Genomic DNA, 71,346 nt, shown 5'->3' with positions numbered 1-71,346 from the left:
CGTGGTCCAGCCCCGCCGCTCCGCCATTGCCGCCGCCGTCATCTCTAGAGTCGGCAATAGGTCCGGCCATATGGCTCATTAGATGCGCTAGGTCGAGTAGAAGGTCTGGTGAAGATGTCACCACCGGTGAACTCACCGCCGTCGAGTTCTAGCCGCGTCAGTCGAGCAGCGCCGCCGTGCTCTGCTGTGTCTCGCTGACCAGTGGGTCCCGCATGTCAGCGACTCCATGTTTCAAATCCAGTTCAGTTTGAATGCAGATTGACATGTGTTTTGTTATTTTTGTATCCTCAGTTTGGTAGCTCATAAAATTGTGAAATAAATTTTGTAGTGTTCCTTAGAAGTGTAGTAATTAGGAAAAATATGTTTTTAACATTTACAGTAGAAAGTTTTGGAGATTTAAATAGGGATTTGAAATGTGCTTTTGAATGCATTCAAATTTGTTTATTTTATATCTAGAGTTCCTGTGCTCCAAAAATTATGAAAGTTTTGTGGTAAGCTAGTCTTAGCATATATGAGCTCTGGAAAAAATTTGAGGACCAGTGCATGGGTAGATTTATAGTTATAGATTTTTCTTTTATGGATAGTCAATCATTGCATGAATTTTCATAAATTAAATATGAGTCCAAAATTCATGAAATTTGTTGGAAGTAATCCTAGTACCATATGGATGCTAAGAAAAATAGGAAATCTGTTGCTTGACACTTTTCAATAGGGTTTTCCATTTATGCTATTTCAAGCCTTGCTACCTTATCATTTTTGTATAGGATGTTCTACTTGGTAAAATGACATGAAATTTTTATAGTAGTCCTTTGATAGCATTAGTAAGGCACTGTAAATTTTTGAGAATTTATTAAGTACATCTGATATATGTTTATTATTTATCCTAGATGTCTAAATAAAATAATAAAGGCAATTAAATAAATAGCTTGGGCTTCACCATTATATTACCTTAAATGTATTTGGTATGCTTAAACTGTTGGTAGATTCTATGTTGTCAAATTTTGAACGATTACATGAAGTAGAAGTATTATTACTTTATGTTGCATATTAAATAGTTTCCGGACTGATTCTAGAGTTTGATGAGTTGCATGTTGAAACTGATGTGTACTGTAAAAATGGTTAATAACAAAGTTGTAGAGAATTTGATAAGCTTTCCAGAAAGTCCAGGATCACTGTTTTTGGATTAATAGAACTCTAGTTATGAGTGAAACAAGTAGCTACTGTTTGTGGCATAGTCGATGCATTGTAGAAGTAGTTAAGTAATAATCGAGAAGAGATATGCACCTACTCAATAAACATGATGCACTTGTTAACATATATGCATTCATAATACTTATGCCATACTCATGCATCTAGGATCGGAGGAAGAGATCACGTTGCTGGAATTCGAAGAAGCAGAGGAAGGGAACCAGCAGGAGGATCCGCAAGCCACAGCTCCCGAAGGCGTGGAGCAGAACCCTGAAGAGCTTCCGGAGTGTCCTGACCACCGCCCTACTTCCTTTCTACGAGGCAAGCCCCAGAGCATTATAAGTCTCCTAGTAATTTACAAATGTTTACTTACGTATTTATGGTTGATGCATTAGGTTATAAGAGTTGAATGAAACCACTTGATGCATGTACATTCCTTGTCCAGATATTACACCTTTAACCGGTATAGGTCCAGGATCGAATAAATGCTTAGCCATGCTTAGATCGGTAGAAGTCAGGTGATATCCTATCACCTGCGAGATATAGGTGGATACCGGAGCACGGTTGGCTATATCTGCCATCGTGGAACAGAACCACGAGGTAAAAGTAAATCGAGACCGGACGGGAGGTCGATAGAGAAGCAACAAGACATGGAGGTCTTGGGTGTGGATCTATCCCCGTCTATGTCGATCAAGGACCGTACCGTTGTTGGAACTTCTAACAAGATTGAACGCATGCCTCTCACTTAGATGGCCGGATAACTCATTCCGACCGCGAAGCCGAGTAATTCAACTCAGGCCAGGAATTGTTCTGTTGTGCGCTCCTTCCGGGGAACGATCAGACTGAGCCCAAGGGCAGGCTTGGCCTGAGCATCCTGGCATCTGGTGTTCTAGATTGTGCGGCGCAGTACGGACCCACGAAATGTGTACCAAAGTTGTACCAAAGGTGACCTAAGGCTATCATGGTTGGTAGACCTGGGTTTGTGTTAGGAATAAATTCCCAGCTGGTTGAAATCGATTCGAATCGCCGTCTCTCCCGGATAGTGAGAAACTTGACTAGCTCCAACATCATAGTAACTGTGTTATGGAACATGATGGTTTGGATGAAAATGGAATTACAATACCTGCTATGGTTACTATTGTATGCTTCTAAATGATATACCACATGTTTGGCACAGGATAGTTGCTAATCTAGAAATGGATAGTTATAATTAACTTGATAAAGGAATCATAATTGTACAACGGATCAATTGCCTTTTACGCAAAATGTTGTCAAGTTACGTCCACTTATACAGCCTTGCATAATCCTTGGAGTCATTTTATTTCTGGTTCATGACGGGTAAGTCTAGCTGAGTACCTTCTCGTACTCAGGGTTTATTTTCCCATTGTTGCAGATGGCACTGTGTATCATGGGTATTGCAAAAGTTGCTTCTATCCCGCCGTGGATGAGGAGTAAGCCTTGGGCAGGCTTCTTTAGTAATTCCTATCTTTGCTTTTGTGGACCGTGATCTGGCTTGGCACTGTATCAAACTATGTCAGAAACTTTATCTTCGAACTTATTTGCTTCCGCTTTATTTATCAAACTCGGTTTGTAATAACTTTTATTCGTACTCTGATGATGAAAAGTATCTATGAACTTTATGTAATATGTGGCATGTATGTTGAATCCTGTACGATCTTGGTTGTTGTAAATCGTTTATCGAGACCCGTCGCGGTACTCGACGGACTATCGGGTTTATATGGGTTCAAGTATGACAGTGCGACCACTTGCGGATTGCCATTGTACTTATATTCTTATAAATTGGTCGGTTCTGCGACAGCTGGTATCAGAGCAAGATTCAACGTTAATTGTCACAAGTGTATTTAAAACAAAAGTTTTTGTTTTCCAAAAACCCTTCTCTAGCAACTATTAGTTATATAATAGGTATTTAAAATCTAAAGTGTGCCAATGATCACTTTCCTTATGCCCAAATTAAGGATTATTAGGTGGCTATTTAAGTACTAACATGGGTGTTTTTACTTCGTCGTCCATACGGCGTGCTATTGTATGGATGCCATTCACTTGAGTGGTAATGTATGGATCAAATGCCTCTACACCAAGGTAAGAAGAGTGTATGACCGCAAGATGGGAGCGTGCGGTCGGGAAGAGTTAGCCTTGGTACGGCTATGTATGCATGCTTGCATGTGTATATGGTACGTATTTAATTGTGGGTTTAAATTATTGTCGGGTAGATTGATACGGAAGTATATGTATGGGTATACATATATGGAAGTATTTACAATTACATTCTGCATATTTCATTATGGGTTTAGGGCTGAAATGAAATTTTATGCAGGTACACTAACAACGAAACGTGTAGCTCGATTAGTTACGCTATTTAGGAGAGAACGAATGTATGCCACCGTGTCTACCGTTAGAAACAAATTTTTACTAAGTTTGTGAGGACGTACGGCACGAACATGCATCATGTTAAATTACCATTCACATAATTACATTGTTCCTCCCCTTATAAAATTCTTACTCGGTTATGTAACTCTTATCCATTATGGCATTGTCTCACCAAGGGGTACATGTTAATGGTGCAGATGGCACACACCAAGCAGACTGCTCGCAAGTCCACCGGAGGCAGAGCTCCTAGCCGTCAGCTTGCTCCACGTACCCGTCAACGTCACACGTTCCTTGGAGAGTTTGGGATGCCTACACTCTTGTGGAGAGTGCTCAGCTATGTAGGCTATCCTGATGGAATGGAACCCCGCTACTTCTGGGCGAATGAGCGGTTGGGAGAAGGTCTCTTAGTCACGGTGGAGGCCGTTGTTCGTCCCTGAGGTGACGATTCTGAGTGGACAGGCTAGTGTTATGAGTCAACTGGCAGGACTACTGAAGAAGCAGCTGCCAGGGCAGCCTTTGGGGTCCTGAGAGATATCATGGATCGTTTTCCTCAGGAGCTGGTAGCCGCTTTGGTTGGAGTTTTTCCGAGGGGCAACCCCTCCACTGACTCATGGCAGTAGGCAAGAGGAAGACCCTTGGAGATTGGTGCAGCAGAAGGGTAGAACAGTGACAACCCTGCCATGAGTGCCATGTTCGCAATGATGAGAGTGTTAGATGGAGTTGAAGGTAGCCTCAGACGTGTGTCTGGTGCTCTTGGTCATGCCCATGAGGATCGACGTCAGCTTCAGAGGGAGCACGATGCCGAGATTGAGAGGCTCACTAAAGAGATGACTCGGTTAACTCACCAGCGAAATGCAGCTTGGTCCAGGGAAGATGTCCTGAGAGCTCGACAGTTTGAGCTGGGACAGCAGCTGGCCAATGCGGAAGAATACAACGATAATCTGCATGAAGAGGTTCATCTACTGAACAATCAGCTCCACCCTTATGTCCCACCTGGAGCCGCAGAAATGGATCTAGAAGGGTACGAGGAAGGAGAAGAAGAAGTAGAGCCTGAAGAAGAAGTAGAACCTGAGGAAGGAGATGATCCTACGTCTGACCTCGATAGTGATCATGAAGAGGATTAGATCGCTTAGCACTTAGTGGAAGGACTAATGTATCACCTTTATTCATGTAATGGACCTATAGTTCGAATTTGGCATTAGTAACCAGACTATCATGTAATGTAATCGCACGTTTGGATGAACATCAATGCAATTCCAGTCCTTTGTCGATAATCATGATTTAAATTTGCATGCGTTATGAGCGCGATAAGTGGTCAAATTGGTGATGTCATGTTGCGAGAATGAATTGTTATGCCTCTGTTTTTATTATGCTTTTGAGAATTTTCTCCAGTAATTTCAGTTTGGCATGAGTACCTAATTCATCTGCAATCTCTTGACATCAACCAATAATCGCTTATTGTTGCAAATTCGCAGATGACGCGCACCCGTGCTGGAGCTGGTGGCAGCCAGGATGGCAACCATGATGACTTGCCACCCCCACCGCCGCCATCTGCTCAGGAATTCTTTACCTAGTTCGTGGGGAGCCAGAGGACAATGGAAGAAGCTTTGCGCCTTATCGCGCAAAACACTGCTCGTGGCCACCCACATCAACCAGGGGCCGAGCCAAATCAGCACAGTACATTCAAGGAGTTTCTGGACACGAAGCCTCCGATCTTTAAGGTGGCTGAGGAACCACTGCAGGCCGATGAGTGGCTGAATACCATTGAGCAGAAATTTCGTCTACTAAGGGTCACAGAGCACTTGAAAGCAGAGTATGCTTCTCATCAATTGCAAGGACCCGTAGGGATCTGGTGGACACATTTCCTGTCATCCCTGCCTGCTAATGCGCGAGTGACCTGGGAACAGTTTAAGCTAGCTTTTAGGGGACACCATATTCCCCCGGGCCTGATGCGCATGAAAGCGGCCGAATTTATGAGGCTCACTCAGGGAACAAAGTCACTCATAGAATATATGCACGCATTCAACAACTTGTCAAGATATGCTCCCAGTTTCGTGGATACCGAGGAGAAAAAGATAGATAGTTTCAAGCGAGCTTTGGGTACCAAACTGATGAAGACTATGGCTAATTCTCGATGTGCCACGTACAATGAGATTATTAGTGATGCCTTGACCCAAGAAAACCACAACAACATGCATGCAGTTGCTAAGGGTCGAAAAAGGACATATGAGGCTGGTGCATCCGGATCTTTCCAGTCGAAAGCACCTATCATAGCTAGGCCACAATTCCGTCCACCTGCACCCAAGTTTAGGCCTCCACCACCGAAAGCTCAGAATAATAGGCCACAGAAACCATTCCGTAAGGCGTTCACTATTGCCTTACCAAAAGGAAATGGCAATCAGGACAGCTCCACCGGATTCAGAAGTAATCAACCATGTTTCAACTGCAACCAACTGGGTCATTGGTCCAAGGAATGCCCCCACCCCAAGAGGAATGGCAACCCAAATCAGAACAATCAGAGGCAGGTGAATGCCAGGGCACGTCAGGGACAAGTGCATTATACCGTTGTGGAGGAAGAGCCCGCCGGAGAAGTTGTCACGGCTGGTATGTTTCTCGTCAACAAGCATCCCGCTGTTATTTTATTTGATTCAGGAGCTTCTCATTCATTTATGAGTCAAGCATTTGCATCTAGACATGATCAAGAAATAATTAAAGTAAGCAAAGGGGGTTTTAACATAAGTTCAGCAGGGGGAACTGTTACTACCAAAAAGATAGTCAAAAATGTACTCATCTCGATACAAGGGAGGGAGTACACAACAGATTTGATAATATTGCCGGGGTTGTCGATAAGTGTAATCTTAGGCATGAATTGGATGAAGTATCATGGTGCTCTTATTGACACTAGCACCCGTACTATCATGTTGAGAGAACCCATGGGAGGGAATGCTTTTCTAGTACCACTCTCCCGTGATTTTGAACCCCAACATTTAGCCTATGCTATCCAAACCACCACAATATGTGATATCCTAGTGGTTTGTGAGTTTCCGGATGTATTCCCAGAAGAATTACCAGATCTACCACTGGATAGGGACGTGGAATTTAAGATTGAATTAGTGCCAGGTACCGCACCCATATCCAGAAGGCCCTATAGGATGCCACCCAATGAGTTAGCGGAACTTAAGGTTCAATTGCAAGATCTATTGGACAAAGGTCTTATCCAACCTAGCTCATCTCTGTGGGGATGTCCAGCCTTGTTTGTGAAAAAGAAGGATAAGTCACTGAGAATGTGTGTAGATTACAGACCACTTAATGCGGTGACCATCAAGAACAAATATCCGTTGCCCCGCATAGACATCTTGTTCGATCAGCTAGCGAAGGCAAAGGTATTCTCCAAAATTGACTTGAGATCAGGTTACCATCAGATAAAGATCAGACCGGAGGATATACCTAAAACTGCTTTCTCTACTAGGTACAGATTATACGAGTATTTGGTTATGTCTTTTGGACTAACAAATGCTCCAGCCTATTTCATGTACCTGATGAACTCGATATTCATGCCTGAACTTGATAAGTTCATGGTCGTGTTTATCGACGACATATTGATTTATTCAGAAAATGGGTCAGATCATGAGGAGCATATGAGGATTGTCCTATCCAGACTGAGGGAGCATAAGCTATATGCCAAGTTTAGCAAATGTGAATTTTGGATGAGCAAAGTACCTTTCTTAGGTCACATTTTATCAAGAGATGGAATCTCAGTAGACCCATCCAAAGTACAAGAGGTCATGGATTGGAAAGCCCCAACTTCGGTTCATGAAGTTCGGAGTTTTCTAGGGTTAGCAGGATACTATCGCCGGTTTATTCCAGACTTCTCAAAGATAGCTAAGCCTATGACCAGGCTACTTCAGAAAGATGAGAAGTACAAATGGACACAAGAATGTGAAATAGCTTTTCACACCCTCAGAACTTTGCTGACTACAGCACCTGTGTTAGCACAACCAGACATTGAAAAGTCATTTGATGAATTTTGTGATGCATCAGGAATAGGTTTGGGATGTGTACTTATGCAAGAAGGGAGAGTAATTGCATATGCCTCTCGACAATTGAGAAAACATGAAGTCAACTACCCTACACATGATTTGGAACTTGTAGCCGTTGTTCATGCATTAAAGATATGGAGACATTACTTGTTGGGCAATGTATGTCATATCTATACTGACCACAAAAGTTTCAAGTATATCTTTACCCAGCCAGAACTGAACATGAGACAACGAAGATGGTTAGAATTGATTAAGGACTATAATTTAGAAGTGTATTACCATCCGGGTAAAGCAAATGTAGTAGCCGATGCACTTAGTCGGAAGTCCCATTGCAACACTGTGGAAGCTTTGTTGGAAGATGGATTCAACTTGTTACATCCTGCTGTACTACACAATATCACAATCAGTTGTTCACTAGAGAGCAAAATCATAGAGCTACAGCAGACAGATGTAGGAATAAGTCACATCAAGAGAAAAATGCAAGAGCAAGAAACCAAACATTTTAGATTGGACGAAAGAGGTATTATGGTTTGAGGACCGACTAGTGGTACCAAAAGACCGTGAGCTAAGGAATCAAATTTTAGAAGAAGCTCACTCATCCAAATTGTCTATCCATCCGGGTAGTAGTAAAATGTATCAAGATTTAAGAACCCATTTTTGGTGGACTAAGATGAAGAAAGAGATCGCAGCCTATGTTGCTAGGTGTGATAACTGCAGTAGAGTGAAAGTCGTCCATATAAAAACTGCTGGATTACTTCAGCCATTGCCTATTCTAGGATGGAAATGGGAGGAAATCAGCATGGACTTTATCACAGGCCTTCCAACGACGCCACAAGGTCACGATTCAATATGGGTTATTGTTGATCGTCTCACCAAGTCAGCTCATTTTGTACCAGTTCACACAACATATCACGTGGGGAAATACTCTGAGTTATATGTTTCCCAGATCATGAGACTACATGGAGTACCTAGGACCATAATCTCAGATCGAGGACCACAGTTCATAGCTCGTTTCTGGGAGCACTTACACCAGGCTTTGGGAACCAAGCTAATCAGAAGTTTAGCTTATCATCCGCAAACTTCAGGACAGACAGAGCGAGTGAACCAAATCCTAGAAGATTTACTTAGAGCTTGTGTTATATCTTCAAAAGGTTCATGGGAGAAATGGTTACCTTTAGCTGAATTCTCCTATAACAATAGTTGTCAAGCAAGTATCAAAATGGCTCCATTTGAAGCCTTGTATGGCAGAAAATGCAGAACTCCTTTGAATTGGATTGAGCCTGGTGAAAGGAGATACTTTGGTATTGATTTTGTCAATGAAGCCGAAGAGCAAGTACGTATCATCCAACAACACATGAAGGTAGCCCAATCCAGACAGAAAAGTTACGCCGATAAAAGAAGAAGACCACTGACTTTTGAAGTGGGTGACTATGTATACTTGAGAGTATCACCCATGAAAGGTGTGAAAAGATTTGGGATGAAAAAGAAGCTTTCACCAAGATATGTAGGGCCATACAAAATTTTGTAACGAAAAGGGAAGGTTGCGTATAAGTTATAACTTCCACCAGAGATGAGTGCAATCTTTGATGTGTTCCATGTTTCTCAGTTAAAGAAATGTCTTCGAGTACCGGAAGAAGCTATTGCACCCACCAACGTGCAGCTTCAATCGGATTTGACCTACGAAGAAAAGCCAATTCGAGTATTAGAAGAGATGGAGAGAGTGACAAGGAGTAAGATTATTAAGTTCTATAAGGTGGTGTGGAACAATCATAGTGAACAAGATGCTATGTGGGAAAGAGAAGATTATCTACGAAAAGTTTATCCTGCCTTTTTCCAAGAATGGTAGGTCTTGCAAATCTTGGGACGAGATTTTTATAAGGGGGAGGGGCTGTAACACCTCAGGTGTTAGCCTTGCATAACTTGACTTGCATAACATGAGCATGATCATCACGCATTCATAAACAAGCATTTACAATTGAAACATTTGATTGAAACATTTGCAACATTTACTTGTTATCGCATGTTTCATTATCATATGCAACCTTTCTCGTTATTTCGTGTCTCCATGTGTATCTGCAAATGATCATGAATGAAAACATGTACTTGGTAGAAGTGAGTCACAAAAACGTGTAACCACACTTGGGTTAGCAATTAGAACATTGTTCATGAAAGTCACTTTCCTTAATCAAGCCTTTAAGGCATGTTTCATGTGTTTGCCCTAACTAGCTCTATGAGTGACTACTACATAAAATGTTTGAGTGACCTTGCAAATTGCTTAAACATGCTTAGGATATCATTATGAACAACTTTGGTATTTAGGGCTAGGGCTAAATTGGTCATTTAGTCATGGTTTGAGTATGTATCATGATTTCAAAGTGACATGTTTGACTAAAGTTGAACTAGGTGCTAGAGACCTTGCATGGAGGAGCTCACTAAAGCAATGTTGTAGTGTTTGACATAAGGAACAACTTTGATTTTTGGGTCTTTGACTGATTCAGCTCCTAACATGTGTGAATTTGGATTTCAAAAATCAGAGAAATCAACCATTTCAGCACTTAGCAAATTTTGCTAAGTCATGAACCCTGATAGCCTGACAGGCCAACCTTGAGCACGATTTTTCTCTATTTCTGTTGCGAATTAGAACAAGTGCCCTGAATAAGTTTTGTAGCTGGTACATAGGTCTACAATTTCAGTTTAGGAAGTTTTTGCTAGAAATCCACGGATTCAGATTTTCATCGTTGCAAAACCCGTCGTCAGGCTCGGCAGGTCGCGTCTGAACGAACTGAATCAAGCCATCAGTGGCCGACCGGCTCAGAGCCTATGCGCCGCGTGGTGGCTAGCCATGGCCGCGCGTCGCCGGCGCCCTGCCTAGCGCGGCAGAGCCAGGCCAGTGCACGCCTTAACCTTCCCAGCGCCCGCCCGCACTCAGCCGTGCACCCTATTTGCTTCGCCTCGGTTTCCTTCTCGCCCGCAGTAGCAGTCGTCCCAGCGCAGAGAGTCCGCCGTCGCCCTTGCCGACGATAGCTCGCCTTCGCCACTTCTCCATCACCACCATAGCTCCACCGCCACCCCAGCAACCCACCGCGTCCTCCAGTGTCCGCTAACCGAGCTCGGTAAGCGCCAACACCATGCTAGTGCTCGCCGGAGCTTCCCCGCCACGCCCGTCACCATGGCTGGGGCGTGTCCCTCCACCATAGACCGCGTAGTCATGCGCATTAGGTTCGCCTGAGCCCAGGGATACTCGTCCGTGCCCTTTTTCGCTTCGCCGTGGCCTCCACCGGCGTACCGCCGTGGTCCAGCCCCGCCGCTCCGCCATTGCCGCCGCCGTCATCTCTAGAGTCGGCAATAGGTCCGGCCATCTGGCTCATTAGATGCGCTAGGTCGAGTAGAAGGTCTGGTGAAGATGTCTCCACCGGCGAACTCGCCGCCGTCGAGTTCTAGCCACATCAGTCGAGCAGCGACGCCGTGCTCTGCTGTGTCTCGCTGACCAGTGGGTCCCGCGTGTCAGCGACTCCATGTTTCAAATCCAGTTCAGTTTGAATGCAGATTCACATGTGTTTTGTTATTTTTGTATCCTCAGTTTGGTAGCTCCTAAAATTGTGAAATAAATTTTGTAGTGTTCCTTAGGAAGTGTAGTAATTAGGAAAAATATGTTTTTAACATTTACAGTAGAAAGTTTTGGAGATTTAAATAGGGATTTGAAATGTGCTTTCGAATGCATTCAAATTTATTTATTTTATATCTAGAGTTCCTGTGCTCCAAAAATTATGAAATTTTTGTGGTAAGCTAGTCTTAGCATATATGAGCTCGGGTAAAAATTTGAGGACCAGTGCATAGGTAGATTTATAGTTATAGATTTTTCTTTTATGGATAGTCAATCCTTGCATGAATTTTCATAAATTAATTATGAGTCCAAAATTCATGAAATTTGTTGGAAGTAATCCTAGTATCATATGGATGCCAAGAAAAATAGGAAATCTGTTGCTTGACACTTTTCAATAGGGTTTTCCATTTATGTTATTTCAAGCCTTGCTACTTTATCATTTTTGTATAGGATGTTCTACTTGGTAAAATGACATGAAATTTTTATAGTAGTCCTTTGATAGCATTAGTAAGGAACTGTAAATTTTTAAGAATTTATTAAGTACATCTGATATATGTTTATTATTTAACCTAGATGTCTAAATAAAATAATAAAGGCAATTAAATAAATAGCTTGGGCTTCACCATTATATTACCTTAAATGTATTTGGTATGCTTAAACTGTTGGTAGATTCTATGTTGTCAAATTTTGAACGATTACATGAAGTAGAAGTATTATTACTTTATGTTGCATATTAAATAGTTTCCGGACTGATTCTAGAGTTTGATGAGTTGCATGTTGAAACTGATGTGTACTATAAAAATGGTTAATAACAAAGTTGTAGATAATTTGATAAGTTTTCCAGAAAGTCTAGGATCACTGTTTTTGGATTAATAGAACTCTAGTTATGAGTGAAACAAGTAGCTACTGTTTGTGGCATAGTCGATGCATTGTAGAAGTAGTTAAGTAATAATCGAGAAGAGATATGCACCTACTCAATAAACATGATGCACTTGTTAACATATATGCATTCGTAATACTTATGCCATACTCATGCATCTAAGATCGGAGGAAGAGATCACGTTGCTAGAATTCGAAGAAGCAGAGGAAGGGAACCAGCAGGAGGATCCGCAAGCCACAGCTCCCGAAGGCGTGGAGCAGAACCCTGAAGAGCTTCCGGAGTGTCCTGACCACCGCCCTACTTCCTTTCTGCGAGGCAAGCCCTGGAGCATTATAAGTCTCCCAGTAATTTACAAATGTTTACTTACGTATTTATGGTTGATGCATTAGGTTATAAGAGTTGAATGAAACCACTTGATGCATGTACATTCCTTGTCCAGATATTACACCTTTAACCGGTATAGGTCCAGGATTGAATAAATGCTTAGCCATGCTTAGACCGGTAGAAGTCGGGTGATATCCTGTCACCTGCGAGATATAGGTGGATACCGGAGCACGGTTGGCTATATCTGCCATCGTGGAACAGAACCACGAGGTAAAAGTAAATCGAGACCGGACGGGAGGTCGATAGAGAAGCAACAAGACATGGAGGTCTTGGGTGTGGATCTATCCCCGTCTGTGTCGATCAAGGACCGTACCATTGTTGGAACTTCTGACAAGATTGAACGCATGCCTCTCACTTAGCTGGCCGGATAACTCGTTCCGACCGCGAAGCCGAGTAATTCAACTCAGGCCGAGAATTGTTCTGTTGTGCGCTCCTTCCGGGAAACGATTAGACTGAGCCCAAGGGCAGGCTTGGCCTAAGCATCCTGGCATCTGGTGTTCTAGATTGTGCGGCGCAGTACGGACCCGCGAAATGTGTACCGAAGTTGTACCAAAGGTGACCTAAGGCTATCATGGCTGGTAGACCTGGGTTTGTGTTAGGAATAAATTCCCAGCTGGTTGAAATCGATTCGAATCGCCGTCTCTCCCGGATAGTGAGAAACTTGACTAGCTCCAACATCGTAGTAACTGTGTTATGGAACATGATGGTTCGGATGAAAACGGAATTACAATACCTGCTATGGTTACTATTGTATGCTTCTAAATGATATACCACATGTTTGGCACAGGATAGTTGCTAATCTAGAAATGGATAGTTATAATTAACTTGATAAAGGAATCATAATTGTACAACGGATCAATTGCCTTTTACGCAAAATGTTGTCAAGTTACGTCCACTTATATAGCCTTGCATAATCCTTGGAGTCATTTTATTTCTGGTTCATGATGGGTAAGTCTAGCTGAGTACCTTCTCGTACTCAGGGTTTATTTTCCCATTGTTGCAGATGGCACTGTGTATCATGGGTATTGCAAAAGTTGCTTCTATCCCGCCGTGGATGAGGAGTAAGCCTTGGGCAGGCTTCTTTAGTAATTCTTATCTTTGCTTTTGTGGACCATGATCTGACTTGGCACTGTATCAAACTATGTTGGAAACTTTATCTTCGAACTTATTTGCTTCCGCTTTATTTATCAAACTTGGTTTGTAATAACTTTTATTCGTACTCTGATGATGAAAAGTATCTGTGAACTTTATGTAATATGTGGCATGTATGTTGAATCCTGTATGATCTTGGTTGTTGTAAATCGTTTATCGAGACCCGTCGCGGTACTCGACGGACTACCGGGTTTATGTGGGTTCAAGTATGATAGTGCGACCGCTTGCGGATTGCCATTGTACTTGTATTCTTATAAATTGGTCGGTTCTACGATAGCGGCTTCCCCTTGCGACCTTGTGCCCGTCGACAGCAGGTGACGACTGCTCCAACGTTAGAGCGGCAGCCGGCATGGTCGAGGGGGAGGCCTCGGATGCTGGTGAGGATGGGGCGACTATTGTCTTGGAGGAGGGAGCAGACTCACCATCCATCATCTACCCATCGCTCATGAGGACGATAGCCGGTGATGCTAGTGGGCCAGCCCTGGTTCCTCACGATGAGGAGGTTAGACCTAGAAAACATCCTCTCGTCTGGCCACACCACGTGGATCCCCACAAGGCTCTGTCCATGGGGAATGACATGGTTGAGTAGGCCATGTGGGCTGGCGCCTCGCAGAGCCATGGGGGGTCTAGGCGACCCTATCGAAGCTGGTCAACGCAGCCACCATAGTCACCGGGTTGGGCGTAGAGGCCTAACGGCTGATGATAGAGTACATCGCGCCCTACGAACAAGTGAGGCTTTGCTGCTCTGCTTCATCTTTTGAGCTCGCTATGTGAGTTGTTCCTTTAGCTAGATGGTACGGTTAATTCTTTCTTCTCTTGTAGGAATTGATGAGGACTTCAATGGAGAAGTCCTAGTTTCAGTGCCTGGCCTTTCAGGTGTAGTCGAGGAACGCTGTGAATCGCGATCGCCTGGCCGAGGCATAGGTAGAAGTGTGGTGCTTGTGGGAGGAACTGGAGGCCTCCCAAAAAGCATAGGTGCAGCTCTACGAGGGCCTAGTCAATGCTATTGGAGGAGTTGACTTGGCACAGGAGCGGCTCATGGAACAAGGGCCGTGAGATCAATCTCAGATTGGTTTGCTGACGACCCAGGTGGCCGACCTCAAGGCGGCAATGGCCATTCAGGAGGTGGAATGCACTACGGCGGATGTTGCTCGGGATGAGGCGGAGTAGGGTCGTTGGCACCTCGAAGCTGAGTGTGAAGACCTTCATTCCACTTGCACTAGTGAGTTCTTCTTTGTCCACGTAGTGTCTTAGCTTGATGGTCGTGCTTTATTGCGGATCGATCGCTTGTTTAGGTTTGTGCTCGAGGGCGCTCTTGGATCTAGAGGTGAGGACAGCCATGGAGCAGAGGGCGTAGGAGGCAACCATGGAGCTGATGGCATTGACCAATTTTGGGTAGGCCATGTGCGATGTCAAGCTTGGTGCCGGCCAGGGAAGTACCTAGCTAGCGCTTCACCTCGACGAATCTCGTCACTAGGTCGACCCCCTTGTCTCTGTAGGGGTTCACAGTGGTGTGCTTGCGGCCTTGACGTCGGTCGGCTCCCACTACGAGGGCATAGACTACGATGCCGTGGGGCAAGGATACTAGTTGAGGAAGTCCGACGTCGAGATCCTTGCCATCGGCAATTCCGTCGCTCGTGGTGCAGAGGTCCTCGTGAGCAAGGTGCCGACTGCCACTGTTCATCTCCAGTTTTAGGCTTCTGATGTATAGGGGTTTCTAGTGTAACCGGCCAGGACTTCGTGTGTATGTCCTTTCTATGCTGAATATGTTTGGGTTTAGTGTGTATGATGGCACGTGATTGCACATCCGTTTGTCATTTTGCTGCCTTTTTGCTTTTCTTTTCATTCAAATTGAAATGTGCTTCATCCCCCTAGCCCTAAGCTCGTGAGTGCGCGCTTTAACCTGGGGGGTAGCCCACGAGGATAAAAGGTGCACGATGCATTGGAGCAATGAGGCATCAAGGGTGGGTTCCAGATCCGACACGATGTGAGAAGAAAGCGATCGAGCGGTGAAAGATTCCTTTCCTTTTGCTCCTTTTTCCCTGAGTGAGCGAGTTCCCCATCCTCTCAGACCCATGCGAACGATAAACCAAGGTGCAGGTCATCGGTTCATCACGATGAGAGGCGCGATTGGAAGGGAAGGAGTTTGAAGTGGATCGGTCGTGGGAACGATGACAAATTGTGCTGCATCACAGGTCGTGTGTATGCGCCTATGTGTGCAACCCCCGCAAGTGAGTCATGTCCGGTTTGTGAGCGTGAGCCGGATTGAGTCACTCAAGAGTTCAGCAATACTAGGATGAGGTGTATGGGCATCATGTTGTTCGCTCTATGGGTCGACTCTAAGTTTCTTGGAATCGCGGGTAAGCCTACATGTGTATGTGGATGTGCTTGGGTAGAGAGGCTAGGGTCAAAGTGGATGTGACTGACCGATGTACCGAAAGCTGTTGTGAGACTGGTTGCCATTGCTCGGGGTGCGGCGAGCCCCCGAGCGTCTGCTCATGATGAAGTCATTGCGGTGTCCGGGCCACGAGCAGATGAGGGCATTTCTTCAGAGCTTAGAACGGTGGCAGTTGGTGTGGATCAACCTCTCGAGCTACCTTGGTCGGCCCTTGCTAGCTCGACATCCTCGGCATGCTCTTGAGCCCTCGGGGATGACTTCTTCATGTTCAACCTATTGTAGTCTCTAGCCGAGAAGGCTAATGCATTCTGGTGCTTAAGCCTTTGTGACACGACGATGTCATGCTCGTCGCGTTCCCGCCTCTGGGTGCGGTTGCCGCTCTCAATGAAGAGCTAGCGTGATCTGTCACTATGGAAGTGGGTTCTGAGTGCAATGCGGTTTGGTCCGCTCAACGTAGCATGCGGTGCACTCAGGGAGCCTGCTTCCTCAGATGCACGCGCCTCCGAGCGACAGCTGATAATCCACTGAGATGTGCTAGGCAGTTTGTCTACCATGCGAGACTGAACCCTGGTTCTGGGCTTGACTACGCGAGGTGTGGCGCCGGGTAGCCACCTGATCACTTGCAACGATGTCACGTGGTGGCAGGTGATTTCGTCGCTCGTGCGTATCCCTGACACGCTACGCTTTGCTAGTTGCGGAGACGCTGCTCGGGGCATGGTTCTACCGCTAGTCCTAGGCTTCCCACGTGGTTGGCCTGGATGGGGTAGAAGCTGGTGATGGGCGATGTCCCATTAGTGTGGATAACCTTGTGGTTTCCCAAAAGAATGTGGTCGATTGAGGCCATTCCCCGGGTGAATTCGCCACAAGCCATGGGCCTTTGGCTTCCTGGGTGGAAGACCTGGCCATGGCTAGCGATGAGAGAGGGTGTTGGGCCCCCTATGTAGGTGAACTCTAGGGTGCTACCAAGGAGAGTAGCTCTGAGAGTGTGTCCACCAAAGGCCATGGGGTCTAGATCTCCGGAGCGGAGGTCCAGGCCATGACCGAAGGCGGATGCGGGTGCTGGCCCTTTGATGCCGGTGAGCTCATAGTTTTTGTGACAGATGTGACCGCTGTGGGCCATTCCGTGAGCGAGTCCACTGATGGTGCGAGGAGCCATCGCTTCCTTGTCAACAATCGAGAGTGTGCGACTGTCCGCTACCTAGCGCGCCAACTGTCGGTGTTTTGTAAACTAGACTAGTAAATTTATACGAATGCCGCATTGCTCTAGGAAGATGATGGTAGCATCCAAAATACACAAAGATTTATACTAGTTCAGGCCGAATCCCTACGTCTAGTCTCAAAGATGATCGAGTGCGTGTTCCTCGCTTGAATGCTCTGAAGTTTTTACAATGGGGGTGCAAGAATGGTGGAAGAGGTAGGAGAGTTAAAGCTAGAAGATAGACTGCCTAAAGGGAAGCCCTAGGAGCCCAGCTACAGTGTGAATGAGAGAATGTCCAAAGATCTCTAGAGATGGTGACCTGGCTGCCCTTATATAGAGTTCGGAGCCAAGGAAGATACAAAGAAAAAGGTTCTCCCGACCAAGGGGTCATGAGCCTGAGGGAGGGGCCTAGCTAACTTGGCTTGCAAGCTATGCCATCTTGTGGTACATGTCTGGGTGTGGTTGTCGTCATGGTCTTGTGCCCACATCGCGGTAAGGTATGGCGTGGTGCTACTATGCCGTCCGTGACGGCACTGTACACACGGTGGTGGTTCTTCAGCCATCTTGCATGACGTGGTTTCTGCCGTGGTCTTTGTCATCACCTCCTGGTCTCCTAGGGGCGTCGTATAGGAGTTGGTGGCTGCCCCTGGGCTGTCGATCGCCGGGTTTGCTTGTGGAGTTGGTGGTCACGATCCCGAGCTCTAGGGTTGTGGTTCCCGCCGGTTTGGATGGCCTCCAAGTCCAGGCCTCCATCATGGATCCCATCTCGTGGTGGGTAGGATCGTACATGCGTCGTGTTGATCCGTATTTGGATGGTGGGTCACCGTACTAACAGTCACCGTCGTGCGGTGTTGTCTTGTCCGTGCTACGTGGTGCAGGGATGGTGTCTGACTGGACCGAGGTGAGTCCTTGTGAGGTTAGTGTTACGTGCTTACTCTTGTCAGAGCAGGCATGCTTAGCTGTGCTCGACCTCTCCCCGTTCCTCCTAGGGATCAGGACGGTCGAGAGGTCGTGAGTCTTCTGTACGTCTCGTGGCCTAGTCTGATGAAGGGGTCATGGCCGACCCCAGCCTTAGCGCTTGGCCTGGTTTTCTTGGATCAGCTAGGCCTCGGTTGTTTGGGCTCTTGCTGGCTGATGTATCATGAGTCGCTAGGCCTGCTAACTAATCATTGTCTTAAGACACTCGGGGATCATAGCCCCGACACTTACCATGCAAATGCATACCACGAATGGCACGAATGTCCAGATACAATTATTATAGGACTCTAACCGATGACCCACGTCAATGTTGGGCTTCCTTGCTTCCTTTGTATATAGAAACAAAAATAGAAAAAAACAATTCAAAGCTACAGGATAACGACTTTTTCAGACGTATTCTAGTGAACTTGGAGAAAACACACGGTTCCTGATCTCGGATACCTTCGGCATTATTAATTACATATATTTCAAAAAAAAATCCCTAGCACAGACGATGCAATCGAGGACCTTCAGAGTTTCCGTAGTCTTTAGCCTTTTTCGCTAGTGAACATTGAACCAGAACAACCCTATTCGCTTGAACTTATCAGTTATAGTACAGTGTTTTTCTCTCGCAACAAATTAGCGAACAATGCTTTTCAACCGGCTTTTCAGCGAAACGAACGGGGCATGAATTCTCATGTCCCAGCATATTGTATATTACAAATAAACAATTCGGTCACAAGAACTGAAGAAACATTATCTCTTCCTGAGACATGACTTTACTTTTTATGGATTACACCATAATATGCACAAACTTCTACTTTAGCACAAGTCGATGACCTTTAGAGCAATTACAGCAGGCTACCTAAACCCACTACCTATCCTAGTTTGGGTAGTGGATGTCAAAAAACCGCAATCCAGCAGGTTACCTATCAGTTTACCTATTTTTGTTGGCCCAACAAATTCTCCCTCTGACCTACTTCTGTTAGGCCAACAAATCAGACTACCTAAACTTTTCATGATAGTTTCCTCTACCCTGTGTGCGGTGCCTCCCTCTCGACGTTGGCTGCATCTCCACGCGCGGCGTCTCCAAGTCCCGACGCCAGCTGCATCTCCCACCCGGCCAGGCGCGGCTCCTCCCTGCCGGCGTCGCCGCTAAACGCCGGCCAAGCGCGCCTCCTTCTCCACGGCGGCCGAGCTGCCTCGTCCACACCGGCCGGTCACGCCTCCTCCCCGCACTACTAGACAAATGATTTTAGGAGGCAGTACCCAAACATTAACCGAGGTGGTCACAAATCTAACCACCTTGTAAAATTTCTAGTGATTAACGGAGGTGGTCATTTTCATTTACCGAGGCAGACACATTTGCCCGCCTCACAAAATCGATTTACAGAGGCGGCCAAAAACTAACGCCTCCTAAAATCGATTTATAGCCTCCGAAAATGGATCCATTTTCAGAGGCGTTGTTCATAATCCGAGCTCGCAGCCAAACGATGCTTGGCCTAGTTTAACCCGACAGTGCCGTTGAAGTATATATACACCACAGTTAGGGTTTCTCACCTCTCTCTCTCAGGCTCACTCTCTCTCGGCAGGCAGCGCTTCTCTCTTAGCTATCTCCCCCCCCCCCCCTATGTTCCTCCCTTCCCCACTCGTCAGCACCCCTCTCCTCTCCCTCACGCGGTGGCACATGGTGACCGCACCCCTTTCCTCTCCCCCATGCCACCTTGCCCCGACCCTCTCCCCCAATGTGGCGGCACACGGAGACCGCGCCCCTTCCTCTCATAGCGGAGTATGCATCTAGTGGCATAGAGGGCGGATCCCGGCGGCGGGAAGCCACATCTAGCCACAAGGAAGGTGGCTCCAGTCAGCGCGCATGGAGGCGGCTCTAGGCAAGGGCCACCTCACTTGCCGGTGGCTCTCGGCAGGGGCCACCTCCCTCGGCGGTGGCTATAGGCAGGGGCGGCATGGATCCAATGAGCGACGGTGCAGATCCGCTCTCCCATGCCCTCGCTCCCTCCCTTCTCCGGTGGATCCCGGCGAGCGACGGTGCAGATCCACTGTCTCGCGCCCTCCCTCCCTCACTTCTCCAGTGGATCCAGTGAGCCGACCTGCGGATCCGATGAGAGGCGGTGCAGGTCCGGCGAGCAGAGCAGCGGCGCGTGGATGGGCTCAGCGAGACCATGGATGGGCTCACTAGGCTTGTCCATGGGTTTTCTTTTTCGTTTTTTTATTTGATTTACCAAGGTGGGCATTTGAAATGCCTCAGGAAAGATCGATTTACCGAGACTTTTGGACCAAGGCGGTTGTGATGGCCGCCTCGAATAACCTATTTCGCCAGCCTCAAAAACCATTTCTATAGTAGTGCCGCCGGTTTTCTCCCCGGCGCGGGTGCTCTCCGATGTGACGTGTCTCCCGGTGCGGGCGCCTCCTTGCCCGCCTCCAAGTCGCAACAGCGGGCCACACTAGCCGGATCCACAACGGAGTCCCTCCTCGGTGACTCCTCTTGCCGTGGAACCTTCTCCGACGACTTCCCCAGCAGCGGCCCGCTCCTAATTCTTCTATGGTGACTCCCCATGTGGCGGCCCACTCCCAATTCACTGTCCCGATGGCCGAGTTTATCGATGGTGACAAGGAAGAGGATGACATGTGGGTTCCACATGTCATGAACTGCTAGAATGAATTTGGGAGCCATGGTTTACATAGTGCTGCTAGAGTTAGAAGTACAAAAATAGATAGTATTAAAACAGGTGGCTACCTAAACAATAAAATAGGTAGCCTATTTTAGGTAGTACTGCTAGAGATGCTCTTAGTCACACCATAACAGGAGTACATGACCGACTCCCATGAGTATGATCTCAACAGCTCACACCGGCGGCAGCACACCATCTAGTGGAACGAGTTGAACGTGGTTGAACAAGTTGCCCTGGGTTCTCGGTTGCATGTTAAGTTGGCACAGGGAAAACCCTCGGCGTGGTGTGTACACCAATCAAGGATTACAACAGATAAACTTCAACAAGATCTATCCAAACAATCTTGGACTACAAACTAGGAACAACCTAGCCGAACTATACATACGTCATATCTTAACACAATTTAGCTATTAGTTGCCGCTATAGCACGCTATTTGTTGTTTCTCTCATCTCTATCTCCACGTAGTAGTGATGGCTGCGCTACCTTGGCCATGCATGCCCGAGTGCCGCCTTGGCCATCATCTGCGCCCCCTGGGTCGGGTCATGGGGAGATTGATGCCGAGGTACACGAAGGAACCTCCTCTTCCTCCAGTTTCCATGGCTCGATGCATCGTGTGACAAGTCTCTGACCACCTTCCTCCACTATGCCAGAACAAACAATCACTATCAGACCTAAACCTTTCGTCACCTGCGGGAATAGAGTTTGGCAGAGGGCATCAATAGTAATGGGGGTGACCTATCACGCTACCGGGTATTGAGCCAACAGTGGAATACGTTATCACTGTTGGGTGAAAGCATCATCCAGTACTAATATAACAAGCGATAATGATTCCACATGGGTGTCTGTGCAGATGGACACGTCTCTCCCACTCGCTATTACGTCTTTGCTCTCTCTCGTCCGTACCCTGCCGAAAAAAATAAAATTCTCCACTGTGCCCTCTCTCACTCCTGTCCGCCTCCACCGCGCTGCCCGGTCGCGCACAGCCACCTCCACCACGCTGCTAGCTTGCGTGCGGCCGTGCTCGCCATGGCGTGCTCCACCGCACTACCTACTCACCGTGGCTAGGCCGCTCGCTGCGGCGGCCTCCACCGATCTGGCGAGCTGCGGCCGCCTCCACTTAGCCGGCGAGCCTCCATGATGGATCCTCTAGAAAGCAGGCGAGGGGGTGAGCTTCATGTGAAGTCGTCCCGTCGGCGAGTTGCCCGCGCCGCTGCCGCACGATGAGCTCCATGCGCCGCTGTCGACCTCCGCGCCGGCATCGAGCACCACAACGACAAGCCTCCATTCGTCCAAGCAACAAGATGATATTGCGTTGAAAGTCCATGTTGCAAGCATATGTTTTAAGTATTTTAGATGTTTCATCTGGGTATTGCAAGTGTTTCATCTTGATGTTATAAAAGTTGATCGGGATATTGCACATGTTGTAATGGCTATACACGTTTGTTTCAAATGTATGTTCCGAATGTTTCATCTGTTTTTTCTAGACGTATGTTCCAAGTGTTTCAGCTGTTTTCGTACATATGTTGCAAGCGTTTTATCTGAATGTTTCAAAAGTAGATCTGGTGTTGCAGCAAGTGTTTCATATACATGTTTCAAGTGTTTCATCTGTCTTCAGATGTATGTTACAAGTGTTGCATCTGGATATTTCAAAAGTAAATCGGATGTTTCATCTTCGTCCTCGCTTTTTTCTGCTACCTAGCATTAGTGTCTCTTCCTCCTTTGACGTCGGCTGGGCATCCGCCTCCCCTCCCCTCTTTCTCGATGCTGATGATGCTCGGGCCGACGCGGGCCCCGTGTGGGCCCGTGGAATGACGTGGGAAACAACTTGCAGGCGCGGGCGTCCAGACGTCTGGGCGCTGGTCGTTCCATGTAACAAGTGTCTATCGTGTTGTGCATGGCCCAGTAATGATACGGCGGTATAAAAAGGATAGTGGTCCATGGTTTTGGGCTGGTGTCTATTTTCTCAGCCGCGTCACAAAAAGAGAATAGGGTAATAGATATGGTCACACCGTTTGCCCCGACAGCGGCGCGAACATGACGCACCTGCACACCGGGCACGTCGAGTTGTTGCTCAGCCATTTGTCGACGCACTGCTGGTGGAACATGTGGAGGCACACCGGCAGCCGCTTCACCATCTTACCAAGACACACCGCGCAATCAGACGCGCCATCTGGCTGCCCCTGCCCGGCGTCACGCTGCTCGTACGCCGGGATGTCAGCCGCTGAGGCTACGTACGCGTGCCCCGCCGGCACGCGCCGTGGGCTCCCCCGGAAACTCGTTCATGACATGACTTCGACTCTGCACCACATACTCCGGCAAGGCGCTGCTTCCGCCGCTACTGCGGCCGCCCCGATAGGGAAGGCAGAGCAGCCATCTGGTGCAACGCACGCAGCAGAGGAGCACGTTCTCAAGCGCAGCCCACGGGAACAAGATGACACAGGTGGTGAAGTAGATGACGGCGCCGATGCTCACCTAGAAGACGATGAAGATGGAGGCCACGAGCCTACGACGATGCCGGCCGTGTTGCGGGAGTGTAGCAGAGGCACGAAGAAAAACAACATGACGCCCAGGACCAGTGAGTTGGCGATGGCGAAGTAGCAGAGGCCCCAGTCCATGGCTGGGGTGCAGCGGTGGTGCTTCACCTCGATCTGGTTGTCAGGCCTAGCTTGGCTAGCTGGACACTTTTTCACGGACGCCCGTGGCGCGCTCCTCTTGTCCGGTGAATCGGTGATGCCGGCAGGGTTGCTAGTCTTTCTAGAGACTCACTGGAACCATCATGTTGAAAGTGAATGAAAAATGAACAAAATTTTAGAACAACCACTTTTCATTGATCTGTAAAATGGATTAATATACATTTGAGGGGGTGTCTCCAAGAGACAACCGTTCACCAAAGGACAGGCCCCTTGATGATGGGATTAACTGCTAATCTACTACTAATCCTAACTGTCCATAGATGAGATCACCAGTGGAGAGGTGTCTGTTGGCGAGCAGGTGCATGCTCACCCGGAGACACCGTTTCACAACACTCCCTCTTGATCGAATCTTCTTTGAGATCAATGCAGCCGTAAGCTTGGATTCCTCGAAAAACCCAGTGGAAAAAATCTGAGGAATATGTATGTATAGATATGCTATAAAAACTCCTTTAAACCTTATAGGAAAATAAGAAGAAAATAGCATATATGAGTGTGATTTAAATAAATCACTATGTCATTGGTATCCCATTAAAAATCCCAGTGGGGAAAAATATTGGAGATACAATATATAGATTACTTCCCCAAAAACCATTTCAAGAAAAATATGAAAAACAATATAAAGTGATATGTCGCTAAAACTCCTGTAAAAACCCAGTGGGAAAATTAGGAAAAAATATGACGACATATTATTGGTATTGCCTCTTGGATAACTCACATGAAAAACCTTTTCAGGGAAAAACCATGTATGAGTTGTGAGGGCAATATGTGTATTTGATATTTCCCACAAAAACCCCGGTGGGGAAAATAGGAAATATGACACATGCTTATGTCAATATTACCTCATTAAAAACTTTAACAAGAAACCTTATAAGTAAAACTTATGAAAGAAAAGAGTATAATATGATGCTGGTACAGGTCAACATTTAGGAGATGTCTCCCCCTAATTCTGACAAATCTCGAAGTCGCCGCATACCAATTCCATGTACCAATTTTTGAAACACAGAAGTTGGTAAGGACTTAGTAAATAGGTCAGCGAGATTATCACATGACTTGATTTGCAAGATGTTATTTTCCCGTTTTCTTGTAATTCATGGGGATAAAATAGTTTAGAAACAATATGCTTAGTGATATTGCTCTTTATGTAACCTGATTGCATCTGTGTAACACAAGCGGAATTATCTTCATTAATAATTGTAGGTGATTCAATTGAACCAATACCACATGACTGTTGTATGTGGTTAATCATTGTGCGAAGCCATACACATTCTCGTGATGCCTCGTATAGAGCAATAATTTCAGAATGATTAGTAGAGGTTGTTGTCAAAGTCTGCTTAGAAGACTTCCATGAAATAACTGTACCTCCATGTAGAAATACAAATCCTGTTTGGGATTTTTCGTTATGAGGATCAGATAAGTAACCAGCATCAGTGTAACCAATTATACTAGGATCATGATTTTTCTTAAAGAATAAACCAAGATCCTTTGTGCCATTAAGGTATCTGAGGATACACTTCGCTCCCGTCCAATGACGGCGAGTTGGGTCCGCACTATGCCTAGCTAGTAAGTTCACTGCAAATACGATATCAGGCCTGGTGTAATTTGCAAGATACATAAGTGCGCCAATGATACTGAGATATGGGATCTCTGGTCCCAACATCTTTTTCCCAATATCCCATGGTCTAAATGGATCTTTCCCTATTTCTAAGGAACGAACAACCATCGGAGTTTTATTAGGGTATGATTTATCCATATTGAATTTCTCCAATATTTTCTGGATATAGGCTGATTGATGCACTAAAATCCCTGAAGGACGGTGCTCAAGTTGTAAGCCTAGGCAATACTTGGTCTTGCCCAAATCCTTCATCTTGAATTCCCTCTTTAGATGTTTGTGTGCTTTATCTATATCCTTTGGGCTGCCAATGATATTTAAATCATCAACATACACGGATATAATACAAAATCCCGTTCGAGATTTCGTAATGAAAACACATGGGCAATCATCATTGTTAGAGTATCCTTTCTTTAGAAGAATTCCCTCAGTTGGTTGTACCACATTCATCCCGACTGCTTCAAGTCATATAATGACTTTTGTAGTTTTACACAATACATGTTGCAATTTGCGTTTGGGTTCGAAATTTGGATTTCATCGGGAACTTTCATGTATATGTCCAAATCAAGTGACCCGTATAGATATGTTGTCACCACATCCATCAACTACATAGATAGATGATTTTGAACTACCAATGTATTAAGTATCGGAAAGTAATTCCACTCATTACTGGAGAATAGGTTTCATTGTAATCAATGCCAGGTCTCTGCGTGAACCCTTGTGCTACTAGCCTCGCTTTATATCTCACCACCTCATTGTTCTCATTCCGTTTCCAGACAAAAACCCATTTAAAGCCAACAGGAAAGACTTTGGAAGGTGTAGGTATTGCAGATGTGAATACCCCTCTTCTAGTGAGCGAAGCTATCTCAGCTTGAATTGCTTCTTTCCATTGAGCCCAGTCCGAGCGTTTTTTGCACTCTGCCATGATCTTGGGATCTAGATCATTGAGAAAGATTTCTGCAATTATTGCAGAGAAGTACATGTTGACAATAGTAGTCTTATGATCGTATGATTCTCTAGAATCTATGTAATTGATGGAAATTTCTTTCACCCCATTATTTGACTCAACATTTCCCAAAACTATGGAGTCAGGGTGTTTCGATATCCCAGGATCAGAATTTGGATGCACCGTTGATCCGGGTTGTGGATTTGGTCCTGATGTTGGATTCTTATTCACTATTGGTGTCTACCAACTTGAGGTTGGCTTGGATTTACTGATTTGGAGGATTTAGCCCTCGATATCCTCGGACGCTTACTTGTAGCATTATCCTTAGGAGCGGCCGTACTTCTCCCCCTCTTCTTCGAAAGTGGGGGTTGAATGGTTTTTATTGGTACCTCCACTCTTTCGGGCACATTGCGAGCAGGATAAGAGGATTTAGTGACACCCTTATAATTAGTAAATGCTTCTGGCAGGTTATTTGCAATATGTTGCAAGTTTATGATTTTCTGAACTTGTTGTTCAGTCTCTAGAGTACGTGGATCTGAGGGGGGAATGCCTTGGGCATTCCAGATGATTTCCTAGCATTTGTTTTGGTACTTGAAGTCTCCCCCTAATGCTAGGAAATGGTCCTCATTAAATATGCAGTCAGGGTATCGGGACGTGAATAAGTCCCCTGTAAGAGGCTTGAGGTATTTGATAATTGATGGAGATTTATATCCCACATAGATACCAAGTTTTCTATGTGGGCCCATAGAAGTACGCTTAGGCAGTGAGATTGGTACGTATACAGCGCAACCGAATTTTTGCATATGGGAAATATTTGGCATATTCCCACATACTAATTGCAATGGGGAGACAACGTGATATGCAGTTGGTTGCAATTGAATTAAGTCAGCGGCGTGTAAGACTGCATGACCCCAACATGAAGTTGGTAGGTTGCAATTTTGTAATAACAGTCTTGCAATGAGTTTAATTCTCTTAATAAGAGATTCTGCTAAACCATTTTATGTATGGACATATGGGACAGAGTGCTGAACTTGAATTCCCAAAGCCATATAATAATCGTTAAAAGCCTTTGAGGAAAATTCAGCAGCATTGTCCATTCAAATTGATTGAATTTGATGTTCAGGATGATGTGCTCTAAGTCTAATAACTTGAGCAATAATTTTTACAAAAACATGGTTACGTGTGGACAAAAGACACACATGAGACCATCGAGTAGATGCATCTATTAGAACCATGAAGTACCTGAACGGTCTAGACGTTGGTTGTATGGGGCCACAAATATCTCCTTGAATGCGTTCAAGAAATTTTAGTGGCTCATTTTGGATCTTAACGGGCGATGGTCGTACGATCAATTTCCCTGTAGTGCATGAAGTGCATATAAAATCTGAAGATTTTGGGAATTTAGCAGTATTTAACTCATGACCTTTAGAATTGCTGATAATTTTTCGCATCATCCCTATACCAGGATGGCCAAGGCGTTCATGCCAAATTTTGAATGCGTCAACATTCTGAAAAATTACCTTATACGCAACATGTGGTACGGGTTTGATTATGTGTAGTACAATTTGGACGAAAAAGAGGGAATTTTCTCAACAATTCGTTTGCCATATCCGCTATTTTTAGTAACGAGGAGAATTTCCTCATTATTGTCATCACGGGTTTCTACAAGGAAATGTTTTGACGGATATCTCTATAACTTAACAAGGTACGCTTTGAATCGGGATACAATAATGCATCCTCAATTGTAATTTGGGTACCCATGGGGAGTACAATAGTGTCACGACCAGGGCCAACTATCGTAGCATCGCACCCGGCGATTGTCAAAACATTTCCTTGTCTTTTTGTAATATGGTCGGCAGTCCACCAAGGAGGGTGCCCGTGGTGGTAGATTATCAGTAGACGGTGCATGTAATCAGGAACCAGATGGTGACACAAGGCGCAGAGACAGCGATTTAGACAGGTTCGGGTCGTCTAGTCGACGTAATACCCTACGTCCTGTGTCTTTGGTGTATTGTATTGAGATGTATCTAGATTAACCTGTCCTCTAGGGGACCCTTGTCTCTCCTTATATACTCCGAGGAGACAAGGTTACAAGTAAAGTATCCAATTTGGTACTATTACAATATCTAGTACAACTTGTAATCTTGATGTGCACGCCTTGATCTTATGGGCTGGGCCACCTCGGATGGTGCGGCCCATGTACCATCTTATGGTACCCGGGGGTATATCCCCCACAGCTAGTCCCCGAGCGCCATGTATTTTGATGCGACACGCCGTTTCAACCTTCTCCGAACAGTGAGGCTTGAGTTCTTAACATCTCCGACCACCGTTGTCACTGGAGAAGTAGGTTGTCCGAAGAATGTATGGTGCTCTTAAGAAGAAAGAAAAAGATTTCTGTCCTAGGAAGTGTGCCCACTTGTATTTTTAAAAAGAAATGTAAGTGCGTCTTAAAGCGTAGCGTCCTTGATCATCAGAGGCGTAGGGGTCAAAAAACAAACACATTCACCGCAAGGTGAAGTATGCCCACTTAGTCCCCGAGCCTGGTAGTAGGTGACGTAGGCACGTGGTGCCAGGGTCTAAAAGGAATTCCCAGTTAAGTTGAGAACCCAATCGTCGTACAGGCGATACGAGATGCACCGGCAGGTGCATCGTACCGATGTAGTCCCTGAGCTTGCTGGAAGGCGAGGTATGAGCCTTGTAGCAAGGTCTAAGTGAGAAAAAATATCCCAACTGTATGCGAGTTGCCAGTCGCATGTAGTCGAGACGCAAAGTCCCCGAGCCATGGTCGGAGAGTGGTCGAGGCAGTCCCCGAGCACAGGTCGAGGAGCGAGCAACGAAGTCCCCGAGCCGTGGTCGGAGAGTGGTCAAGCCAGTCCCCGAGCACAGGTCGAGGAGCGAGCGACGAAGTCCCCGAGCCGTGGTCGGAGAGTGATCGAGGCAGTCCTCGAGCACAGGTCGAGGAGCGAGCGACGAAGTCCTCGAGCCGTGGTCGGAGAGTGATCGAGGCAGTCTCCGAGCACAGGTCGAGGAGCGAGCGACGAAGTCCCCGAGCATAGCTCGAAATTACTGCAATATAAATATGTAGAATGGTAGTACATGATGTACAAAATAATAAATTATGGAGAAAAATCAGCGGTGAAGAAATAGTGTATGACGCTCAGCAGTCATTTACAAATGAGCATGATGTGATAAAGCAGTTGGTGCTTTGTAAACATCAGTGTTAATATGAAGTTTGTGTTTATACTTAATATAAATTGTCCGACCAGTTAGTATGTAGCTGAGTCTCCAGCCCTAGCTAGCCCGTGTACCATAACGCGGGACGCGGAGCCCGTGCACGTGTAGGAAGAACAAAGCGTCGCTAAGGAGCCGCTGCCGACCACCCATAACGCAGAGGGCAGACGCTCGTGCACGTGTAGGGAGGAGCCGGAGACAGGGCCGTCTCTAGAGGCATCGAGCGTCAACATGACTGGTCGAGGATTTGCATTGAGTATAGACGTATGTTATATTTAAGATTGTATACATGGACAAACGCTATTTGAAGAATAATCATGACCAGGACGTTGTGGAGAAACGTCATAATGAAAATTATATTAAATATAAATATTAGAAGTGTACTTATCTTTGGATAGAAATCTGGTCGATGGCGATGAAGTCGTCCGGTCCTCGAGCTTTCCGACCTGACGTCATGACAGTGGTCGCGGTTGTCGTAGCACGGTTCTGCGCGGCGATCATTATTGCGACGTGGTCTAGTGATCGATGTGGTTGGAGCTCGGTGGAGCCGCTCAGGACGTGGTTGGCGTGGTCTTTGGTTGACGTGGTCAGAGCTCGGCGGAGTTGCTCGGGACGTGGTCGACGTGGTCTCGGACGGATTGCTCAATCGGCCTGCTTTGCTCAACGTGGCTCGCTAGACGGCTCGATGCATGCGTTGTCTTCGTAGTCGTCATTGGCTTGTGTGGTGATCTAACTTGGACTTGTATGAAGTATCAGTTGCTATGCAAGAAACGGTGACATATACATGTATACGCACTCCATTGATGCATGGCCCTGTATACCACATATATGCTTCCTTGGTTGCATGGTTGCATGGTTCTGTAACATAGCACGGTGGCTTGATGCAGTCGGATAGCTTGTTCGATGCCTCAGAAGATCATCTCGGCGGTCATGTCGACGTTGGAGAGCTTGTCATAAGATGGTATGAATAGACAGTGCTCGGCTTGATTGCGGCCACATGATCCACACGTACGTATACACGTGCACATGCATGTGCCCCTGTAGATCTGTGGTTGCATATTTGCATGCATGCAGATCCGTTTATACTCTGAGTAGCAGATCCGTACAAGCACGAGGAGTCCGATCTGAGCGGGAGTCGAGAAGCCACCGCGATTGACGCTGCTCATTGCTTGTACGACTGTTCGTGGTCCAGGATCACCACGCGCGATAGCATGCCGGCGCAAATCATCGCGTGATGCCGAGGCGATCTTGCCATCTAGCAGGCCATCGGTCGTCGATAAGTCGCTGCCAGGATAGCAGTGCTTCGACTTGGCGACGCGTGCTGCTCGGAGATGCGCCGTGATCATTGAAGGATGTCGACGCGATCAGCCGAGTTGTCGCGAAGGATGTTGATCTTGAGTTATGCCATCTGATTCGCCAGGGATCAGCGCGCACGACCCCTAAAAGGGGACCCCTACCTGGCACACCACTGTTGACGAAATATGGTCGGCAGTCCACCGAGGGGGGTGCTCGTGGTGGTAGATTATCGGTAGACGATGCGTGTAATCAGGAACCAGATGGTGACACAAGGCGTAGAGACAGTGATTTAGACAGGTTCGGGCCGTCTGGTCAATGTAATACCCTACGTCCTGTATCTTTGGTGTATTGTATTGAGATGTATCCAGATTAACATGTCCTCTAGGGGACCCTTGTCTCTCCTTATATACTCCGAGGAGACAAGGTTACAAGTAAAGTATCTAATTTGATACTATTACAATATCTAGTACAACTTGTAATCTTGATGTGCACGCCTTGATCTTACGGGCCGGGCCACCTCGGATGGTGCGGCCCATGTACCATCTTGTGGTACCTAGGGGTATATCCCCCACAGTTTGGAAATACTTTGTTTCTCTAAGTATAGAATTAGTGGTACCACTGTTCACTAGGCATAATTCCTCCTCCATCAGATTGACCCCCGTAGAAACTATATATAAATAAAGAATTTGATACGAAACTCTTTGATGATATATAGAATACATACTTTATTTATTGAATATCAAATGTTTACATTACATTTATTGGATATTCAAACCAAATAGTGATGACATTATTAAATATTTACAATACATAGGACATAAATTATTTTAACTATTATAATCACTAGGACATAAAGACATTAGAATCTAAGGGATTGGAAGCCTATTCAAAGTCTCCAAATATGTCGTTGGATGCATATTCCACGATCATATTCCCCGTATCAGCAAGATCCTCGCCTCCTCGTATGTTGTTGCTACTTGGTTCCATTGGAACTTGTTGCGAACAACCAGCCTCATTTCTGGTGGTGTCAGGTCGAATGTTGAAGTGGGCTTCATACTTCTGTCCTGGTGCAGCACGTCCGCGACCCACATACTTTAAGTAGAGATCAACAAGATGACTTGGGGTATGACATTTCTTTGTAGTATGGCTATAACAACCACACTTCTGACACACAGGTTTGTTATTTCTGTGTTTGGAAATGTTCTTACCATTGTTGAAAACACGAGTTTGGGATTTCTTATTGCGTTTGTGTTGTTTTTTACCTTTCTTGGAATTTCCCTGAGGATGGGTCTTAGAAAGTCCACCATCAAATTTGGGTTTATTCTGAGTGTAAGCATGTACTTCAGGCAATGGAGCAGACCCTACGGGGCGCTGCTGATTATTCCAAACCATAAGTTCAGAATGTTTTTTGGCCTCAAGTAAAGTTTGTATAAGCTCAGAATAAACCTAGAAACGACTTTCACGGTATTGCTGTTGAAGAATCCTTTCAAAGGGAAGCATAGTAGACAGAGTCTTTTCTATTTTATCCTCATCTGTAGGTTCTTTCTCGTAGAATTGCAACTTTGAGCAAATTCTATGAACAGCATGGTTGTAATCACTCACAGTTTTAAAATCATGTAAGTGAAGTTGCGTCCACTCATAGTTGGCCACAGGCAGGACAAGTGCCTTTTGTTGTTCATAGCGTTGCTTAAGAGAATTCCATAGATTTCGTGGGTTCTCTTCCAACAAGTATTTAGCCTTAAAGTCAGGATGAATATGGCTCCTGATGAGATATAGGGCCGTGTATACATGTTGATCTTCAAGTTGTGCAACACCCTCTTCGGGTGGTAACACAGCTCGATAAAGCCCACGGGACGCAAGACTAACCTTTACGTCCACAGCCCATGTTGGATAATTGTGGCCGTCTAGAGCAAACAAATCAAACTCTTTGACGGTCATTGATCCTACACGAGGCAAACCATCAAAACATTTTAAGTTATTAAATATTGTGGTGTGTTGTAATTATGGGATGCAAGATAGATACAAGATAAATCTTGTATTATTAATGGTGTAAAGATCTCATGTGCATAATAAAATAATGGAGGTAGTCACCATAAAAGTGTAGACCTTAAATTAGGCATAACCTGTATTAACAGTAGATGCCAAGTAATTGTGCAAGTTGTATAAACACGTCTTAAGGTAGTCATCAAGAATGATGTAGACCTTAGTCAATTCGCAAATGAATTGGGTACGCACGTTGAGGATAGTCACTAAGTTGTGGACTTAGTGTAGATCCTACAGTAGCAACTATTGTGCTACCTTGTGTATGGCCAATAGGAATGCGAATTAATGGTAGTCATCTTTGTGAAAAGATATAGACCAAATGTTCTCATTTGTGATGTTGGGTACGCACGTTGAGGATAGTCACTAAGTGTTTACTTAGTGTAGATCCCGCAGTAGCAACAATGGTGCTACCTTGTGTATGGCCAACAAATAAATAGGGAACATGCGCGTTATACAATTGATGAGAAAATATACATAAAATATCGCATCCATTATTTAAGCGCGTTGTGCTTTAAAGTCAAAAAGCATAAAAGGGGCTTAAATAAAAATGATCGATTGCAAAAATGATTAATGAATAAATAATTTGCAAGATCATGGTCGTAATAACAAGGATATTATTTATTGGATTTGCCATACATACAGGAACAAATACTTTGAATAATATCATAAATGGATATTTTACAATGATAAAATATCATAAGTACAACTATAGTTAAAGTCAGCGACTAAACATAAGAGTACTTAATTTTATAGCACATAATTGTAAGAAACTAACATAGTCTTTGACGAATTAATGCTAAAATTAAATAAATAAAACAGAAGGAGTCGGTCGGGCCAAAAAGGATCAGGAACAATCCATTTTCGTTTGGGCCCAGCCTGGCCCAGTCGGGTGCACAGTAGACAACACGGAGGGAGGGCAGGGCGCAGGCCATTTGGGCCAGCCCATTTGCGCGCGCGCAGCAGCCCATAAAAGAGGGGGGCATCGGTGGCAGTTAGGGTTGAAACCCTAACCGCTCGTCGCCGCTGCCAATTTCAGATGTCGTCGTCGCTGCCGCAAAACCACCTCGCCGCTCCTGTCCACTGCGCCGTCCGTGCTCGCCATCTTCAGATCGAGGAGGACTCCCCCTCGTCGGGGGAGTAGAAGCCGTTGCCGCCGCTAGCCATGTTGAGCACCTCCGCCGACGGGAGGCCGAGCACGGCCGGGTTCCAAGTCCCCCGACGGATCCCCGGGCGCCTGTCCACGGCGGCCACCCTGCGGTCAAGGAGGCGGCGAATCGTGTGGGGCGTGGTGGCACTGCCCTCAGCATAAGATGGAGGAGCCGCCGGGAGAGCCTGCTCCTTCATGCGGGCCGCAGCCTCCGTCCGGGTCGCGGGTGGAGGAGGAGCAGCCGTCGGTGCTAGAGTCGCCACCATGTCCGTGCGAGCGCCGAGGATGTTCCGGGGAAGGGGCAGCGCCTCCGACGAAGGAGGAGCCGTTGGCGGGGTCACCGCCGGAGGAGGAGCCGAGGGTCCAGCCCTGTCGAGGAAGAAGTACGGCAAGACGCCAGACCTCGCCGCGCTATTGAAGATGTTGCCGATGCCGAGGCCGGTCACCACATCCTCCTCTTCCTCAATCTTCACGGCGTCAAGCGCGGGAGCAGCCCGCGTGTTCAGAAACCACGGATCGAGCGGGGGGATGTCGTTGCCTATCGCCACTAGAGTCGGAGTGGCTGGTGTGGGCGTCGACAACGAGTATGAGTACTCAAGCGTGTGTGGGGTCAAGGTGAACTCCTTGCGGAAGTCACACCAGAAGCGAGGCGGTGACGGTGCCGGCGACATTGGCTCTTTGGGTATGTACACGGGGACAGCGACGGGCTCGGCAACCACTTCATCAACGGACGGCGCCGGAGCTTCAACGACTGGTGGCGCCAGGGGTTCCTGGACTGGTGGCGCCAGGGCTTCCTGGACTGGTGGCGCAGCGTTGCTGGGGCTGGCACCGTCCAAGCCAAGGCGAGGAGATGGTGGCTGGCTCTGCAGACGAAGATCGCGCGGAGAAGCATGGCGGCCACGAACAGGAATCCATCGGCGGCGAGGAACCGTATTGGAACGGAAGCCACGAACAGTGGAGTCGAAGAGGTGGCCGAAAGGACCATGGCCATGACCATGGGCACTGTCGCGGCGAACACGAGGCCCAAGGCGCTCGAAGACGCTGCGGCGTTGTCCATGGTGGCCGTGGTGGCAGATCGGGCCATGACAAACTCCACCGACGCGGCGAAGGGCGAAGAACAGTTGACGAACAACATGCGACGGTAAGTCAATCCTTGCCATGCTTACCGATGGGGGTTCAGAGGCATGTGCCTCTGTTGTCGTCGTTCTCTTGTCCAGTAGAGCAGTGCTGATGACGTGTTGAAAGTGAATGAAAAATGAACAAGATTTTAGAACAACTACTTTTTATTGATCTGTAAAATGGATTATATACATTTGAGGGGGTGTCTAAGAGACAACTGTTCACCGAAGGACAAGCCCCTTGGTGACAGGATTAACTGCTAATCTACTACCAATCTAACTGTCCGTAGATGAGATCACCAGTGGAGAGGTGTCTGTTGGCGAGCAGGTGCCTGCTTGTCCGGACACACCATTTCACAACACATTACATCACGTGTCCTATAAACTTATGATCTAAATTTTAGATTACCTCTTAAGATTCCAAATGGTGGAATTAAAGTGTTACTTAAAGTTTAGTCTAACCATACAAAAACTTTAGACTATATAAATAAGTTAAAATGATCTAAAAATTTATTCGCCAGCTTTAGCCAACTAAACTTTGAACCGCACTACTACATAAACCTTTTGTAGGGGCGGCTCCTCGTGATTTATAGGGACGGTTTGGCTAGCCGCTCCTCACCCTGTTCGCTTGTTGGTTTCAGCCAGCCCAAACCAGCCAGCCAATAGTGTTTTCCTCTCACAACAAACCAACACCAGCCAGCCCAAACCAGCCCAGAAACTAACCAGCGAACAGGCCGCCTATCAAACCGTCTCTACAAATTATGCATTTATAGGGACGGTTTCCAAACCGCCCTTACAAATTGATTTGTAGAGGCGGTTCAGTTTAGAACCGCCACAACAATATATTTTTCCACCAAAAAAATCAAATTTACAATTCAAATTCGACCACACACACACACACACACATATATATATATATATATATATATATATATATATATATATATATATATATATATATATATATATATATATATGACCAGAACATATATAACTCAAATCTGACCACAAGCATAAGAGCGCAAGGTATTGGTCCAGAGGATTTCTACCTAGGTGAACCTTACAAGTATGTATACAAACATATAAGCTAATGAGGATTGTCGTCGTCTTGAGAATCGATATGAAGTAACTGGGCTCATGCAGTCTGGACAGCTCATGCACACCTGCAAAAATATAATTAACTGATTAACTTTACTTGTTAGTAAGCACACCTCGAAAGTAACTGCGCTCGTAACTTTTCTCGTTTGCGGGACAGTTATGGCATTGTTGCCGAAAACACAAAATGTCCATGAGCTATAGAAGCAAAAGGCATCAAAGCCCCTACATCATTTTAACTAATCCATCTTAGCACTTAAGTTTACACTACTCCCTAACCAATATGTAAAACAACAGGAAAGATAATAAACAAAGGATAGAATGGAACAATATGAATCCTTGACAAAAAAATATCATTACTTTCCAAGCACTAATTTTATAATATATCATCACAATTTAATTATCAATAGTTGACCTCTGAGGAGTGAGGCATTCGCATTTCCAAGATACAAAAGGGTATGGTGCTGAGTTCCTTACCAGCTTAGCCAGCAACAGGGAGATGGCATGCACTGGCTGAGCACCAGCGCGGAGGCCTCCAGCTTCCTGAGAACATCCCAAATCGTTGTTCTTATGGTCCAATATGAAGTTCCAATCTGGTCCAATATTGACCTTATAATCATAATTCATGAAAGGATGTACTCACACAATTGTAATCTTCCTATCTGTAGACACAATGAAGTAAACAAAAGAAAGTAAACAGACAAATGGAACTGCGGATCAATGTACCGAACTGCACATATGAACACACGTTGATGCTCAAATCCACAGAAGAAGTCAGACAATGTGACACACAATACCGCCAATCATTTCAATTAAATAGTGGCAAAGGCAAGTGTGCAATCCATAGCAGCTACCTATGTTTGGTACATGCCAATTACCAAAGCAAAAAACATTCGGTAAACAAAGAAAGTGGTAGATAAGAACACCAGGGTGCCTATGTTTGTTGAGTACCAATTACCAGAGGACCAGTTTTTATCCAAGCAAAAGGAGTCCGTACCATCTATTCTGCTTTGCTTTTGCGACACTGTAACCTATTAAATGTGCTTGCAAAAGACAACATGAGAGAATCTAGTAACCTTGATTAGTTCATGGATTCTTTGTGCGTCTCCACTTTGCTTTTGCGACACTGTAACCTATTCCACTTCCAGTGTAGACAATCTTGTTTTTTTTTGTCCCTATGCACACGTGTTTACCACGAGACGCAAGGCATTCCTGCAAAAAAGGAAAGAAAACAACAAGCATTGGTAAATCGAAGCACGGATCTGCACCTGAGTAAGCAAGAGTAAGATGGCATTAGTAAATCGAATCACGAATGTGCAGCTGACGAAGCAAGACTAAATGAAAACAGCAGGCAGTATCTGATTACTAAGTAGGGGCTATCTGAACGGAATGGCAAAGTTAGTAGATTTAACTGGAAATTGCAAGAAAGTGGAGAGCAATGGATAGGAATAAACACATCATTGGCAATGGGGTGTGCTCAGTAATAAAGCAACAAAGGAATTATGTGAATTAAAGACATCATCGACAATGAACTCGTGGTCAGTAACGAATGCACAAAAAATGTAGCCACCAACGCAAACAGAACAACACATGCGAAAGAGAATTGCTAAGATATAATGGCATTGTCATCACAAAACTAACGCAGATAGGAAGAACAACGGAATGGTGAAATATTCACAGCCATGGTTTGTATCCACCAAAAATATTCGTGCAACAGGTAAGGGGCAGTTTTCAGTATGCACTAAATAAGTTGTTGCAACAAACATTTGGGAACTGGGACCTATGAATGCAATGTATTAGATTAGATATGAGAAAACAGAACTGCACTGGCAGACAAGGGAGAACTGGGCGAAGAGGGATAAAATGCATCTCCCAAAGATAAACTTGAGAAGGTGCTATAGCTACGACACCACCCAAGGTAACTAAGCTGTAATCTGTCACTGACTAATGATGGCTGACTATGCAGGCAGCGGATATGCTCATCTTGGGCAATCGCCATAGGACCTGCAATATCTTGCATCGTAGTTCATTGACTGCCAATTCAACAACACCAGCACAGACACACATATGATTGGTGCCAATGGCAACCTACACCTAGGTAGGACAAACCATCAAGAAATTCTAGAATGTTATCAGGAGTGATTTAAACACGGTCGCGAGAACCAGCATCCACTCAATTGTTTGGTCCAGCCGTACCAAAGTTCAATAAATCATTACCTGTGTCATGTCCTTACAGGGCAATGAAAGCATAGGTTATTAGCCTCTCAGGTTCCATATATATAGATTCTAGCCAGCACATGGCCCTGCACACCAATCTGAAATAATCAAAATCTATTATAATGAGAGGCAGATGGACCTTAAAGCGCTGTAGTCCGAAAAACATAGCAACTAAACAGGTAGCAGCAAAATATGTAGGCATGCCTATTCTCAGCAGAAATTCTCGGAGCGAGCCATGTCTCCCCAAATTGCCTCCTCGCGGGCAGCGACTACGCACGTCGCCCATAAAAACAGCGGGCACACAAAAAATAGAAACTGAACAGGTAGCAGGCTATCTGCAAAATATGTAGGCATGCCGATTGTCCTCCTGGTTGCTGTAGTGATAGGGCAGGCGGTAGATCAGATCCATGAGAACAGAATAGATCCACAGATGCATAAATTCAACAGCAATTTGATGAACTGGGCAATTAGATGAACTGGAGCCCACATGCTCAAGGGAAACCCTCGACAGCAAGCGATGAAGGAAGTAGACCTAACCCTAGGCTAAGGCGACGACATGACTGCTGGGAAATCGAAGTTCAACCGAAGGCTCCAAATCGAAGTGGGGAAAAAAACGTACCTTCGAAAAAAAGACGAGGCGGTGGAGGCGATGGGGGCCGGCCGGTGCGCCGCTAGTTCGGGAGAGAGGGAGCCGTCGCCGGGGGCGCCGTCGCAGCCAGGCGCGCGTGGGACGGGACCGCCGGTAAAAACCGGCCACAGGTGCGCCGCTGCGCCGCGAGCGCGCGGCACAGGGAGCGGCGGCGTAGGATGAGGAGCGAGGGAGAGAGAAGGGAAGGGGAGAGACCGAGAGAGAGGCGGCGCTGCCGGAGTAGGGGAGAGACCGAGTGAGTCCATGGACGGGGATATTTACCGCAACAGTGAAAAAGGAGAAGGGAAGAGACCGAGCGAGTCCGTGGTATGCAGAGCCGCCTCTCCATACTGGCCGCCCCTGCAAATCGACGTACCGGCCGCCCTACAAGTCGACGCATTACCGATCGGTCCTACTATATCATTTGTAGAGGTGGTTACTGTATTGGAGCCCGAACATGCTACGGTAAAGACTGCTTTAATGCCGACCGCTCTTAAAAAAAAATAGTCTGTTGCTATAAACGGTTTTAACGTGGTGCCGGAAAATCAAATGCATACAGGAATGGTCGGATGCAATTATTTTAGGACTTGAACCGATGACCCACGTCACTGTTAGGCTTCCTGATCGTTGCTTTCTCTGTAGAAACAAATTAAAATAGAAAAAAAAAACAATTCTCGAACCCACACGACGACGACTTTTCAGACGCGTTCTAGTGAACATGGAAAAATCGTACGGTTCCTGATGTTGGGTACCGGCGGTGCAAGCGAGGACCTTCGGAGTTTCCGTACTCTTTAGCCTTCTCCGCTAGTGAATACGTACAAGAAAGACGAGGTCCAGCAACCCCGCCGGCATCGCCAGACAAGACGAGCCACCGTCGCCACGCACGGGCGGGCCTTGAAGAAGCATCCAGCTAGCCAGCTAGGCGGCCTAGGCCTGACAACCAGGTCGAGGCGTGAGGCGAAGCACCACCGCTGCTGGTGCGACTGCTGCGTCCGCGTGTTCATGTTGGCCTTCCTCAACTCGTTCGTCCTGGGCAGCACGGGGACTATCTTCTACGTGCTGGCGCGAGATCACTCCCGCAGCACGACGAGAAAATTGCAATTACAGGACACCAAACGATGCGTTTCTTAATTATAGGACTTCAATCATCGACTTCGTTAAAATGACTCTTGAAACGTTGGCTTTTTATTTTAGATGACATTTGACGTATTTCTTCACTTTGTTAATCAAAATACATGTATTTTGGTCCTCTTGTGACCTTTCTGTCCTACTCGAATACTCCTCACTCACTTCCTCAGCTCCATCCCTCGCCGCACCGGCGCTTTACTACCGTCGTCTGCTCCTTTCATGGAGCCAGCTGCTGCGGCCGACCTCGCGACATTCTGCACGACGCGCCGGAAGTAAGCGTCCCAAGAAACACAAATCAGACCAAAATCCCATCTTAATGGACGCAATAGAGAAATCAATCCGAATCCAATGCCGTGGGAGCACTGTAGCTTCCGCGAACCTCAGTCTCGACGAGGAGGGCGAGCTGGGCGTACACCTCGTCCATAGACGCGTCCGCCTGCAACGAGCGCAAGAGGTGGACAAGTCAATGGAAGCCGCACCGGCACGGGCAACCCACGCACGCAGGCACACACATTGAGGAGCTCACGGAGGCAGGAACCGGCACACGCACATGGAGAGTGACGTCGACGACGCAGCAGAAGACGTGGGGCGGCAGGGCGGCGGGTGCCGACGCGCCACCGCCGGCGGCGTCGCCGAGGTGCTCAAGGTGTCCCTACAGAAGCTACACCACGACGCTCCCTTTCCGCGGCAGCGGCGCGACGGGGCCCGCGCAGGCGTGCCACAGCTCGAGGCACACCACGGCGCCCGGCCTCAGCTGAGGCGGCGGGGGCGTGGCCGCGGAGCTGGTCCAGCTCTGCTAGGAGCACGCGTGACATAGCTCCAAGCACACGGCGCCACTGGCCCTGGCGGCCATAGGCGGCCACAGGCGGCGCCTCATCCTCCACCTCCACGGTGTTGAGGTCAATGTCCGCCATGGCCCCGGTCGCCCGCAGCAGCTGGCTCCACGGAAAGGAGCAGACGACGGCAGCAAAGCGCCGGTGCGGCGAGGGATGAAGCTGAGGAAGTGAGTGAGGAGTATCCGAGTAGGGCAGAAAGGTCACAAGAGGGCCAAAATACATGTATTTTGATTAACAAAGTGAAAAAAATACGTCAAATGTCATCTAAAATAAAAAGCCAACGTTTCAAAGATCATTTTAACGAAATCGACGATTAAAATCCTATAATTACGAAGCGCATTGTTTGGTGTGTGTAATTGCAATTTTGTCCGGCACGACCGGCACCGTCGTGGTCTCCGTCTTCCTCGTCTTCTGGGTGAGCATCGGCGCCTTGTGCTGCTGCGTCTCCTGTGGCGCCTTCGTCCCGTGGGCTGCGCTTGGCAACGCGCTCCTCTGCTGCGTCCGTCGCATCGGCTGGCTGTGGCGCCCCAGCGGCGGCGGAGGCGGCAGCACCTTGCCCGCAGCGACGGCGGACATCCCGGCGTACGAGCAGCGGGACGCCGGGCAGGCAGATGGCGCGTCTGATTGCGCGGTGTGTCTTGGCGAGATGGAGGCGGGCGACATGGTGAAGCGGCTGCCGGTGTGCCTCCACATGTTCCACCAGCAATGCGTCGACAAATGGCTGAGCAACAACTCGACGTGCCCGGTGTGCAGGTGCGACGTTTTCGCGCCGCTGCCGGCGCAAATGGTGTGACCTTTAGCTTAATCTGTTTCCCATTTCTCTTTTAATGATGCGGCTGAGAACACATGTACAGCTGTAAATTGGTGACTTGTGTGAATCTCAGCCTTTGCCTAGTGCCCTCGTTTCGCGACTCGGCTGAGAAAACGGAAAACTAAGATGTTCAGTCCGTTTGGTTCGTATCGTTGCTGGTTCGTTTATGTGAGAGAAAAATACTTAGTCTGTTCGTTTGGCTGTGGCTTGTCGTAAACGATCATAAATTTCTAGCCGAAACAGTATTTTTCTCTCACATAAACCAACCAACAGTACTTCTTTACGAATCAGTAACGATACGAACCAGCCAACCGAACAAGCTGATTGTTGACTGATTCATGTGAACAGTGTTTCTATGAGAGGGCTGGCCAGCCCAGCCAGCCAACCGCTCCCAGCCAAACGGGGCGCTTAACATGTAACTGTAAGTATGTGAATGTCGGCATTTGATGATCAAATTCACAAGCCTGTATATATTGGCCAGTCTGACTGGCTCAGTAGGATTTTATAAAAGTTTATTATGTATTAAATAAGCTACCAACTTACACCCCCATTCCCAATTATAAGATATTTTAGTTTTTCTAGGTACATAACTATTACGATGTACTCTCTCTTTATTTCTAATTATAAGACACTTTGACTTTTTTAAGATACACTAGTAAATGTTTTTTTTGAAGGGGTATACACTAATAAATGTGCCCATGCGTTACAATAGAATTTAGGGGCTCTTGTGTTCTTGCCCTAACTTTGATGTGAAATTATGATTTTGTCCTCATTTTTCTAACTTTGTGATTTTGCCCTTAACTGTTCACAAGTCAACGCGATTTTGCCCTTGGTCAATGGTAAAAACAGGGGCAAATTCGCGTTGACCAGGGGCAAATTCGCGTTGACTTGTGAACAGTTAAGGGCAAAATCATAAAGTCAGAAAAAAGAGGACAAAATCACAATTGCACATCTGTGTAAGGGGCAAGAACACCATTTTCCTTAGAATTTAATATATAGATGTGAGTTAGATGTTATGAGTTCGGGTCATATATATGAGACGCCGAAGGTGTTATGGTAGTTTGAGAAGTTAAAACCCTAGTTGGCTACTTGGCTCCCACAACCCTTGGACACTTGCGTCGCTCTCGTTCATATATGTTGAGAATCATTATTAATGATAAATTAAAAAATCATTTGTGTCTTTTCACTCTCTCTTTGAGATTGCCTATCTGGGCTCCTGTATATATAGACAATCACTATTCAATAGCTAGAAACACAAAGAATGATTTGCATCATATGTTAGCAACCCTACTGGATTGACTCACGGTTAATTTGATTCAGGGCAAGCATAGTATAGGACCTCAGGGAAAGGGAGGTCGAAGCAGAGAAGAAAGGGGAACCAGGTACAGAGATGGACTTGAGGAGGAAGGAGAACAGTAGCCTTAGGAAGGAGAAGTATTCCTGCTGCAGCCTCAATGTAGATGTTGTCTAGCGGTCCAGCAGGAATCTGCTTGACCAGGCCAAGGCCCATGCCCCATATGAAGGCCCAACCATGGTGTAGATGAGTTGGGTGCCCACATTGGTCCTCTTCCTCTCCTTAGCTTGTACTTGAAGAAGTGATGTCCTCGTCAAAACCTTTCCTCAGACCCAAAAATTCTAACTCACGGAATTTAATACTAAGTCATACACATTCTCTTTATCTTATCCTCTTGTCCTCCTGAGTTCCCTCACCCAGTCTCCCTCCCAAATACCCTCTCTCCCTCACCCACGGCACGAGGCGACGAGTGATGCAACGCCCCCTTGGCTCGGCAAGGCTAGCCGAATCTGCATGGTGGAGGAGGATCCCGTGCTTTTCTCTTGGGCGTCAGTGTCGAGGCCCCGTACCCTCTCCCGGTGCGGCACTGGTGATGAGATATATGTATTGTTGTAAACCACCGAGCAAAATCTGCAGTGATGGGGTTTTGAGGTCCAGTGGTGATACGATATACTCCTCTGTTCCAAATTATAAGTCGCTTTGACTTTTTTATTCATTCATCTTGCTATATATCTAGACATATTATTATACTCCCTCCGCCTCTGAAAAGATCAATTTCTAGCCCAAATATTTGACCCCAAAAGAATCGATTTCTAGAGGTGAATGGTCCACAGATCCACATTAATCTCTCTCGTAGTCCTGATCGCATCAACACAACCTCTCTCTCCTGCACTGCTATTAGATACTCCAAACGACACTATTTAATTAGGCTTCTCGGTAAATAGAAAGGTATTAAGGTTCAGCAGTTTAATGAGGGGCAGCATGATATTTTATCTTCATTGCTAATCTGTCCTAAAGTTGCTAGGAATTTATTCTTTCAGAGACAGAGAGAGTATCTAGATACATATCAAAATAGATGTACCAAAAAAGTCAAAGTGATTTATAATTTGGAATGGAGGAAGCATGTACGTATTATTGTTGCAAGACTATATTTGGTTTGAGAAACCATCCATCCTAAATTAGATAGTGTGCATCATAAATTCAGCCAATAAAATTTGATGAATGTCTTAATTCAAAACGACTATACTAATTATTAGCTTGTAAAGGACAATGCGGTAACAATCAACATATTTCAATCTACAAACAAAAATGTAAAAAAACGACATGTATATAGATATGTTAGCTTAATCTTTTGGCTGTACTTATAGGATAGGGTTTACATGTGTGCATTTATAGGGACAAGTGAATACGTGTGCATTTGTGGATGTCTGTGTGTATTTAAAGAAATCCAAACAAAAAATAAAAAGCGAGAAAACGTCCAGTTTCTCAGATCAAACACAGCAATCATATAATGATTCTATTCTTGCCCGACGACTTTCGACGTGTGAGTTGTGAGCTGTGACCTGTGAAGCCCAGAAGTACCACGCAGCTTCGACTTCGATCGTCTCTCCGTGTTGCCATTCCGCGGGCACGAACTAGCAATGACCTCGTAAATTCCCGATGAACTTCTGTGCTGTTTACTAATCCAGTCATCTTATCATACCATGCCCTCCGGTGCATCGGTGAATTGAAGCTGGCTGCCGCGCGCGCAAGCTGTGAATCATCTAGCTCGATCGGCCAGAGGCAAGTCGATCGATCTCGCGGGCGCCATGGATTGCTGCCTCCGCGTGTACGGGCTGGCCATCGCCAACATGGTGTGCGTCGGCGGCACGGGCTTCCTCGTCTACGCGCTCGTGAAGCTCGCGCGGACGCCGCACAGCACAGGCGGCATCGTGGTGGTGTCCATCTTCCTCGTCTTCTGGCTGGGCGTCAACGCCAGCATCTACCCGGCCTTCTGCGGCTCGCTCTTCCCGTGGTCCGCGCTGGGGCGGTGCCTGGAGCCGCCGCTCAGCGCGGTCCTCTGGCTGCTCTGCTTGCCCTGCAGGTGCGCGCGCGGCGCGCGGCGTCGCCTGATGAGCGGTGGCGGCAACGACGAGGGCGGTGCCTTGACGCCGCAGTTTATTGTGCAGAGTCATCACCAAGGCTACAGCATCGGCGGCGTGCTTCCCCGGGAGCCACCGGCTGCTGGTAGCAGAGCACGGGTGGCTGCCGACATCCCGGCGTACGAGCAGCCGGACGGCGAGCTGCCTGACGGCTCGCCGGACTGCGCGGTGTGCCTTGGCGCCGTGGAGAAAGGGGAGATGGTCAAGCGGCTGCCGGTGTGCCTGCACAAGTTCCACCAGGAGTGCATTGACCTGTGGCTACGCAACCACTCCACATGTCCAGTCTGCCGGTGCGACGTATTCGCACCGCTGCCAGACCAACTAGTGTGAACTATGTGAAGTTGTTCTTCAGCTAGTAGCCATTTTTCCTCGTTTCTTGAAGGCGATACTGCTTTGGACGTACGACAGAACTGAAAGCTGGACTGCTGGTGTATATAAATAAATAAAATTGGTAGTGTAAACTATGGTGATCTGCGATTGCTGACTGCTCGAGTTGTTTTGTTGAATCACGAAATGCACAGTGAATTATTGTTGAAGTATTTTGTTCTGTATAGTATAGGCACCGCATATGTAAAGAAAAGGTATATATAAAGGAAGAATTGACTATACATTTCTTTCCAAGACCGCATAGGATCCTCAGTGTTGCTCTGTTATGTATTGAACTCCCCTTTTGTGTTTTCATCGATTTGTACCCGTCGACGTGTTAGTATTTTAGATGGTTCTCTGATGTAGATGGAAATAAAATTTTGTCCCCAAGGTTAGCCTCCCCTCAATTTGGCACGGGTCGCGTAACTTGAAAATAAATCTTTGATTAAAAAGACTATCATATTTGACTTTGCTCACTGTTCGATTTATATATTTGACCATTATTTTCTTTCAAAACAAGTCCTTTTGAATTTATAAGATTTTCCATTTTAATATTTTTGAATCCAAATCATCACATATAATTTACAAGTTCGAAAATTAAATAATTTTGAAGTCACTGATATACGCGTCATTTAACATTTGATCACTATTATGAAAAAAACTTGTGTGCGAACATAATGTTTTATTGTGTCTATTATTATAACTATATAGAGACTATATAGTATCTATTATTATACCTATGTCTTATTGTGTTTGAAAATGAACCGAAAGAAAATATGTACAATTCATTTAAGTATATTTTTATTAGCCAGAAGTATCAAAGAACACTTAATGTCTATGTCTCATAAAATTCTAGCTTGAGTGAGAACACAGAACTGGTGTAATAGAAAAGAAAAACAATAATACTCCCCAAGTAAATAAAAATATTTATTATATTTGATTTTTGCTCACTCCTGGAATCGATTGTTTCAGTTACTTTCTTGTGGAATGTGTAACTTAATATCCTTTAAAAATTTGATATTTTGCATGTATTTTGAATACAATTCTACACACATAACTTATATTTTTTAAATATTGATGCTTGTAGTTTTACAAGTTTGATCGCTGAGTGTTGTCATAAACGACATGTTTTAATGATACGAGGGAATAATTCCTACAATAACAGCATTTGAGATTTTTTTTTTTGCAAAATACAGTATAGACGCAAACATTCATGCACACTCAACGTGCACATACCCTATACGACCTGCCTCTGAAATACAAGTCACAACATGAAACCCTTATAAGCATTTTCAAAATATTTAGTCATCACAAGCGCCACAGTGTGCAGTAGTAGTCAAGATGAACCAATAGTTATTCAGTCCCAGCCCCCGCGTTGCCCCCTCCGGGCGACACGGGTGGCGACAACGCCAGCTCTAGCTCCTCCTCCCTCCCTCCTCATGCCTCCTCGCTGCCACGCGGAGCGTGCTGCCGGAGACCACGCAGCCGCGAGGATGGTGGTGGCGGGGCACTTCTTCCATCCCTCCCTCCTCCTTTCCTCCGATGGCGGCTCTCCTGATGGTGCCTCTCTCTGGCGGTGATGGTGCCTACTCCGGCGGTCGGATCCGGCGGCTCCGGTTCTCCTGCAGCCAGATCCGACGCCCCCTCTTGGATATGGCCGAGGAGACGCAATGCTCAGGCCCGTGGCTAGATTCGGCGAAGGTGGGGGCATCGGGGCTCCTGCCCGAGCCTAGGGCGGCGGCGGCGGGGCGGGCCGGCTCGTGCATCAGGCGGCGGCCTGGGGCCTATGCCCGAGCGGCGGCCAGCCTGCGGCCTCCTACTAATGTTGTCTGTGCAAGTGTGCAACAACGCGGTGCTAGCTCTCTGTGAGCTCGACAGCGGCGGCAGCGGCCGTGGTTGGAAGGATGGGCGAGTGGTGGTGGTGGTGCTCTGGCGGTAGCGGCCCGGCCGCCCGGGCCAAAGGCAGAGGTGGTGCAACTCTGCGAGGGGCTGCTCCTCAAGGGTACCTCATTCCATCCTGGAGCATCCCGTGGTGGCGGGCGTTAGTCATGGTGACAACAGTTCTCGACCGGCGCTGCAACATCTTTGGTACAGTAGCGGCAACTGACCTGTGGTGGCTCACCGCGGCTGTGGCCACAGCAACTGGTCTCGCTTTGCAACGGTCAGTTTCGTCGGGGTTGCAGTGGCTCCTATGCTTGGTGAGGTATAATGGTTACGTTGGTGGCAATATTGCGCAACTACTACAATCGATGGAGTATAGTGGAAGGGTTCGGTTGCGACGCTTGGCACAAGTGGATACTGGTGCGGCGTGCTTCTTTCAGGAGCAATCTTCAGTGGGTTGGTTTCTATTAGTTGGCAGCGGTCTGTTGACCGACGCGGTTGCGACCGGCCACACTTGCTAGTGGCCAGCTCGCCGCCGCTACGACAACTAGCAGATGGCAGCTTATTGATGATGGCGGCTCTTGCGGGGATGCTCGTTGTTTTCTATACATGCTTGTGGCGCGTCTTTGTGCAATGGTGTTGGCGGCACTCTTTCCATGCTGCAGGAACAAGATGTGGCTTTCCACGGTGGTCAGTGTCATGTAGGATGGCGGCGGCGACAGGTCATGCATGCCTGTGACCTCGTCGGAGCCACAACAATCACCTGCTGGCGGCTGTTGGCTGTGGTCATCCACGATGTGGCTGGTTTGTGTTTGGGTGTCGGGGTTGTCGGGCGAAGGCCTTGCTAGGCCCTTGGCTTTGGCCGACAATGGTGACGCCTTTGGTGGCACGTCCCTTGTTGGAGGCATTGTCATGAGGCCCCCGCCTACCCTCTAGGAGTAAGGTTGAAAAACCTTGGTTCCCCATTCGGCGTTGACGACATCTTTGGATGTCGTTCTCTCCCTTGGAGGCATCGCCGTGGAAACCTACTCCCTCTTCTAGCTTACATCGCTTGTCTCCTTGGCGTGCAGAGTGACATTTGACAGCTAATGCTTGTGAGGATCGTTGGTTTTGTGTCTCTTGCAGCGGTAGTTTTTGCTGTTGCCTCATTCATGAGGTTTTGCTTTGTCATTTTATTAATTTTTGTAAAACTTCTCTATTAATACATACCCAGCATGCTCTTGCTACTTGTTCTTCGAAAAAAAAAAGCGCCTAAGTGTCGATAGTCACGACTATAGTGGCCACGAATCGAGCCGCCTTTATAATTGCATTTGTAAAGGCGGTTTCCGGCCACCTCTAAATTTCCAGCCGCCTTTAAAAATAGGAGCTGCACAATAAATTTGAATTTTTCCAATGATCTCAGATGGAGATACAACCAAAACGAAAGTTCAAAATCTCAAAAAGTTATGCAACTTTGTAGTTGACAACACTAAAAAGTTATGCAACTTTGTAGATCCCAGTGGTGCCTACTATGGTCTCAAGAGGTTAAAAAAATTGCTATTTTTTTTTTTTGCTTTTTCCCTGTTTTTTTGTCTAAATTTGTAATGATTTCTGGACAAAGATGTGTAGAGACGGCTCAAAATCCAAATGCTTCTACAAATCGATATCTAGAGGTGACTCCTATTTCCAGCAGCCTCTAAAAATCCAATATTTAGAGGCGACTGGAGAACCGCCTCTACAAATTGCTGATTTGTAGAAGCAAAATAGAAAAAACCAACCGCCTTTGAAAAGCCCAGCTGTAGTAGTGGTCATCTATCACTAAAAGAATAGCATCATTAAAACCATAAATTTTAAAATAAATTTAACGTGAGATTGACAAAGTGCGCACAGCACTAAAAGAATAACACCAGTAAATCTATAATAAATCCAGAACAATATGATCACCCAAATCAAGTTCAAGATTTGAACCAGGATTAACAAACCACAACCGAACAAGGTGAGCTACACTATTATTAGTGAGAATTTTTATTATTGGCAAAAGTACAAAAAGCTTTGGACTAGGACCTCTCGTACCATTTCGCGGGCGAAGACAACCATGAAATTCTATCATCTTTAATCCAGTCACTCCAGCACTCGCTGTGTGTATCAAGGGGGAGCAGGTAATTGATAAGCATTCTGGGCACCAAGGTCAGCCGCTGCAAGATGAGCCACACACCGCGTGCCGCAGAGACATGCCGTGCTTCGGCTGCTCCTGCCGCTTAGTGATACTGGTTTTCATCAACACGGTGGGCATCGGCGGCACTGCCTTCGTCGTCTACACGCTCGTCTGGGGCATGAAGGCACCTCACGTCATCATCATGCTACTTGTCTGCATCAACGCCAGCATCTACCCCGTCTTCTGCGTCACGTTCTTCCCGTGGTCCAGTCTAGGGCGCTGCCTGCGTGGCGTGGGTGTCCTGTTCTGCCTGCCGTGCGGGCGCATACGCCGGGCCTGGAGCGCCGCTGGCGACGACGGCGATAGTGGCTTCGATTTGCCGGAGATTGTGGTGCAGAGACAGGGCCAGGTCAGGAACGTGTTTCCTAGGGAGGCGCCGCCGCTTCCTGGCGGACCTGGTAGAGTTGTTGCTGCCGGCAACATACCTGCTGCGTACGCGTACGAGCAGCAGGCCGGCGCGGTGCCGGACGGCACGTCGGCAGAGTGCCCGGTGTGCCTAGGAGGGATCGAGAAGGGGGAGATGGTGAAGAGGCTGCCGGTGTGCTTGCACGTGTTCCACCAGCAGTGCATCGACCAGTGGCTGCACCACCACCCGACGTGTCCGGTCTGCCGGTGTAACGTCTTCACTTCACTGCCACTGCCGGGCTAAGTAGTATTAGTATAGCACTAGTCCATTACGCGCGCCATCGCGCGCGCCGGCAAATTATCTGGTTAAGGCGTAGGTAAAAAACATATTTAATGTCTGCATGGAAATATCCCAATGGGATTGAATCGGTACATAGTTTTCATCATCCTGAGTAGCCATCTCTCCCAAGCACAGAACTGAGAAGTAAAAATATCATGTATTGTTTCATGTTGTTACCTCCGCTGATAATTTGATTTAGTATAGCACTACAAAAGCTAATGTAAAATCTTAACGTTGAAGTACACAAACCAGCTAATTTGATGACAGAGACCGCCTACCAAATTTTCATTCATTGAACAATCGCATACTGCATTTCACTACTATCAATAGGTTTAAAATGACTCATGGGTTGTCAGCAAATCGCACCTGATGCAGTCTGTCCAACAGTTAAAGGGGTGTTGGGCATTACTCTAATAATTTGCCGTCGAACAGAAATGGAATCTACTGTCCAAATGTTCCTCTTGCCTATCCGTGATGAGCAATCCCACGTAACAAGACTCTGACAATATGTTGAGTGTACCATCTCAACAGAGACTAAAAGACTGATTCCATGTCTAGTGAAAGAATGGCTAGCACCACGCATGCCAATCAGGACCATTTCACCAGTAGTGACTAGAATAGGTGAGTTCAATGCAGCAAGATGTTGAAAAAGAGTAAAACGCTGTACTGATTCTATAAGGCTAAGGAAACAAGCAAGCTCGCAAGCACAGGGAGAGAATAAATGGAAGACAATAATGTTTGGCTGAAAAGTGAAAACTGTTTACAGCAGTGGTAATTTCTGGCATAATGGCTGGATTCAGGATTACTGGGAAACATCAAATGGACAGGAAATGTGATAGGATAATCAACGTCATCATTTATGTGCTAGGGGTAATGCAAGTGATGCCTATCATAAAAGCTTCATCTGGTTACCTGAAAACATCTGGTCGCTGATCATATTCAACGTGATGGCCTGTTGCACTATCCTTCCACTTCGTAGCTGCCATCAGAAGATCCAAGAATACAAAATTATTCACACGCGTAATCTGTTGTCTACATACAGAACAGACAAATTCAAATAATCATAGATGCTGCCGGTTGAGCGATAAAAAAGTAAATTAACTTACGTAAACCAAGATCAGTGTTGGGCTGTTGCACTATCCTTCCACTTCGTAGCTGCCATCAGAAGATCCAAGAATACAAAATTATTTACACGCCTAATCTGTTGTCTACATACAGAACAGACAAATTCAAATAATCGTAGATGCTGCCGGTTGAGCGATAAAAAAGTAAATTAACTTACCTAAACCAAGATCAACAAGGAAGAGTTTCTTTTGTTGAGGTGTCCCAGGAGTCCCTAGCAAGAAATTCTCTGGTTTGACATCGCCATGAACATACCTGAAATCCCAAATTTAAAAAAAAAAATTGGCAGCGGATGAAAGAAATACGTAGAGAATAGGAGTTACAAGGAAAGAATAATCAGTGGTGTTAACTGACCCTTTTGAATGCATTTTCTCAAGTATGAAGATTGATTCAATAGCAATACAAGCAATCATCTCAGGTGACATTCTGCTAGCAAAGGAATGACGTTAATGGTAAACTAAAAGTCAATATCAAGTGTCGACTCAAAACAATGGCTCACCTGTGAGAGTTATTATTCCAGAATCCCAAAGATTGGGTCCGAGCATATCCATAACCTGAATTTTTAAGACCAAGTTTTGTACGGCCACTGCATCCAAGGCGGACCGCGGGAGGAACGCGCCGGTGAGCAGTACGGCGAGGCAGTCTCATCACGCCGGGAAAGCGGCAGTTGGGGCCTGGCCAGGCCGCCGTGGCGTGAGGGGCATCCGTGGCAGGGCTGCCGCTTCCGGAGCGGCGCCTACGCCGGGACTGCCGCGGCCGAGGGCCGCCGCGCCAGGGAGGCAGCGCAAGCTGCAGTGCCGGCCAATCACCTGTGCAAAGGGGAGACGGATGGAGAGAGGACTTGGTGAGGATCGATGAGACGGATTAGGAGGAGGAGGAGGAGAGGGTGAGGTACCAGGAGGTATGGCCGACGAGCTGAGGTGCGTGCGAAACCCTAGGTTGGCGTCACCGTCGCGGCGGTGGCTGGCCGGCCAGGCCAACGTGCCGATCCGGTGGCGGAGAGGCGGACGCGGCATCCGTTGGTGGCGGATGTGTCGGTCGGCGGGTTGGGGACGCTGCGGGCGAGGAGAAGCGTCGGGAGGCCGCCCGCTGCCGCATCGGGAGGGAAGAGGAGAGAGAGGAAGGGGAGGTAGAAACGGAGGGAGAGGCAGGCGAGGGAGGGAGGGAGGGAGGAGGTGGAGCGCGGCCGCCGCGGCTGGCGCCGTCGCCGCTGTCCGCGTCGGGAGTGCGAAGAAAGAGAGAGAGGAGGGGGCGAGAAGACGAATCGGGAAGCAGCGGGGGATCTACTGTAGCGATCGGCGGAGTCATTTCTGAGCGTCGATCGCGAATCGGACGGCGGGCGGAATTTCGGGCGACATGGCCACCCTGGTTGGCGGCCAAAGCTCGCCGGCTTAATGATAGTAAATGACATTTTTCTCGTCCTTTTCTCAAGGGGAAAGACTGAAAACTTGAATTGCAGGGCGCGAGTGTGGGCCGCCAGCGCCAGGGCATAACTGCCTTGGTTCATGGGCGACAGGAGGGCCCGCTGGGGCTCCTGGTGCACGGTCGTCGGGTGCGTGCGCAAGAACATCGAGAAGAAGAATAGCTTCGGAAAGAAAAAGAAGCATGGGGATGGACATGAGGAATGAAATAGATGATAATAAGAATAGCAAAAGGTATTATAGTTATTTTATTCTTTTTGTCTATAATGTGAAGCTATTTTGCTAAACGAATCTATAAAATAGCTTTAGTTTAACCAATAGAGCTACTCATTGAGTTGGATAAAAAAATAGCTTTGCTAAAGAAACCGAGCTGTATCAAATGGGGCCAGTACATGGATTTTGCTAGAACCAAGGAATGTGTAGTCAGTCTGCTAGACTGCGCTATTTATGGCTGCAATTGCGACTGTCATAAATCAGTGCTACACTAAATTAGTGGGTGTTTGGTTCTTTAGTCGCTTCTAAAATTCATGTCAACGAATGTTTAGATATTAATAAAGAGTATTAAATATAGATTAATTACAAAACCAATTACATGGATGAGGCTAATTTGCGAAACGATTTTTTAGGCCTAATTAATCTATCATTAGCACATGTTTACTGTAGCACCACGTTGTCAAATCATGGACTAATTAGGCTTAAAAGATTCATCTCGCAAATTAGTCGCAAGTTGTGTAATTAGTTTCATAATTAGTCTATATTTAATACTCCATGCATGTATGTAAACATTCCATGTGATAGGAATTTTAGGAGCGCCTGTAGAAACCAAACAGGGCCTTAGACTAGCGGTTGTTGTAGCTTCAGCCGCAAGTAGTTCAGCCGAGCATAACCAGCAGCTGCAAACTATAAGCATCGCTTAGCTGGATGGGTTTGTTGTGGTGGAACCTTTTCATCCAGACTCTGTCCTTGACTTTAACACGAGTATTCGTATTTTTTTGGATTTATCTTGATTTATAAGTCTAACTCAGTTCTTCGAAGGTGCTCATAGGAAAGAATCTATAGGTTCATAGATATGAGTGTGTGCTCATGTATATAAGCATCTGTTCTGTACAGGGTTTCACAAGAAACAACTGTAGTAGCTGAATATTGTTTTCCTCTGTACATATAGCCAGCACATTAAAAGGTCTGATATTACTAGTCCATCAAAATATGTTCATGCATGAGCTAGTAACTTTAAGAGACAATGAGTAAGAAATTCATGCCTAAATGTGAGGGACGCCAGAATAGCTTATCCTTGTAATTCTCATCTTTGTGAGCGCACTCTCTCCTCTGTTTAGATTCTAAACTAAATACATAGGCCTTGATTGGGACTATCAGAATGGATTTTAATCTAATCATGATTTTTTTATAAACTGCGCTCTAACAAATCTCTTGTGTAGAGAATCAGAGATATTTAGCAATCCTAATTATATGGCAATCGGGAGTGTAAAAGGACACACGTGCCCTTTCCCCCTTAGTCCACCCTCCGTTGCCATTGACTTTCCTCGTCCATCTTCTACCACTCGAGATATTCCATCCTAACTCCCATGCCTTTCTCTCAGTGTTGTTCAGTCAAGCGAAGGGAGCGGAGAGAAGAGCAGTTCTAACCGAGTCTAGAGCGGAGCAGCGGGGAATACGGGGATCACGCTGCCTCTGACCGAGCCTGAGCGAGGGAGCGGGGAGCTGGGCAGCTCCAACTGAGCCCAGTGCAGGGCGGCAGGTAAAGATGGCAACGGGCGTGGTGCCCGCGGATAGTGCCTTCTTACACCCGCGCTCGCCAGCTAAATCTCTCGCCCGCGCCCGCGCTCGCGACCCGCCATGGGCAACAAACCACGCCCATGCCCTCCATCCGCGGGCATGAAATGCCCGCGGGCATGCCTGTGCGCCCGCCAGGTTAAACATATACATAAATCATAGTGCATTACAAAAGATACGAAGATACATATTCACAACAAATCGTGTATATATACATATATTTGCTTGTAGGTCCCACATGTCAGACCTGTGGAGCGGGTCTGGCGGATAAGCGGGCGAGGATAGCAAATTTCTTTGCCCGCAAAGAACTATCCTCTGGGTTCAGGATGGTACCCGCGCCCGTGCCCGCGGGCAAGAAGTAGTGCCCGTATCCTTGCCCATCGGGTTCCATGCCCGCGGGCATGCGGGCATTCTGTGCCCGTTGCCATCTTTAGCGGCAGGGAAGCGGACGCCGGATGGGGATCGCGTCGCCTCTAAGTGAGCCTGCCGGGGCGACAGGGGGGCAACCGAGACGAGTACGCACGGGGCCAGCGGGAAAGCGGACAAGAGGAGCGGTCTAGCGCAGCGACGGCGGTGAATCAGTAATGCTTGGTCGAAGACGTGCGTCCGGACCCGACCCGCACGGTGTGATAAACAAGAAAAAAAAGAGGCGAGCGTGGTTGCAGTCAGGGACCACACTCGGCCTTTTCCTTGGGTCAGCTCTTGGGATCCGAGCACGTGTGGCCACTCGCTCAGAGTGGGATGCATACGGCGCGGTGTGACTAGAGAGTGCATGGTGACCAGAGAGAGAGAGTGAATAGCCTGAGAGTTCATGAGAGGAGTATGGATCCACATCTGTATGCGCCATTTACTGCTCCCGTGACTGGTGACCGTGGGCATCGAGCTCCGCGTCAGCGTATGTGTTTCAGGTATATGTTTCATTTTGGATGTTGCATATGTATTTATCTGAATGTTGCATATGTTGCAATGGCTATAGATATATGTTTCAAGTGTGTTTTCCAAATGTTTTAGCTGTTTTATCTGGATGTTGCATATGTTGCAGTGGCTATACACGTATATTGTAAGTGTACATTTCAAATGTTTTACCAATTTCAGATGTACGTTGTAAGAGTTGTTATGTGGATGTTGCATATGTTGCAGTGGTTATATATATGTTGTAAATGTATGTTTCAATTGCTTCATCTTATTTCAATATGTTACAATAGGTGCTGCTCTCCACGTGCTCTGACTCGCGGGCAAGCACACATTGCACCTGGCGCGCTTGCACCACTAGGCGTGGCCTCCCACGGTGGAGCATGCAACCGACTCAACACATGTGCATGCGTGTTGTGCTCCCTCCCTCTCTCCTGCATTGAGGCACGTGCGCTGCTCTTTCTCTCTTGCGTTGAGGTACGCGTGTTGTGATCCTTATCTCTCTAGCATGCAACTGATCTCTCTCCAATTGGGGCATGCACGCTACTCTCTCTCTCTCTCTCATAGGGGTACACGCGCTATGTTCCCTCTATCTCGTATGCAGCTAGGCGGGTCCATGCACATGCTCTCCCAGGCAGAAGAGGAGGAGGCATGGGACGCAGCAACAGCTAGAGGACGCGCGCGGCGCAGCAGCACGCGGGTAGGCGCAGCAGCACGCATGGACGTCCGGATGCGCGTATCCATCCGACGTACTATGGGAAAACGCGAGTGGAAGGCTGCGGTACGGAAAACGCGGCTCCCAACTCAATTATGATTGTTTTGACCGCTCCATTTCTAGACAATCTAAAACAATAAAGGACGTTTAAATGGGATTCTCAGTTGTCTTCGCCTACGATCCGATTGTAACCGGTCCAAACACACCCACACACCCATAGTACTGCACGAAGGACTCTCTCTCTCTCTCTCATCTGTTTAGATTCTTCCTAAGGCCTCGTTCGTTTGCTTGGGTTCCGTTCCTGTCTCTGAAACTTTTCAGGCCCGGATACAGTGGATCCAGGTGTGTCACTCGTTCCAGGCCCAGATACACAACCAGGAATTAATTGTCACAGAGCTGGTGCAACTGCCGTTCGTTTCAGCCAGGAATGATTACATGGTTCTGTTCCTGTTTAGCTGCCCTTTACAGCCACTGCTACTGCAGGTTGTGGCTGGTTTTCTCTAAGCATTCCCTATAGATTAAAAGCAACATTGTGGTTGTAAAGAGGAACTCAATAGACACAATAATTACAACTTGACGTAAACACTTGTTTGACAGCAAATCAAGGTCACTTGTTTGACAGCAACTTGACAGTATACATTAGCAACTTGTTTGACAGCAACTTGATAGATAAGCATTTATCTACATACATGAAAAGCAAGGGACTGAAATGATGGAGAAGTAGCACAAGTAGCAAACAAAAATAGTCTCGATCTAGCTTTCAGTCTTTCAGTCTAGATCAAGACAAACAGAGTTTGAACGGGCAGAAGCAAAAATCTCTTATAGAAGTTACAAGCACTCTATGTGAACACCACAGACCTTAGACCTCCTGTATACTCAAGCCTGGTAGACAAAAAGTTAAACATCAGTTCTAGGAACAGTGACAAATCTGAAAAATGATACTATGCAAGGAAATAGAAATATGATACTATGCAATGATACTACTAGACAGTAAGGAAACAATAAGAATGCCTAGGTTAATATATCTTTAGTTCTTTACCATCAGTTATGCATTGCTAGATGCAGAATAATGAGCAGCGTATGAAACCAAAAACCAAGTTCTCAGTCTCAGTTGCTAGAATGCACATGGCCATCTATTGCCAAGAAATTTGAACCCACACTGTGTGCTAATAAGTAGCACGGCATGGATTAACAATGAACATGAAGCATGGATTAACCCACACTGTGTGCTAATAAAACATTCAATAGAAGGACAAGGAACATTCCATTGTTTCATATTTGAGGCACCAGGAACTAGGGTATGGAACGTTACCAGTAGTAACATAAGGACAACCGAAGTAGTTGCATTTTTTATACTAAAAAACAAAATAATGCATTAGTACTCCCTCCATACTAAAAAAAATAAAGTCGTTTTGGACAGTGACACGGTCTCCAAAGCATAACTTTGATTACTTATTTTTATAAATATATTTATCAAAAAGTGATATATGTAATTTTTTGTGAAAGTATTTTTCAAGACAAATCTATACATATGGTTTTCACATTTCCAAACTCAACAACTTAAAAGTTATTCATGATTTATATTCCCAATGTTTGACCCAAGCCTTGTTTAAAACGACTTTATTTTTTAGCATGGAGGGAGTATTTTGTTTCGACAAGGAGACACCATCTAGGGGAGCATATGGTCAAACCAAGAGATGATGCAAAGTGTTGTTTCCAGAAGACACTGCTGCATGTGTATATGCCTGAATATAATCTTGATGATGCACTGCACCAGCAAAACCACCTTAGAACATGGCTATCAACCGGTAAAGCTAGCTAGATGGATCACTTCAGTAGGAGTAGTGCACAATCAATGCACCCCCATAACTCAGGAAATCAAATTTAGTAGCAGCTCACACTTCTCCCTCTGCTCTCTATTTTCCCCAAAATTAGATGAAGCATCCAAGCTACAACAGTCCAGAAGCTAGCAGCTACAACACTACGAGCTCAGGTCTGATCAACCGAACCATGATTCCATCCCTCCCAGGAGCGGCCCACACAAATTAAAGCCCCACCTCCGAGCATCCTCACCGGCAGCAGGAGCTCGCCCGACTAGCTCTGCCATCGTTGTTCCACCAACGTGCACCTCAAGTCAAGAATAAGAAACACGAGGACCAGAGAGGGGAAGGAAGAGGGGGCCAGCGCCTTACTGGTGAGAAGGCGGCAGAGAGGGTGGACGTTGGATGGGAGATGGTCGCCATCGGTGCTGTGCCGCGCCGTCGCCTCGTGGGGACTCTAGGCTTGGATCCGGAGGGTAAGACACGAGGATCTGATCCGGGTTGTGGAATGTGGAAGAAAGGCCAAGCTGGGCCGGTTTTCTTTCCAGGCCAGGCCAAAACGAACAGTCATTCCAATTCACATCTGGATTGAAAACGGGTCGCAGCAATCCACCCGAAATAGGGCCTGGAACGGGCCAATCCGACACGAACGAACAAGGCCTAAATACATAATACTGCACGAAGGACCACGAAGCGTCAAAGAAGAATCCGTCAACGCCGCGACCACCGATTCGCGAGCCTATCCACGGCGGCACATGTGCAGGTGCGAGTGTGACTGTACCAGCAGACTGCCGGTTGCGCCGTCTGTCGACTAGCCGCCGGTCGTCATCGTCACCCGGCAGACGCCAGCCTGTGCCCTCCACACAGCCGAGAGCCTAGCAGGAACTGAATATTCCTTCACTGTACTAGTCTGTTTTCATTTGATTTCTAGTTAATTTATTTATTATTTCTTGTTTCCTTATTTGTTCTTTGCATCTAATATGACGAATATTTTTTTTGTCATGATCGAAACATTTGTTACTAAAAGCTAGAACATTTTTCTTTGAGTTAGAAATATTTTTCCTATGAAGCTGGAACATTATTATTTTATTAAGCCAGAACACTTTTTGTGATAAACACAAAACATTTATTCACTTTTGATAGAAAACTTTTATTTTAATGCTTAGACCATAGTTCTTGTGAAGCTATTAACATTTTAGTTAATTATAAGCTAAGAATTTTTTATGAAGCTTTTCATTTATGCTGGAACATTTCTTTTTAAGATAAGACAATTTCCTTGTGACACTACAACATTTTTTCTCCGAAACATAAGACATATTTTCCTTTCGACCTAGAACATCTTTCTCTAAAGAAAAAACAAAATTATTCTTTAGAAAATGTCATCCATGTATATTCAAGTAGGGCCTTTTTTTCAAAAGATTTTATTACAAGAAAAAAAATAGTGCAATTGAAATTTCCTTGTGATGCTACAACATTTTTTCTCCGAAACATAAGACATATTTTCCTTTCGACCTAGAACATCTTCCTCTAAAGAAAAAACAAAAGTATTCTTTAGAAAATGTCATCCATGTATATTCAAGTAGGGCCTTTTTTTCAAAAGATTTATTACAAGAAAAAAAGTGCAATTGAAATTGAACTTGGATGCTCAATTTGGAAGCTATGTTTTTAAAAATTTTACTGGAAAGATGACGTCGCTATTTTTTCTCATCTCTATTAAATTTTGCCTTTTACATGTGCGTCTGAGAGAGAACCGTTAAATTTAGCGGCTACGTGACTACGTCAATGAAATTGTCCAATTCTTGGTTTGGCCCAAACACAAGCGGGCCACGACTAATCCGTTCCAGTCGTGGAAGCCACACAGGTAGTCGCATCCTATAGGTGTAAGAAACTGGAAACAGAGATAAAAAGACATTCTCGTGTGGGGTTTTTTATCTCATTATTAACTAGAAAATAAAGCACAATGAAATTTATGAAACTGAGAGAAGAGTTAGATTTCATCCTTATGAAACATGATGTACACAGTACCTACGGCTATAAAATTAAAGCAAAACTAAGAGCAACACATTTCATCTCGAGGCCTTTGGAAGATCTTATGTTGTTGTTACAATTGAAATTGCGCAAATATGTTGTCGGGGTTCTAATACTGGGGGTACCCGATGAGGTAGAGCTAACAACCATCGAACGTTGATGCTTCCAAATAGACAAGAACGCAAATGTACTTCTTGCCCATGCGATCGATGGTTGGCCGCACCTCGCCCGGTCCCTGAGGGTTGGCTCTGCCTCGCCTAACCCCCAAGGGCTGGACTCCGCCTCGCCCGACGGCTGAGGGCTGGCTCCGCCTCGCCCGACGACCGGGGACTGGCATCGCCTCGCCCGACCCTAAGGGCTAGGCTCCGTCTCGCCCGACGACTGAGGGCTGGCTCTGCCTTGCCCGACGTTTGAGAACTGGCTCTGCCTCGCCTGACGTCTAGGGGCAGACTCCGCCTCGCCCGACGGCTGAGGCTAGGCTCCGCCTCGCCCAACCCCCGAGGGTTGGGCTCCGCCTCGCCCAACAACTGAGGGCTGGCTCTGCCTCGCCCGACGTCTGAGGGCCGGCTCCGCCTCGCCCAACATCTCTGGGCAGGCTCTGCCTCACCTGACGGCCGAGGGCTAGCTCCGCCTCGCCCAACGTCTGCACCCAACTCCTTCATAATGACGAGCACAGGGTAGGACAGGACACTCAAGTCAACCGCAGTATCGAGGACCATACCCTACCCGCCTGCGGGAAAGTACCGTCAGGATATGATGGGACGAGCGCTTTAAGCCCTTCCAGGCATGACAGAGCCCGAACAGTGTTGTAGACGCCGACTTTTGTCTTACAGTGTTGTGGGCGCCGCCATCAGCCCTTAGACACGGATCCCGACATAAGCATACGACAACCACTACAATCTAGAACGGAACTCACATCATCTACAGTAACGGACGTATGGTCACTTCCCCGTCTGCTCCACGTAGGGTCACAGCTCGGCACCCTGGCACGTCGCACCGTTCGTCGAAGTAGGATGGGACGGGACCACTTGAGGAATGAAGCCAGAGCACGGCCCTATCAGGATCAATGAACGTGCCATCCCTGGCACCATTTACCATGTCAGCAGGGCAGGCTCAAGGGAAAAGGAAGACCCGGCACCTTCGAAGGACCTTCTCTACCTCTTGTTTTTCCTCTTTCTCCCATCTGTAATCCCTGCTCTCCCTTGGTCTATAAAAGAGAGGGCAGGGCACCCTACTAAGGGGATGGATCAATTCCACACACAACACATTTCAGTGCTAATAACATGAGCAACAGCAAACTGGACGTAGGGACATTCTGCCCGAACCAGTATAAACCTTGTGTACTTTAGCACACCATCCGGGCCTAACGCGCAACAAATATAAATTTACTAGTTGATGTTTATTCGAAACACCGACAGTTGGCGTGCCAGGTAGGGGAGCTTTGTGTGTTCCGATGATAAACATCAGGCCACGGATGGCTAGCCACGATATCAGCTGGGTCCCAGGTGCACACATGCGCTTCGGGAGCCTAGACTTCATCATCACGGTGGGAGCAGAGTTGGCATTGGCTCACGCCGCCATCCAATCTCTCCCCTGCATCGGCCTCAACCACGAGAAGCTTGAGCGCCAGCTCAGTGTCTCCCTTGGACCCCAGTAGTCCAGGAAGGACCAGCGCCGCCTCACCCTTTCCAACGCCAATGACATGGCATGGTTTTCCAGAGAAGGGTCCCTCTCTCCGGAACACCACATATGGAGCGCCCCGACAGCGCTTCCATTCGGTCTCCGTAACGCTACGGCAACCGTTATCCACCTTGTGGCACGACGCATGGTCCTGCTGCCCACGAACAACGAGTTCATGGGGGTGATTGAACATGTCACGGAATCCCTCCACAACCTCCTCACAGAGGGGCCGGGGTCGTCCTCTGGCTCTGACTCCAGCAGGGGGAGCCATCACCCCTCTCAGGAATGCTTCATGATGGGTACCCCCGAGGGACATGTCGAAAAGCGTCCCCGTGGAGGTGGCTACCCCGACAGGCAACCTCGGCGATGAAACCGAAGGTGCGACAACGGCCCCACCTCGCATGGGGGTGGAGCAGCTAAAAGCCCGACAGCGGGAGATCGAGGAGGCATGACTCTAGCTTGTGCAGGAATATGCGGAGCTCGATTAGGAGATCAAGCGCCGCAGAGACGGTGGGCGCACGCGTGCCATGGCTCGTGATGTAAACCGAAGGATCATCGCCGATGATGAAGTCCTTCCTCGCTTCGCCCGGGCGAGCCAGAACATCGCCGCCGCGACAGCCTTGCTCCATGGCCTTCCAAAGGCCGCGACGCCCGAGGATTGTCAGGCCCACCATGAGATTCGCACGCTACTCGAGCGTGCAGCGGCGCAGCAGGTAGAGAGCTCGTTGTCTCGGCGACACAAGCTCGACACCAGCCAGCGCACGCCCTCGGTGCGTCCCGGTAGGGACGCGTCAATCCACCAGGCACCATAGGGCGGCAGGTAGCGCACCATGGTCCTGGTGCATCAGTGTCTCGGCTACAACCACGATGCACGTAGCACCCTCGATGCCCATAGACACACCTACGGCGACCTGAGAGAAGGAGCCTACCACTGCTATCATCCTCGTCGTGGCGGACGCTATGACAGTGACGAGGACTAGAGCCCAAGCCCCAGCCTACTGGGCCCTTAGGCCTTTGGCTGGCACATCCTCAACGCTACTTTCCCACCAAGGTACTGACCACCTACTAATATCCTAAAGTACTCTGGGGAGACAAACCCCGAACTTTGGCTCGAAGACTATCGGCTTGCTTGCCAAGCCGGTGGTGCGGATAATGATGACTTTATTATCCGCAACCTTCCACTGTTCTTAGTTGATTCGACACGAGCATGGTTGGAACACCTGCCGTCCAACATGATCTAGAGTTGAGCGGATCTGAAGGAGATCTTTGTGGGGAACTTCTATGGCACATACAAGTGCCCTAGGAACCCATGGGACCTCAAAAACTACCGTCAGAAGGCCGGTGAGACCCTCCGAGGGTACATCCGGTGCTTCTCCCGATAGTGCAATGAGTTCCCTAACGTCATCGACACCGACGTAATAGGAGCCTTGCTATCTGAGACTACCTGCGAGTCTTTGGTTCATAAGCTAGGATGGAAGGGCCTACGAACCACCAAGGAACTCCTGGACATCGCCACTAGCCATGCCTCAGGAGAAGAGGCGGTTGGAGCAATCTTCGATCGTCTCAAGGGCAAGGCAAGGTGGGATGAGGGCACCGACAAAGGCACCTCTAATCGTTCCGCCAGAAGGAAGAACAAGAAACAACGGCGCGAGGACTTGCTCGTGGCCACTGCTGACCGCAAGGGTGGTCGAAAGCCCGTGAAGGGCACTCTGAACCACTTTGAAAAATTACTTGAGGGGCCATGCCTGAACCACGCCTTCCGGTTAAACATCTACTCAAGGACTGTAGCCTCATGCGGTGGTTCCTGTCTAGAGGCTCCAACAAAGGGGAGCAAGGAAAGGACCCTGCCCCCACTATAGATGATGTCGAGGAGAAGGACAATGGCTTTCTGATGCCGGATGGCTACCTATGATCTTTGGAGGATCAGTGGCCTATGACTCCCAAGTCATCAAAAGGTCACATGCCGCGAGGTCTACACGGCCGAACCGGCCACACCTCCCATCCTCTGATGGTCAGATTCCGCCATAACCTTCGATTGGACCAACCATCCAGAGAGTGTCCCGCATCCGAGAAGATATCCGCTCATGGTAGAACCAATCGTCAGCCCGAAGTGGCTCAGCAAAGTACTGATGGATGAAGGCAGCGGCCTCAACATCATGTATGCCAAAACGCTCGATGAGATGGGCGTCGACTGGACGTGCCTCCGCCCAACCCGAGCACCTTTCCACGGCATCATGCCCGGGAAGCAGGCCATGCCACTTGGGCAGATCGATCTGCCCGTTACCTTCGGAAATCAGTTCAATTATAGGACTGAAACCCTCACCTTTGAAGTGGTTGGGTTCCCCGAAACCTTCCACGACATCCTAGGATGTCCATGCTATGCGAAGTTCATAGTCATCCCCAACTATACATACCTCAAGCTAAAAATGCTGGGCCCCCGTTGGGTCATCACCGTCAGCACCTCCTTCCAGCGTGCCTATGAGTGCGAGGTTGAGTGTTGCGGTCACGTCGTAGCGATCGTCGCCTTCGGGGAGCTCGCCGCCCTCAAGGAGGAGGTCATCAAAGAAGCGCCCAACGCTAAGAAGTCGACCGGGTCGTTCGAGTCGGTAGAGGGCTCTAAAGAAGTCCTCATAGACCTCGGGAGCACCGAGGGTAAAATGGTACGCATTGGTACCATGCTTTCCTCCTAATAGGAAAGCACGCTCGTCGACTTCCTCCGTGGCAACAAAGACATCTTTGCGTGGAAACCCTCGGATATGCCAGGCATTCTGAGGGAGGTCACCGAGCATACCTTGAAGATCCACCCAGGCTCCAAGCCAGTGAAGCAACGCCTATGTCACTTCGATGAGGAGAAACACAGGGCCATCGGTGAAGAGATGGCAAAACTATCGGCTGCCGGATTCATCAAGGAAGTATACCACCCAGAGTGGTTAGCTAATCCCGTTCTTGCACGAAAGAAGAGTGGAAAATGGAGGATGTGTGTAGACTATATGGGTCTCAACAAGGCGTGTCCAAAGGATCTGTTTCCTTTGCCACACATGGACCAAATAGGCGACTCTACCTTAGGGTGCAAAACCCTCTGCTTCCTTGATGCGTACTCTAGGTACCATCAAATCACGATGAAAGAGTCCGACCAGCTCACGACATCTTTCATCACCCCCTTCGGATCGTTCTGCTATGTCTTAATGTCGTTTGGTCTAAAAAATGTTGGGGCTACTTACCAGCGCTGTATGCTCAAATGCTTCGAGGACCTCATCAGGTGGACCGTTGAAGCCTACGTTGATGATATCATGGTGAAGTCCAAATGGGCTGACCACCTCATTGCTGATCTTGAGCAGACCTTTGTAAAACTTCGAGTGAATGGCATCAAACTCAATCCTAAGAATTATGTTTTTGGGGTCCCAAGGGGCATGCTACTCGGCTTCATCGTCTCTGAGCGTGGCATCAAAGCCAACCCAAAGAAAATCTCAGCCATCACAAGGATGGGCCTGATTCAGAACATAAAGGGGGTTCAACGAGTCACATGGTGCCTCGCCGCACTCAGCCGATTCATCTCGCGCCTCGTTGAACGAGGTCTCCCCCTTTATTGTCTCTTGAAGAAAGCCGATTGCTTCGAGTCGACATCCGAGGCCCAGGAGGCACTTGACATGGTCAAACTGCTTCTAACAAAGGCCCCGATCTTGGTTCCTCCAACCGATGGAGAATCCCTTCTGCTATACATAGTGGCCACCATGCAAGTGGTCAGTGCCGCCCTGGTAGTGGAGCGGGAGGTAGAGGGGCATGCCCTCAAGGTGCAGCGCCCTGTGTACTTCATCAGCGAGGTGATGTCCGACTCTAAGACCTGCTACTCCCGAATCTAGAAGCTCCTGTACGTCATCCTCATCACCAAGAGGAAGCTACGCCACTACTTCGAGTCACACCCTATCGATGAAATATGGTCGGCAGTCTACCTAGGGGTATGCCCAAGGTGGTAGATTATTGGCAGATAGATGCGCAAGCTACAAACAAGATGGTGACACAAGACAGACATGAGGTTTTATCTAGGTTCGACCGCCGTGAAGGTGTAATACCTACGTCTTGCGTCTGATTGTATTGCTATATGTCAATGAGAGATGTTTTGAGAGGGGTCCCCTACTCGCCTTATATAGTCTAGGGAGCAGGGTTATAGATCTGGAAACTAATCCTAACTAGTTACAATTGCCATAGGTGGCCAGATAAGGATTCCTATTCTAACCGACCAGGATCTTGCTTGATCTCCAAGTCTGCCTTGATTCCTTGCGTAGGGCTCTGAGCAGATTGGCCGGGCTGCGCGTCGTCTTCTAGTGGGCCAGACCCCCTGGTCCGGGCCGGCCCAATCCTAGCCGTAAGGGTATAGGGGTTAATACCCCCACAGCTAGTCCCCGAGCACCATGTATTATGCTGCGACATGCCGTTTGATCTCCTTAGGCTAATGCGATCCATCTTCATGTCATCTCCAACTGGTTGAAACATTGACCAAGCGAATGTGCCAGTATTCTGGTCAAAACAAAGAGCAGTAGACCACAATTATAGCCGAAGATTCTGGTTGTCCGAAGAATGCATGATGCTCTAAAGAAAAAAGAAAAAGATTTCTTTCCTGATCAAGTGTGCCCACTTGTATTTCTAAAAAGAAATGTAAGTAACCCTTGCACAGTAGTAGTTATGGCCAATAGTCGGAGCGTAGGGGTTGATAAAATTAGCACATTCACTGCAAGGTGAAGTGTGCCCACTTAGTCCCCGAGCCTGGTAGTAGGTGACGCAGGCACGTGGTGCCAGGGTCTAAAAAGAATTCCCTAATTAAGTTGAGAATCCAATCATCGTACAAGCGATACGAGATGCACTGGCAGGTGCATCATACCGATGTAGTCCCCGAGCTTGCTGGAAGGTGAGGTATCAGCCTTGTAGCAAGGTCTAAGTGAGAAAAAATAAATGCCTCTCAACTGTATGCGAGTACTAATCACATGTAGCCAAGAAGAGCAATCTCCGAGCAATGGTCGGAGAGTGGTCGGGGCAGTCCCCGAGCAAAGCATGGGTAAACGATGAATCCCCGAGAATAACCGTAGTCAGTTTAGTCCCCGAGCACGAGGGCGATCGAGACAGTCCCGAGCACGAGAGTGGTCAGAATAGTCCCTGAGCACGATGGTGGTCTGGACAGTCCCCGAGCACGATGGTGATCTAGACAGTCCCCGAGCACAAGGATAGTCGCGATAGTCCCCGAGCACGAAAAGTGTGGCAAAAAAACATATGCCACTTGTACTATTATTTCATGTATTTATTTATTTATTTGCTCTGACAAGTCCGATCTGACATGTCTGGTCAAAGAAGTAGACGGGTATAGCACGTCATACTGCCTTTTTGTCTTGTCAAGCAAACAATTGCATGGCACCTGTCAGTAGGTGCGTCAGCGTGGGGCCTCCCACACTGGCAACGAAGAGGCACATATATTGGCGTAGATCTCGAGGCTGTGAAAACAACCATCTGCGACGCGTGCGCATGTCTCCCAAGAATCTCGGGCAGACAAAACGGCATAACTCTTGGGTTAAATATAGTATAGGATAGGTAAGTTACTATTTACTAAACCCCATTGCCATTCGCAACCGCAACTTTCTTCTTCCTCTCACCAACCCTAATACATCCGAAATTGCCACCAATCAATCCGCTGCCATTTCCCCGTTCACCAGCAAGGCCAGAGTCATGGCAAAAAGTGATACGCAGAAGAAAGCAGGGGTCATGGTGAAGGAATGGTGGAAATTGAAAAGCAACGAGTAGACCTTTGAAGACCTCGTCACCATGGGGGTACTCCACAACAAGGTGCTCACAGGATGGCGTGCACTGGAGGGCGAGGGGTACCCCGATCCACAACCAGGTGAGATTGTGGTGTTTGAGGATTTCTTTAAACGGGGATTTGGGGTTCCAGTACATCTGTTTCTTCAGGGGCTCTGTCTTTACTACAAGATTGGGATTTGCAATCTGCATCCCAACTCGATCCTCCTTGTTGCCACTTTTATACATCTCTGTGAAGCATATGGCGGCTTCCAGCCCCATTTCGATTTTTTCCGCCATCTTTTCTGTCTGCGGAAGAAAGGAAGCGGTGGTTCGAAGATAGCCGGGGGTGTGTACCTTAACCTCCATGATGACATGAAAGCCCAGTACCTACACTGCCCATGGAACACGTCGCTCGACGACTGGTACAAGAAATGGTTCTACATCCACGAAGAGCCAAACATGATCATGCTGTGCAACATGGGCTACATTCCAGAGAAGAGGACAAGCTGGTTAGAGAAGCCCGAGCACTTGGAACAGATTCCAGAAATATTTGGAATGATCCCATGGAAAAAACTAGATGGTCCGAGCGTGATCGGGAGCTTCATCAGTCGACGGACCCAGCCCTACCAAAGGAGGGTACATCCTAGCTATGAGTATCAAGGGAGCGCAGACCCAACGAGGACGAGGCAAGGGGCGCTTGACAAAATCGAAGTCAAAGCCAGAATTGGCGAGCTATTTAACTTAGCCGATCCAAATTATGCCAGATTGAGCGACATCGAGCACGCTTTCAAGCTTGCCCGACCTCCCCCAAAGGTAACTCGTCTTGCCTTATACCCGTAGTCTTATATTGTGGTAGGATAAGTGGAAACTTACTGTGTTCACTCCCTTTTGTTACCCAGGTTAATGGTCAGGATAGAGCGACAGTGTTTGTGTCGCCACCCCATGGAGTAGAGTGGCCACAAGGAGCTAATCCCACCACCCAGACCAGCGTCGAGATCAAGGACAAGGACGTCGACTGGGCGGTGCTCGGAGCAGGAGAGGAGGCAGCAGCCAAAACCGCTGGTAAATGGCCGGCTGCCGCCAAATAGTCGAAGAAGAGATCAGTAACCACCCTGCTCACCAGGGCTGCGCTAAATATCAATGAGCCCAAAGGGGACCCAGAGGAGAACCTGGTCGACAAGCGTCGACAAGCGATTTTTGCCTGGCCAGACGATGGCGCAAAGGAGGGAGAAGATGTAGACGCCTTTCAACTTGTCCCTCGAAAAAGGAGGAAGCAACTGGAGTCGATGGAGCAAGGAACGCAACCGGCGATGGGAGCAACAACTCAACCGAGCACACCACCGACCACTGCAGCGCGAAGGACAAGCAGTGGAGGAGTCGAGGACCAAGGCCCAACAATAGTGCTGGATGTAGATGGAGACCAGGAGTCATCGGCACAGCACGTGGAGCAGGTACGGCCGAAGAGACGCGCTTTCTCCACATCATTCCGTGCTTCCAACATGTAAGTATTTGTAATCTTAATATAAATTAGCAATTTGCATTTAACATGATTGCCTTCTAAACTTATCTCGGATGTACTAGCTCGGCATCCATCGAAAGTCTAGACCAACTAGCCGGAAGTGGCGTGGCGCCGCCAATAAGTGTAGAGCAGACTGCCTAGCAGCTGACCATCGAGGAACCCATAGTAGAAGATCCATCGGGGCCTCAGCAAGCAAGCAGTCAGACAATAGTCCCCGAGCAGGTGGTCGAGGGACCTGCCGAACTGGGCAAGAGTGCTCCGAGCACTAAACCTGCTGAGGGCAAAACCTCAGCATCTAGGATAACAGAGCAGACCGAGGTGCAGCGGCCGGAGGTGAGAGCACAGACCACATCTACCGACACTACAGCTCATGGGAAGGCTGTGGTCATCACAGATGCTGCTGACGCCTGGCCAGCACCAGAACCCAAAGAAGAGCCCAAAGAGGACAAAGTGGAGGAGGTCCTAGGCCATCCACAAGACAAGCGACAACATGTCTATGTGTCACATTGGCGGAACGACCAATGGGTTGTCCATGAGGAAATCCCGGAGGTTGAAGAAACCAAGAAAGTTGAACGGGCGGCGAAACGGCTTGTGACGGAGGTGCAGGTAAGCTTTGCTTCACCCCCTGATCTTACTGTCTAGTCATAGCTATCTTACTTAGCTATCTGCACACAGGACTTAATGAAGACTGCAAGGTACCGCAAGAAATGCTTCAACCAGATCGAGGGGATCACTGCAAGCAACAAGGAGCTGACAGCGGAGGTGGAACGCTTGGGCCAGCGACTTGAAGCTGCCAAGCATGAAAAGACAGTGCAAGAGTCCCAGAACCAAAATTGGTCATCTAGCTCAGTAATAAAGAGCGGGAAAGAACAAGTAAGTAGCCATTTTATCATACCGACTACTGACAAGTGCTGCTGCGTTGTTGGTAGTAACAGCTATAGTGCAGGCTTAGAAGCTGAAGTGATCCGTCTCTGAGAGGAGAACAGTCGTGTGGTCGGGGAGTGTGATCGCCTAAACGAGGACAACAGAAAACTGGCGCACGACCAGTCACAGCTTCAGGACCACACGACCAAGATGATAGAGGAGCTGAAAGGTAAGTTGTCCAACCACCTTTGCTCATTTTTGTTGCCTACCATAGTTTGGCGTAGTATAGCATCTGAATAGCATGTGCGATTTGCAGTTATAAAATCAATGCAAAGAAGCATCTAGAGGCCATGATGAAAGACCGTGATAGCTGGAAGGCGCAATGCCAAGAGATCACCAAAGACCGTGACACCTGGAGTAGCCAGTGCCAGAAGGTGGCAAAGGGCATTTTGTCAATGCTTAACCTCATCGATCCGGCGCTAGCAGAAGATGTGCCAAGGACGCCGCAGCTGGGATTGATTGAGAGATGCCAAAGGGCATGGGGATGGTTCTAGGAGTTCGTGAAGGAGGCGGGAGAGTACGCAGGTGCACATGTGCTAAGCATGGTACGTGCTCACTACCCCTTGATCGATCTCAAGCGCCTAGAGGTTGGATACCCGAAGAAGGTAGATCTAGACAAGGCTGAGGAGCTATGGATGACCTAGCTGGACTTGTCGGTGAAAATAATTGGTGATATTAACCTGTGTGGAGGTGCGACACCACCCATACAAGGAACGCCATCAACAAGTCAGCTAGGAGCGCCGTCATTTTCAAGCCAACCGGCAAAGCCTGCGGTCTTGACCAGCTAGGCATCGGCGGGGCCATCTTCTTCAGCTCGATCAATGCCAGAGTCCCCAAGACCCTTGCATGATGTCAGGCCCAGCGAGCAGCAGTTGTCGCGTGCCCCGACCAGCCAATAGTATAGGCTATAGCTATAGAAGAAGATGTAGTTGTGTTATTGTAAACTTGGACCTTTTCAGGCAAGCTTGTAATAACATAACTATATATCAACATAAGCTTGTTTGTTTTGTAGAAAACGTGTTTAAGCTCGGGTATCATGTTGATGTAACTAAGTTAGAATGTGTTGGCAATCTGTTTAGTTGTACTAGTTTAGTCGACACAACATCCTAAAAGGTTTGTATGGCCCTGGTTTGTCTTGTGGTCGGAGTGTAAGGTGCGTAGCTTGTGCACATGTAGAAACACACAAGTCAAACCAGAGAGGACCTGCCGATCACCCGTAGCGTAGAGAGCGGATCCCATGCACGCGTTGGGAGGAACTGGAGATAGGGCCTGCTCCGAGAACCTAAGAAGGAATGGTGGTTGGTTTTAACTAGTAGAGTTAGAATAACAATAGACTTCAAAGTGACACATTAGAGTGGTCAGAGAAATCATAATAGCTTTATTGAAATAAA

The 71,346-nt window shown here is 47.4% G+C and overlaps 4 protein-coding genes and 1 long non-coding RNA gene across 11 annotated transcripts; 3 read left to right on the top strand and 2 right to left on the bottom strand.

Annotated features, from left to right (window-relative positions):
• Positions 1 to 35,927: 35,927 nt before the first annotated feature.
• LOC136463068 (uncharacterized) lies at positions 35,928 to 39,282 on the bottom strand. 7 transcript variants are annotated; one of them, XR_010760892.1, is made up of 5 exons: positions 39,217 to 39,282; positions 38,276 to 39,135; positions 37,135 to 37,270; positions 36,536 to 36,651; positions 35,928 to 36,126 (listed from the first exon to the last, which is right to left on the bottom strand). It is a non-coding gene; the product is annotated as an uncharacterized lncRNA (long non-coding RNA). The 7 variants fall into 7 exon arrangements; XR_010760893.1 differs by lacking the exon at positions 39,217 to 39,282 and having other exon boundaries at positions 38,276 to 38,373; positions 38,480 to 39,206; XR_010760894.1 differs by lacking the exon at positions 39,217 to 39,282 and having other exon boundaries at positions 38,276 to 38,361; positions 38,480 to 39,206.
• Positions 39,283 to 40,943: 1,661 nt separating this feature from the next.
• LOC136465390 (E3 ubiquitin-protein ligase ATL23-like) lies at positions 40,944 to 41,660 on the top strand. The gene is made up of 2 exons (XM_066464140.1): positions 40,944 to 41,013; positions 41,203 to 41,660. The coding sequence occupies exons 1-2, from the start codon at positions 40,944 to 40,946 to the stop codon at positions 41,658 to 41,660; spliced, it is 528 nt and encodes a 175-aa protein (XP_066320237.1).
• A 3,005-nt stretch (positions 41,661 to 44,665) lies between these two features.
• LOC136463067 (uncharacterized) lies at positions 44,666 to 45,460 on the top strand. The gene has a single exon (XM_066462110.1). The coding sequence runs from the start codon at positions 44,781 to 44,783 to the stop codon at positions 45,441 to 45,443; it is 663 nt and encodes a 220-aa protein (XP_066318207.1). The 5' UTR covers positions 44,666 to 44,780; the 3' UTR covers positions 45,444 to 45,460.
• Positions 45,461 to 49,570: 4,110 nt separating this feature from the next.
• LOC136465389 (RING-H2 finger protein ATL30-like) lies at positions 49,571 to 50,203 on the top strand. Its single transcript, XM_066464139.1, has one exon. The coding sequence runs from the start codon at positions 49,571 to 49,573 to the stop codon at positions 50,201 to 50,203; it is 633 nt and encodes a 210-aa protein (XP_066320236.1).
• A 762-nt stretch (positions 50,204 to 50,965) lies between these two features.
• On the bottom strand, positions 50,966 to 52,381 carry LOC136463066 (uncharacterized). The gene is made up of 6 exons (XM_066462109.1): positions 52,257 to 52,381; positions 51,861 to 52,170; positions 51,716 to 51,787; positions 51,522 to 51,616; positions 51,346 to 51,394; positions 50,966 to 51,218 (listed from the first exon to the last, which is right to left on the bottom strand). Exons 1-5 carry the CDS (start codon positions 52,375 to 52,377, stop codon positions 51,357 to 51,359), a joined length of 636 nt encoding a protein of 211 aa, XP_066318206.1. The 5' UTR covers positions 52,378 to 52,381; the 3' UTR covers positions 50,966 to 51,218; positions 51,346 to 51,356.
• Positions 52,382 to 71,346: the final 18,965 nt, after the last annotated feature.

The sequence above is a fragment of the Miscanthus floridulus genome, chromosome 7 (genome assembly GCF_019320115.1).
Source record: "Miscanthus floridulus cultivar M001 chromosome 7, ASM1932011v1, whole genome shotgun sequence".
Classification (NCBI taxonomy): domain Eukaryota; kingdom Viridiplantae; phylum Streptophyta; class Magnoliopsida; order Poales; family Poaceae; genus Miscanthus; species Miscanthus floridulus.
The sequence above is the reverse complement of the archived record's forward strand: the minus strand, read 5'-3'. Positions and strand labels throughout refer to the sequence as shown.

Excerpts from the sequence above, each read along its gene's own strand:
- LOC136463066 (XM_066462109.1), bottom strand. The coding sequence starts at position 52,377 with ATGCCGCGTCCGCCTCTCCGCCACCGGATCGGCACGTTGGCCTGGCCG. Across the intron at positions 52,171-52,256 it reads CTCGTCGGCCATACCTCCTG|GTGATTGGCCGGCACTGCAG; the intron begins GTACCTCACCCT and ends CCCTTTGCACAG. Across the intron at positions 51,788-51,860 it reads TGGAATAATAACTCTCACAG|AATGTCACCTGAGATGATTG; the intron begins GTGAGCCATTGT and ends CTTTGCTAGCAG.
- LOC136463067 (XM_066462110.1), top strand. The coding sequence starts at position 44,781 with ATGGATTGCTGCCTCCGCGTGTACGGGCTGGCCATCGCCAACATGGTG.
- LOC136465389 (XM_066464139.1), top strand. The coding sequence starts at position 49,571 with ATGCCGTGCTTCGGCTGCTCCTGCCGCTTAGTGATACTGGTTTTCATC.
- LOC136465390 (XM_066464140.1), top strand. The coding sequence starts at position 40,944 with ATGGCCCCGGTCGCCCGCAGCAGCTGGCTCCACGGAAAGGAGCAGACG. Across the intron at positions 41,014-41,202 it reads GGCAGCAAAGCGCCGGTGCG|CGCATTGTTTGGTGTGTGTA; the intron begins GCGAGGGATGAA and ends ATAATTACGAAG.